At 45.5% G+C, this 61,493-nt stretch overlaps 2 protein-coding genes and 1 pseudogene across 3 annotated transcripts; all 3 read right to left on the bottom strand.

Annotated features, from left to right (window-relative positions):
* Positions 1–6,727: 6,727 nt before the first annotated feature.
* LOC107390917 (sialic acid synthase) lies at positions 6,728–10,181 on the bottom strand. The gene is made up of 6 exons (XM_015967926.3): positions 8,799–10,181; positions 8,400–8,615; positions 8,223–8,322; positions 7,995–8,149; positions 7,580–7,846; positions 6,728–7,453 (listed from the first exon to the last, which is right to left on the bottom strand). The coding sequence occupies exons 1-6, from the start codon at positions 8,928–8,930 to the stop codon at positions 7,244–7,246; spliced, it is 1,080 nt and encodes a 359-aa protein (XP_015823412.1). The 5' UTR covers positions 8,931–10,181; the 3' UTR covers positions 6,728–7,243.
* Positions 10,182–14,341: 4,160 nt separating this feature from the next.
* LOC107390926 (sialic acid synthase-like) lies at positions 14,342–29,704 on the bottom strand (annotated as a pseudogene). The gene is made up of 6 exons (XR_001573588.3): positions 26,756–29,704; positions 17,284–17,499; positions 17,110–17,209; positions 16,420–16,574; positions 14,906–15,172; positions 14,342–14,828 (listed from the first exon to the last, which is right to left on the bottom strand). The product of XR_001573588.3 is annotated as a sialic acid synthase-like (transcript).
* Positions 29,705–34,930: 5,226 nt separating this feature from the next.
* LOC107390934 (sialic acid synthase) lies at positions 34,931–41,864 on the bottom strand. The gene is made up of 6 exons (XM_015967950.3): positions 41,676–41,864; positions 38,265–38,480; positions 38,095–38,194; positions 37,529–37,683; positions 36,324–36,590; positions 34,931–36,202 (listed from the first exon to the last, which is right to left on the bottom strand). The coding sequence occupies exons 1-6, from the start codon at positions 41,805–41,807 to the stop codon at positions 36,002–36,004; spliced, it is 1,071 nt and encodes a 356-aa protein (XP_015823436.1). The 5' UTR covers positions 41,808–41,864; the 3' UTR covers positions 34,931–36,001.
* Positions 41,865–61,493: the final 19,629 nt, after the last annotated feature.

Raw genomic sequence — 61,493 nt, 5'->3', positions numbered from 1 at the left:
CCCCACCTATGGTCATGAACTTTGGGTAATGACCGAAAGAACGAGATCGTGGATACAAGCGGCTGAGTTTCCTCCGTAGGGTGGCCAGGCTCAGCCTTAGAGATAGGGTGAGGAGCTCGGACATTCAGGAGGGACTCGGAGTAGAACCGCTGCTCCTCCGGATCGAAAGGAGTCAGTTGAGGTGGTTTGGGCATCTGGTCAGGATGCCTCCTGGACGTCTCCTTGGGAAGGTGCTTCAGGCATGTCCTGCCGGCAGGAGGCCCCCGGGTCGACCCAGGACACGTTGGAGAGGTTACATCTCCAATCTGGTCTGGGAATGCCTTGGGGTCCTGCCGGAGGAGCTGGACGGAGGTGGCCGGGGAGAGGACGGTCTGGAGCTCCCTAGTTGGGATGCTGCCCCCGTGACCCGAACCCGGATAAGCAGAGGAAGACGACGACGATGACGAAGTGAACTGATCGCCTTCTGAAAAGGGGCGATTTTACCAATCTATGAAAAACTGCTATACTCTAGCTGCAGTCAACTCTTTGTGAATCTGCACAACATATAATGAGAAAAAAATCCCAGAAAATCACATTGTCTGATTTTTAATTAATCTATTTGCAAATTATGGTGGAAAGTAAATATTCTGTCAATAATTCAATTCCATCTCAATACTTTCTTATTTACCCTTTGTTGGTAACAAAAGAGGTCAAAAAATGTCTGTAAGTCTTTACCAGGTTTTCACATACTGTTGCTGGTATTGACATTCTTTCATGCAGATCTTCTCTAGAACAGTGATGGTTTGAGGCTGTTGCTGGGCAACATGGAGTTTCAACTCCCTCCAAAGATTTTCTATGTGGTTGAGATCTGGAGACTGGCTAGGATACCTTGAAATGCATCTCATGAAGCCACTCCATCACTATCCAGGCGATGTGTCTGGAATCATTGTCATTTGTTATGACTGGTGCTATTTGTGTTTTTTATGTTTCTTCCTCTTCTCGCTCCTCTGTTTTTACCCCTCCTGTGTGAGAGGAGCTGTTTTCCAGCTGAAAGACCCAATCACGTTTCATCTTCAATGCCCTTGTTGAGGGGAGGAGATTTTCACTCAAAATCTGATGATTCATGTCCCCATTCATTCTTTCCTTTACACGGATAAATCATCCTGGTTCCATTGCAGAAAAACAGCCCCAAAGTATAATGTTTCCACCCCCGTGCTTTACAGTGTATGGTGTTCTTTGGATTCAGCATTCTTTCTCCTCCAAACATGATGAGTTTTTACCAAAAAGTTGTGTTTTGGTTTCATCTGACCATATTATCCCAATCTTCCTCTGGATCATCCAAATGTTCTCCAGCAAACTTCACACGGGCCTGCACATGTACTTAGGGATGTCCCGATCACGTGGTTTTAGACTCGATCGGGACTCGGGCTTTACTTCCCGATCCAAGTCCCGATCTGAACTCGGATACTGGGTTCAAATTGCAGGAGAGCAACTTGGTTCTCCTTAAAAGTTGTCAGGCTCCCCTGATGCCCTTAACTTACACACCCGGAAGGAGCACAAAAAAGATCCAGTTTCTACCTTTATTATATTATTTATATGGACTCAGCGTAGCGGGGATTCTTTTGGGCAGAGATGCAGAGAGCGGCAGGCAGACCGCTGATTATTCATGAACTCCAGCTGCGTTCTGCACACGGCCACAGTAACATTTTTTAAGTTTCTAAGTGGCGTCACTAAAAATATATATAATTAACACACAGTTTTTCGTGTCCGTTCATTTTCTCTCTGGTAAGTTAGCTAAGTTCTGTCTGTATTTGAGCATGACGTGTGGACGCGCTCGCGCTGCAGCGCTCGTCACTGGCGCAGCCGGGCAGAGCAGCGCACACTCCGCTTTTTTTGTGGTCAATAGATCAATTTGATCTGCTAGTTAAAAAGTTACTTGTGAGGTGAAAAAGAAGGAAGCAGGCAGGAGTTTTTCTGGAGGACTGGGAGATGCAGGAAGATCAGAGACAGACAGGACAGGAAGACAGGAAAATAAAAACCAAGAAAACAAAACAAAGTTCTTAAAAAATAAAATGTAGGTAGATTTATCCCACTACACGTTTGTACCTGTATAAAGCAATAATTTATAAGCATGTAGTATTTATATAGTTGATACAATTCAGATCATCTTCAAAACTCCATCCCATGCCCAGGGACGTATCTAAGCATTTTGGGGTCCGAGGCAAAATAGCCCCCTGCCAGGTATTTTAAGTGGAAGTGCTATCTGTTTATATATTACACTTTTTATATTTGCAATGAAGTCCAAAAGTGAAGAATTTATTTTATTTATTACTTGGTTGTTTAAGCTACCTCACAGAAGTGGTCTGTTGTTAAAAATTAAAATAAAAAGGTAATAAAATAAAAAATAAGGAACATTTTGGAACTGTTTCTTCCTTTTCTTTCTTTATTTATTTTTATGTATCAAAAGTATCGGATCGGGACTCAGTATCGGCAGATTCTCAAAATCAAATGACTCGGACTCGCGGACAAAAAAACCCGAGTGGGACATCCCTACATGAACTGGCTTAAGCAGGGGGACACATCAGGCTCTGCAAGATCTGAGTCCCTGCATGGCGGCGTTGTGTGTTACTGATGGTAATCTTTTTAACTTGGTTCCCACCTCTCTGGAAGTCATTCAATAGGTCTCCTTGTGTAATTCTGGGACTTTTGCTCACTGTTATTGTGATCGGTTTGAGCCCATGGGATGAGTTGCATGGAGCCCCTGATCGACGGAGATTATCAGGTCTTGCATGTCTTTCACTTTCTAATAATTGCTCCCACATCGAAATGACGTTCATTGTTTCACGGTTAATTCATTAGAAAAAAAAATTAAGGTAAAAGAGATTTATACAAATTTATCTTACTAAGATCCCGTGCCGATACTAGAAGAAACTTTTTTTCTAATTGCTCCCACAATTGATTTCCTAACACCAAGCTGCTTATCTATAGCAGATTCAGTCTTCCCAGCCTGGTGCAGGTCTGCAGTCTTGTTTCTGATTCAGCTCTTTGGTCTTGGCCATAGTGGAGTTAGGAGTGTGACTGTTTCAGGTTTGAACTGGGGCAGTGCATTATACAAACTATAAATGCTGTGTATAATCTGCAAAGTTCCCAGTGGTGTTATTTCACACTTTTACCTCAACTGAATCATCTTGTGATGTATTTCCTGTTCCTTTTCAGGTGCAGCAATTTTTACCATACACCTGTGCTGTTACGCGCATGCACACAGGAACCCTCTCTAATACAAAGACTAGGGGTGTTGTTTCTCAGTGTCACGGAAGCTTGCCTTGATGTGTTGGTCTCCCCCCCCCCCCCCCCCCCCAGGCTGCCTACGAACCGCCAAGGCATGTTCCAATGTTCATGTTCTACCGAGGCGTCTGTTCTCCACTTGTTAGCCGTTTAGCTAGCTGAGCAAAGAAGCACGGGAGGTGCCTCATAGTCTGGCCTTGGCCTCACCAGACATTGCCTTGCGAGGCCAGGTGCTTTGACATTGAGAAACACCCTAGGAGAGCCTTTAGGTAAATTTTTTATCTCACTGTTCTTCGTTTGTATTAGAGCAGCTGAGTACACCTCATGGAGTATTTTTTTATTACGGAAAACTGGAAAATGATGAAATGTGGCATCAGAGATTTGCGAACACTCTCTAGCTGGTAAAAAAAATAAACCCTAAACACTCAGGAATCAGCTCAGTGTGACGTTGGGACATTGGATTACACAAACCAAGTGGATTTTTCTTTTATTAAAACACAGATTATTATGACCATAAACCATCAAAGATAAGACAGAATTTACACATTTGACTTCATGAAATAAGCTTTGTTTGTTTTGCTCCTGAGTTTGCATATGTTGGTGAATATTAAGCATATTTTTTAAACAACTTTGTTGCTAGAGGTGTATTTTATACTGATGACAAGTTCCAACAGGTGCCATCAATACAGGTAACGAGTGGAGGACAGAGGAGCCTCTTACAGAAGATGTTACAGGTCTGCGAGAGCCAGAATTATTGCTTGGAGGCCAAATACACATTATCCACCATAATTTACTAATGAATTCTTTAAAAATCAGACAATGTGTTTTTCTGGATTTTTTCTCCCATAGTTGAGGTATGTCTACGATGAAGATCACATAACTCACTCATCATTTTTCAGAGGGAAAACTTGCACTATTGGAAGTTGACTGAATACTTTTTTTGCCCCATTGTGTGTGGCAGAGGTTGACCTTTAATGGTTTAAATTATCAGGCTTCAACTCAAATAACAGGAGAAGAAACAAAGACAAGGATTTAAAAAATTTGCTTCTGTACCAAAAACCAATAAAGAGCATCGGGTGTGCTGCAGCTTTCTAATAAAACACGTCTACAGAAAATAACATTTTAGGATTTCATTAGCTGTCTGACTGGAAGCCGACATGAAAACATTTCAGGAAAGTCATGCTACTTTGCAAAACGATGACATACTTTTCTCCATAGTTTTGTCATCTTAATCTTTTTCTTTCATTGTAAAAGTTGTGACCTCAGCAGACGCTAGGATGGGGACAGAGGAGTTTGAGTCATGAATCAGAGTTGTAATCTGCTACATTAAGCACCATGTAATGTCTTAAAAGGGCTAAACCTGTTGCACAATCAACCAAGATAACCTAAACCTCCTTCTGGTTCTGGCTGGGTACAGTCTCTAAGATACAGATGTATAGAATAAACCTCAAGGACCTTTGATACCCTCTATACTTTTTGAATGAATGAAATTGCGTATAAAAGCAGAAATTACTTCATTTATCATATGTTACAGAACAAATTAATTAGATGTTTAAATGATGCTGCAGACTTTGAGTTGATGTTAATTTGTCTCCCTGACTGATGTTTTCTTTGTTAGTTTTGGGGGATTTTCTACCAATCTGTTGGAGTTAAGATGGGTCCTCCTTAAAGAGAGAGAGAGAAAAAGTCAGAGAAAAAGATGTTCCTTTTTCAAGCTGGGATCAGCAGCAGCTTACTGGCTAAAGCTCCTGCTTGAAATACCTGCTAAGCTATAAGGGGAAAAGGGAGGGACTTTATTTCTAGTGAGGAGGAATGGTTCAGGTAATCAGAGAGATCAATATAATGAGTCTTTATCTCCTCTGAAGGGAACTGGCTGTTCAGGAGGCTCACCTCCATCTTTTACTACCACTTAGCTTGCCAAGAGCTAAAAGGATAGGAAATGTTCTGTTTTACATCTAAATCACACCTCTGCAAATACAAATCTAACCTTTTAGGTTCTAATAGAAATGTGCAAAGTTGACTTTCATGGTGTTGGCTCTTTAAGGTCCTTCTTCTCTATCCATCTTCTCACATGTTGGTTCAGCAGTTAAAGCACTCACCGCTGACGAGGACCTAAATGACCTGCAGGATGTAGAGGTGGATCAGTGGCACACATGTGACTTCAACAGCTCAAACTCAATAACCAACTCAAGTCCTGACCACAATTTTAGATAAGACGAGAAAAAAAATAACTCTTTCCTTCTGTCACTGCCCCAAAAATATATGATTTGTGTTCTATTACATTGTGATGAAGGATTATTTAATCTGTACTCCACATATGGTTTCAATTTTACACTGCAAGGATGTGCTTGGAGCTCTGTGAACAGCCAGCCTCTTTAGCAATGACCGTTTGTTTCTGGCTCTCCTTGTGCAAGGTCTATATATTTATTCTTGTTGAGTTTTAAAGATGGAAATGACAAAAATTAGAGAACGGACCAAAGATGTTAAAAAGAGATTTGCAGACAAGCATGCAGAGAAATTCTTGTAGCAGCATCACTGTAGAGCTGCATGAAGGCAACCAATACCTCGTTGCAAAAAAGTTTGAATCCCAACAGTTTTTCTGTGTGGCGTTAACCTGTTCTCCCAATGGGTCCATTTGTTTTCCCCAGATACTCCTGTTACCACCCACATACCAAAAACATGCATGTTAGTTTAACACTGTTGGTGAATTTAAACAAATAGTGAGCTCACAGGTTAACAGTCAGGTGTTAATTAGATTACTGGTAACTAATTCTTCTGAAAACAACCACTAGAGGGAGCTAAAGAGTTAGATTTCTGGAAACAACCACTAGAGGGAGCTAAAGAGTTAGATTTCTGGAAACAACCACTAGAGGGAGCTAAAGAGTTAGATTCCTTACAGGCTGAAGTTGATTGAAGGAATTGTAACGAGACTGATTTCATTTGGATCTGCAGATCTGAACCCATTACCACTAACTTTTACAAACTCTCAAATCCTCAGAATGGAATAGTTCTGATTTAATCACACCTGGAAAACTGGGATAAACCTGTATTCTCTGGTTATTGGGAATATTCCCATGAAAAACCAACTCAAGGACAGCTTTGGTTTTGTTGTGAGACTCTGAGCAGAGCAAGTGAACAGATACAAGTCACCACAGGATATTTGTTATACAAATCACGGGAAAATACAAGAAAGGATGGGTGTGTGAGAACCAGACTTTCTTCAAGGTTTTTGGAAAAGGAACAAATAAAAAAAAGGTTCTTTTAGGTGGAAATTCTACATTTAATCTTCTCAAATTCATTTTTTCCCATGCTAACGATCGTTGGATTCAGAGTTTATTTAAATATATTTAGAGATTTATTCTGAGTTAAACACACGAGTCATGAAACACATTTAATTAGAACTACCCCTTTTAAGCAAATACCACGTTTGTGTATGACTCATTATGGGTGAGGATCATCAGAATTTATGTGTTTTTATTAAGAACTTTATTTTTCCAGAACAAACGACAGCTCACATATAAACATCCTTACATCTCACATGCTTGTGTTCATCGCCACCATGATTGTAGTCAGCGCCTGAGCCACTAAAGAAGAAATAAAGCTTATTTGAAACTAAAACCAACAGATTACTAAACAATGGGGCAGATTTTTTTAATCTGCTAATATTTGCTCCAGCAGGTAAGTTTATCAGGTTGTTTGTCTTTTAGAATTCAATTATTTTCGCAGGCTTGCTGATGCATAAATATAACGAGTATTTTGATTCTGATTCAGTTGGAGAAAGCATAACTAATGTGCAGAGCTTCTGAAAACACTGAAACTCTCCGGAACCTTTAAAATGATCAAACCAGATTCCTAGAAGGTTCCATTAAGGCCGCTGTTATAAAGGCGATACACAGATGAAAGAAAATCCACCCACACCTTAGAAAATTACCCATGTTTAACCTTGGACTCCATCAAAGTGAGTAGTTTTAATGACTGCTCAGCACTTGGCCTTTTTGCCATAACTGTCCACCAACTCAGGCACAACGCTCTCATCTTCCTCTATGTCCTCTGTCACAGTTTTCCCAACCAGCTGGAAGATGTCCTCCGCTGCGACGCCCATGGGCTCAGCCACCTTCACCGCCAGCATGTCCAGAGTCAGGACCGTTCCTCTGGGGATCTTTACCTTGGCCACTACGGACTTACCCAACTAGAGGAAAGGATGTTTAAAAAAAAAAGAAGAAATTTACTTGGAATGCTGTAGATCTAAATAAATGTAAATCAAAAATTTCTCAGGATGTTTTTGTAAATTCCTTCAAGAATGAGTTGAACCGACCTTGTCGTGGCACGGCTTCTCACAGGGCAGCATCTGCTTGACGCCGCTTCCTAGCGCCCTCTCCACCAGTCGAATGGAACGAACCAGTTCAGCCAGCTCAGAAGGCTCCAGTGAGGCTGCGTGGTCGCTTCCTTTCCATGTTTTGTCCAAAGTAACGTGGCGCTCAATGACCTTGGCTCCCAGAGCCACAGCTGCCACCGAGATGTAGATTCCAGACTCGTGGCCGGAATAGCCGATGGGAATATCTGGAAATTCCTTTTGGTATTCCTGCAGTCGAGTGAATAAAAGTAGACCCGTTTTTAATTGAAGGAAACAAATCCCGATTTCAAATATTTAGGTGGTGGGACTTTGATTTAGGAGATGCGACACAGCAGGAAGTGTGCAGACAGAAATAAGGAGATCATATTTTACTCACCGTGATAACTCGGAGGTTGACATCTTCAGCCTCCAGAGGATAGGCACTGGTGCACTGGAGGATAGCAAAGTTTTGGTTGTGGTTCTTCACCGTCTTGTAAACACGACGCATTGTCTCCATGGACTGCATCCCACTGGACACCACCATGGGACGACCTGAGAGGGACAACAGGACAACCAGATAGCAGGTGCATAAGTAACATGTTTGCTGATGTGATGGCACTCTCACCTTTCTTGGCCGTTTTCTCCAAATATGGAAAGTTGTTGGTGTCTCCAGATCCCACTTTGAAGAAAGGCACGTTAAGTTCATGGAGAAACTCCACGGCCATCTAAAAAATTCAAACATTAGATGTTGGAGCTGAACTTCTCAGATGATCGAAGCATCTACTGAACTAGAGTCTCCTACCTCATCCATCCCAGAGGCCGTGAAGAAGATTCCCACCTCCTCAGCATATTTCTGCAGCTCCCTGTACTGCTCATGGCTGAACTCCAGGTGGCGCTTGTGTTCTCCATAGGTTTTCCCCCAGGAGTTTTTGGAAACATATGGACGCTCCAAGGCTCGCTTGCTGAATTTGAACTCCAACTCACTCTTCTGAAATTTGGCACAGTCCGCACCAGATTCCTGTGGAAGCGGTTATGGAAAACATGCGTGCCAGGTGTGTGTGTGAGTTTTAATGTTGAGTGTGTAAGGAGACAATAACATGAGCTTCCTTTTTTAGACTAGCAATGACTGAATGAATGAACTCTCCGTGTAAAAAACCGATAAGAAACAAGTCTATTCTGAGTGAATCAAACTTGCATTTACCTTTGCCATTTTGATCATTTTCTTGGCAATCTCGATGTCTCCTTGATGGTTCTGTCCAATTTCAGCTATGATGAAGCACGGATGGTTGCCTCCGATCATCCTTCCGGGACAAAGCTCAAACTTTAAAGGCATTTTGGTGGCGACGAAATAAACAAGAGCGAGCGGGAAAAGGTTTAAATGTAAGCGAACAGGTGGAGGAACGAAAGTATGGTTGGATTTCAGTGGAAAAGCCACCTAACGGGAGTGAATGACGTGCTTCACGTACAGGATTTGAGTAAGAACTTCCGCATTTGTTTACGACGTGTTCACGTAGGAGCCGGAAGTGCCTTCATAATAAAAGCACAAGAAGCAAAAGAGAACAATAATCACTTCTTACATTTTGTGTTCACCACTCCAACGCGTCTGATTCAATGGCTGCAACCTTTAGCTGGTCACCTCCACAGAAGCCTGTTAATAACCCAGGGATTAAAATTAGGTGTGTTGAAGCAGAGAAAGCTAAAATGTAGAGGCTTAATCTTCATTGCACATGTTCCACTGCATCTGGACCCAATCGCATGTTTGATCAGTGACTTGATGCAATTTGCTGGGTTCCTTGTATAGGAAACTTTTTTCTGATTGGCTTAAAGAACCTGTATTGGAATGTTTATATGTGAAGTGCCTTGAGACGACTCTTGTCGTGATTTGGCGCTATATAAATAACCTTGAATTGAATTAAATTGAGCTGGGCTTCAAAATGAGCTGAAACGTGCTGCATGGGGGCCTTCGGGGGCCGGGGGTGAACACTACAGCCTTAAACAAAACTTGAGTTAGCAGAAACAAAGCACCAAAACCCTAAATACGTCTTATATTTGGCATTTTTTAGATAAAATGTTATAGACACATCCATAAAAACCATAATTTTAAGCTGCATCAAACTACATTCTGGTAAAATTATAGATTTTTACAGAATTTAAATAAAGCATTTGATTATCATTTTCTTGCCCTTTTCATGCGGAAATTATTTTATTTAAGTCCACCTTTCTAAAACTTGATTTGATGTTAGTTGACAAGCCCAATCATTACCCAAAAATGGCCACTTTAAGATAACATTGCCGTTGCCCTCTGGCAAAATATATACCGGTAGGTTTTCTTTTTTATTGTATCAATATTTGAAATGTGCACAGTTGCATTTTTAACATCTTGTAGATAAAAGGAAAAACAATCTGGCTCAATTTAATTAACTTTCGATTTACTATTAGCTAAATAGGGGGAACATCTTCTAGTCATCCAGCCCACAGCAAAAGGAGAATTGAAAAGATGAATGCTATAAAGAAAATAGACATGCCATAAAGCATCAGTTGTTTCAAAATGTTTTAGAAAATTTGATTCACTGAAATGAGAAAATCTAAACACAGTTTAAGAGCTAAGCAGCACAAGTAATAAAGCAAAAGCAGTTATAAAGTAGTTTAAAGAATATGTGGTGGAAAAGAAGAATAAACAAATTTGCTGGAAATGAGGTGGAGGGAGGTGCAGCTAAAGCAAAGTCAACCCATGATCACACAAATGTGTTAATTGATGGTGATTGAGCAAATTTATCAAGTTTGGTTTGTGACTTTTTTGGTAGTATTTAATAAAGTTTTAATAAATGTAGTGGGCGCTGTTTTGAATCAAACAAAATCCCACTGATCAGTATAAGCTTGACAAAGATTATACCGTAAATCCTCTAATACAGGCCCGGGCCTGTATTTGACTCCAGCTCATCGAGCTTCAGGCCTTTATTGGAAGGAGGGCCAGTAGTCGAGGCAGGCCTCTATTTCTATTTGAGCAAAATGAACTAATGGTTCGCTGGAGTTTTTGACAATTAAAATTGCGCCCACATTTTCAAAGTTAAACACATTTCTTTTAACAACGGTAGTTTCTGCTTCAGCCCTCCCCCCCCCCCCCTCCCCCTGCGCAGCGGCCGCAAACTCACTGATGCGCCTGCAGCCTCTCGGAGTTCCTGCTGCTCTAAACATTAAAATAATTATTTCATTTTCTGTTCCTCACTTCTGATTACCTTCAATGGTGTCTGTTTGTTGCAACAGCAGGTACAAAAACTAACTTGTTTTTATTTGACTATTTTTCTGTCCTGCCTGTTTATTATCTTCCTACATCTCCTCTCAATCCTAAAGAAAAACTGCTACCTGGGTTCTTATATATTCACCTTATGAGTTACCTTTGAACTGCAGTTCTAAAAGATCTACCGACCGCAAAAACAGCGGAGTGCTCGCTGCTTGCCGGCCGCATCAGTGATCGGTGCGTCACCAGAGGACAAAACAGGTGATGCGCCCCGCTCCACAGCAGCGAAACGCATCAGGCGCAAATAAAAGACAGAAAACATAAAAGGAAATGAGCTGACATGAACGATCGCGTGTTAAATTTGTTTTTAAGATGGCGACACCTAATTTGATAATGTTACTGTGGCCGTGCTCAGGACGCAGATGTCTGGAGCGCGTCAACAATCAGAGCTTTGCATGTGCAAGCTGGTTAAGGTTAGGATGGGGTGAGGGGAGGGTTAAATCACAAGAGGGAATAGGCCACAATTTGGTTAAATGTCCGTTTTACGGCGGGTGTCAGTACTGACGCTCTGGCACAGCGCGTTGCCTCCCGACACGCAGGAGCTTGCCACCTGCTGACAGCAGGATGCTGTCATTTCCGAGGACTGCATCTTGCCGGTCATTATCACGTGACAGCGACTAGTCGATGACAGGCATAAAAAGTCACTATAGGGAAGTCGACTAGTTCATACAACCCGTGCTACTGCTCTCCAGAGTGTTCTGCAGCATAATCAGCACGTTATCTTTGAACTTGATATCAAATTTTCGCCTCCTCTTCGTCTCATGCGGTCTGTCACTGGCAAATCAAAAGTGAGACGGATGACACAGCCGCACCCCGTACTTGCTTGTTACCACATTCCACCCGGCCACAATAAAATACCGGCCATTATTTACCTCCGCGACTCCGACACCGGCCAAAATATGATACCCGGCCGTTAATTGAATACAGGCCAATATTAGAGGATTTACGGTATATTTTAAGTACGGTGTGAAAGAAATATTGCATCCTGCTATACTGAACATCTTTTCTCGTGTCTTTCATTCTGCACAGAGAGACTTGGCTAACATCACCACTACAGCATCACAAACATCTGCCTTACCTCCTCCACCCCTGAGGCTGTGAGGATCCCTACATCTGAATCTCTGCATCTCTGCACTGCTCATGGATGAACTGCAGGTGGTGCTAGGGGTCACTGTAAGTTTATGCCCAAGCATTTTGTGCTAAATTAGCATAATATCTCATGTTTATTCTATATATTCATATTATCACCTTATTATTGTGAGATTCTAACACGCAATGTTTGAGCTCTAGTTTCACAATTGAGTTTATTTCTGTCGCTGTCCATCACATCAGCCATGATGCTTGCATTCTTCTCCATGTTCTCTATTCTGGTCTTTCCAGCTTGACGATGTATTCTGCAGTAATTCTCATGATTTCCCCCACCTTTAGGATATCAATAATACTAATAAATATTTTTGTAAATCACTTTACATCAATCAGAAACATCTCAAATTCCCAACAGATTAAGGAACTAGTTAAAGCATGCTGAGTGATAAATAACAAAACAAAATTATAATCAACGTTTCCAATGTACTGACATACTGATACTTGGTGTTTTGAGCCTTAGCTCATTCTGCTGCCAATCTGATACATCTGTTATTACCGTGTGACTGACCTCCACACTTTCCCAGAAAAGGAATGTGTTATGTTCCAAGAGGCTAGACTCTCATGAATCATTGAGTGTTGTCAACTTTTAGGGTCCACCTTAAAGGTGGCAGCCATGGCCAAATTACATTAATGAATGCAAAAAGGGCTACAGCTATGTCATTTTTACAGATAATAAATTTAAATATCAAGAGCGCTTTTTCAATTTTACTTTCTGCTTTTGCAAGATCAAACATTATTTGTTAGATTTGAAGAGATCAGTTACATTTCAGTCATTTCTAAACAAAAGTTGACAGTTTAATGATCTAATTTTCTTCATTTCATTTCAAACACATATTATCTCATATTTTACTTTTTTGACCTAAAATAGTAAAATTCATTTAACTTCATTTTAATTGTTACTTTAATTACTTTGTTAGTTTTTATTTTATGTGAGTTGATGGGTTGTTTCTGTAATTAATTTGTTTACTTTGTTATTATTATTATTTTTGGGTTGTTTTCCTGCAAAATATGTAAAAATAATAATTACATTTAGTTAAATTAAGTTAGAACATAGAATCTTTCTGTAAAATAAAAAATAAAAAACATGCTTGGATTAAACATAATAAAACATGTAGAAAAGCATGTTAACCTGATAGTTTTGCACCAGCAAATTATAAAAACACCTGACATGTTATGGTCGCTTTGTGTAGCTGAATGCATTTAAAGAAAGAACATGATCAGTTTCAAAGATTTTAAAAGTTTCTTGTTCCAGAAGGAGTCAGAGCATCAGTATAAATGCATTAAACGTGTGGTTCAATACATTTGCTGTGGTCTCTGTAGGAATGAATGCTTTGTAAGTCGTACTCTGGGTACAAAACGCCCTGGTGCACCTGTTTCACAATCGAGAAGCTTGCCAGATCAGAGTTGAATTTCAGTTGAGAGGATTTGGAGTGTTACTTCCTGTTATTTGGACACATCACCTCTGATTGGCTAACAGCAATACGATTTTACCACTGCGTCTGTTAACTTTGAAATGTTGATGTTTTATCTCCACAAATAACACAAGCCTGGAGGAGGTCTGCCGTGTTGTGGAGTTGCTAATGCCAACAGTTAGCTTCTACAAGCCAAGGTGTTCTCTGTTGTTTCCTGGGCGCTAAACAAACAACAGCCTTCCCCTTCGTGAGTCAAGTTGGGTGAATCCATGAATGCTAAGGGTCAGTGTGATGTGCATTTTCAAATCCTAGAGTTTCACCGTCTATTTTTTATCAGAAGCTAATGCAGGAGATAAGTGTAGGAAAGAATTTTCATGTTCATCCTGCATGAAAAACTGACTAATTATAATCAGAAATAATCATAAAAAATGTTGTTGTTTTTTTCCATTGAACAACACCTTTAATGTCACAAAATGTTCTTGGTACATGAGCTACACCAAGAAAAATAAGATGAAAACAATCAGAATCCCTGTGTTGTATCTGATTGGCAGAGGAGAAACGCCGCAGGGCAGACAACAAGTGTCCCTTCTATCCATATTAGCTTTAGTTAGGGAAAACTAAATATTTGTTTTACCTAAAAGAATCACCAAACTATTTTGAAACTTCTGAAAGCATTGTGACAATCCTGACCAAAGCCAGAAACCTCAGAGGTGGTTTGTCACATAAAGTCGTGCCTTGAAGGGATATTTTAAATTTTTTTAAGTGGAAGTTATAACATAGGAAAAAGGACTCCATTTGCTGAAGGTTTTTTTTAAAACAACTTCAGTTTGGAGGAACAGAGATGTTAACTAGTCACAATGAGACAAAGTAACTATGTGAATTTAACTATTTCTGATTGCAAACCTTTTATTGTGGCTTTAGCCAATACAATTTTTACTGTTTAGAAGACTTTTTCCACAGAAACACAGCTTCAAAAGATTATTACCATCAAATTTACCAATGTTCTCTTCACAACAACTAAATATAACAGTCATTTTGTTCATGACTCATAAGTTTAGAGTTTCTCCACAGTGTAAAATTACCTTCATGTCTCATTTTGACCTTGGACTATATTCTAAACTAAGTAACCTTTAACAATTAGCACCATGTCCAGTATCTTCTGTTCTTCATCATTTGTTGCCATACTTCACTTGTCCACCACATCAGGCCTGATGCTCTCATCCTCCTCCACGTCCTTTTTCATGGTCTTTCCAACCAGCTGGAAGATGTCCTCAGCTTTGATGCCCATGGGCTCAGCCACCTTCACCCTCAGCATGTCCAGAGTCAGGACCGTCCCTTTGGTAAGCTTTACCTTGGCCACTACAGACTTGCCCAGCTGGAGGTAGAGAAATCAAAATGAATGATATTATGAAACAATAATGGTTTACATCGTCATCTGAGAGTTTAACCAACCTTGGAGTGGCATGATTCCTCAGAGGGGAGCATCTTCTTGATGTTGCTTCCCATTGCTGTTTCCACCAATCGAATGGAGCGAACAAGTTCAGCCAGTTCAGAAGGCTCCAGTGAGGCTGCGTGGTCACTTCCTTTCCATGTTTTGTCCAAAGTTATGTGGCGCTCAATGACCTTTGCCCCTAGAGCCACAGCTGCCACCGATATAGCAATTCCAGACTCGTGGCCGGAATATCCAATGGGAATATCTGGAAATTCCTTTTGGTATTCCTGCAGTCAACCAGGAGGTGAAGAAAGACTTTTCAGGTTGCCAAAATTAAAAGTTTACTTGAGAAACCTGATCTTGACACAGGAGCTCAAGCTAATTATGTGCATATATCCAGCATTCCTTTCATTTTAAAAACTGCAGATAGTAGACTGGTCCCTGTTCTTGTCCTGTTTGATGTCAGCTGAGTGTACATTTGACCTTGATATTCTCATTTCAGGAGCTTGACCATGCTATTGGGAATGAGGGAATAGAACTAAGCTGGTTTAGGTCTTTTTTAAAGAGCAAGTCACCACCTACAATAAACTTACTTCACTCCCACTTCATGTTTGAAAAATGCAACAAATGCTGTTGCTTGGCAGACCGAGAGGGCGGAGCCGCTAACAAATACACACACACACACAGGCTCACAATGGCATTATGACATCATAATCTACCAGATGACATCATAGCATACCTCTTAGCCAATAGCGGTGGCAGATTTAAATTCAAATACAGTGCAGAATTTTTCCCTGACGACGGCGCAACACTGACAGTTTTAGGCAGAATATTTGAATTTTAACCAAGATGCACTGAACTGCCAAATTATTGACTACACATGTCTGTAGCATGATTAGACACTCCTTTATATAGTTTATCAGCAAAAAAAAAAGTGATTTGGGGGTGACTTGCTCTTTAACTGATAAATTCCAGTTTGGACCTTTCTCTTGAGCCAACAGTTAGACACGGAGTTCCACAGGGTCCAGTGCTTGGTACAAAAACCTTTTCCTAAATAGTCCTACATTGGTTCTAATTATTTGACAGCATTAGATAAATTTCTAGTTTTATCTTCAGTTATTTTTATACATGGCTTGCAGAATAAGCAGCAGTATTGGTTTTGGGACATGAGAACTCTGAACCAGTGTAGTCATTCTCTTCTGCTGGACGTCATTAACTTAGCCTCCAGTAATAATGAAAGGGATCTCAGTATCGTATAGGAAAAAGATATGTCATTTAACTCTCATTTAACCCTATGGAGGAGGCAGACATTGCAGATTTGCAACAGTTAAAACCTACCTACCTGGTTACTCCATTTCATGAGCATTTTTTAACTCGGAAGTACCACTGAAAGACTTAATTGTTCGTCCTTTTATCAAAACTTTTTTGAGCCTGAGAGGGTTAAGGCATGCCACTTACAAATTTGCTACAATTAGGATAACCTGAAATTACGTTTACATTTAAATTAAGTTTATGACAACAATAGTTTATTCACCGGGATCACTCTGAGGTGGACATCAGCAGGATCCAGAGGGTAGGTGCTGGTGCACTGAAGGATGACAAAGTTTTCATTCTGCTTCTTAATTATCTTGTAGACTTGAAGCATTGTTTCCATAGATTGCATCCCACTGGACACCACCATGGGACGACCTGACACAGACCAGAGAACAGCTGACTAAGCATTTTTGTACTGTTTACTTGGGAAAATGGATTTCCAAAAATGTTTATAAAATTAAAAAAAAATGTCTAATAGATGGTTAATGACCTGCATTTATTCAGATCATCTAACAGCTAATGGGCCAGTGGTTGGGTGATCTTTACATATTCTTCATTTACCAGAATGTCTTTTAAATAATTTTAGAGTGTGAAAAATATTCTGAAAGCTATATTTTTGCCCTGTTGCATCTAATTACCTGGGATTTTTGTTTCAGTTGATTTGCATTTTAATTGCATCCTTACCATAAATGGCAGATTTCTGTATTTGATATGATTCATCAATACTGCAGTGACTGAGTAATTTTTCTAAGGAGCAAGAAACGTATCATTCTTGGTGAAGAAATAAAATCCAATTGTTTTTCATATGATTTTTCTGCAAACCAATAATAGTGAGTCTTTGTTTTATTTTTCAAACACGCACAGAAACTCAGCCTGGTGCAGTGGTTTAGTTGTCGTCATTCATGCTCACCTTTCTTAGCTGTTTCCTCCAGATAAGGAAAGTTGTTGGTGTCTGCAGAAGCCACTTTGAAGAAAGGCACATTGATTTCATCCAGAAACCTCACTGCCATCTAAGACACAAGTGTTGTTGTCTGGATCCAAACTTCTCAGATCATCAGAGCATCACTAACAAAGGTTTTCTTACCTCATCCATCCCAGAAGCTGTGAAGAAGATGCTCAGCTCTGTGGCATACTTCTGCAGCTCCCTGTACTGCTCATGACTGAACTCAAGGTGACGCTTGTGATCGCTGTAGGTTTCCCCCCAGGAGTTTTTGGAATTGTAAGGGCGCTCCAAGGCTTGCTTGTTAAATCTGCACGACAAGTTGCTCTTTTGGAATTTGGCACAATCTGCACCACAGTCCTATGGAAGTGGATATTTATGAATGTTGGACGGGATTTCACTGAAACAATATCTTAATGCAAAAACCTTCTGTAACTAATATGCACATGAGTAAAATTAACAACTTTTCTAATTCACAAAATTCTGCTAATTGTTGAGTAAAGAAAATAAAACGTCAGTTGAATGAAGAGACGGATTCATCAGGCCTTGCTGTGAAAATACATCAAAACACACTTAAAAGTAAAACAATAACTTTTTTCTGTAAAACACAAATGCCTTCAGATAGTGTTGCATGTTGAGCCTCGTCATATTAGACGGGTCCCAACTGCTGCTTATAACTCATCACTGCTGATTTTGCCACCGTGCAAGGAAATGTGTTCTAATCACACACAGGGCCATGATTCTGTCCACACATTTTACTGTAACAAGTTCATTGTAAACAATTGCACCTCTCAGTGACACGTTTCTGAAACTTAAAGATGAAGTTCCCTGAGCAACCGTGTAATACTTGTTCTTTATGAAATACATTGGGTCACTCTGAGTGGCATATGCATGCTGAGCATGAAGATTCACTTTAACCCCCATTTCTTGCATTGGTCATCAAAAGCAAATAGACAAGGTAAAGATTAGGTCAAAAAAAGAGCTCTGCAGCTCTACGTTGCATTCATGGTCTTGCCCACCTTGGCTTGCAACTATGTAAGGCTGCACTGATTTTGCAGCCAGCTTTAGTAACATGGAGGAACACAGTTTATCGATTGCACCTCTGATTCAACAATAAGGCTGCAGTTTAAGCCAAAAACAATGATTGCACTTTGGATTGGAGTGGATTGACCCACTGTTAGGTAGCTGAGTCCCGCCATACTTCTTTGTCACACCCTGCATGGAATAGGCTTCTCTACCATGGCCTCAATCAAGAAGAAGAAGAAAAGATATTTTCTTTAGCGCCTCTCAAGATAAAAATCACGAGGCGCTACACAAAAACAAAAAATGTAAAATATAAAAGGACAAAGACAAAATACAGATTATAACTGCACATTGAAAATAACTCTGGGTGACAAATATGTGAAAATTAAAGAAGTCCATTTTGCAAAACAAAACATAAAACATTTTGTTCCTCTCTGGAAGATTTTCATGCTTTTAAACCTATTTTTGCAGTTAACAATATTTAATTTTGCAATTGTTTACAATTATAAAAATTGTTGCACTGTAAAAATAAACATCACTAGCTACATTTGAAATGATTACGCCGCAAAGGTGTCACGAACTCCTCCTCCTGACCACCCCCTACGGACCCAACTGGTGGACTACTACACTTCCCAGCATTCCCATCAATGGCGTGGCTCGTCGACGTCATCACGCCGACTCTATTTACGGAAGTGCCGCCGCTCATTCATCACTCAATCATCGTTCATACCAGACATCGACCCGAGTTCTCAGGCTTACCAGCCCTCAAACCAGGAAAGGGATCTTTCCACACTGTCTACCACCAGTAAGTCAGCTTCCTTATTTATTCGGAACTGCTGCTCAGTCTTGGCTCTTTCCAAGCGCTGCGCCGCCGTTCCCAGATCAAAGCTGCGTGCTCTGTTTAACCCAACGCTAGCCACTCTGCGTCTGGGTCACGCAGTTACGCTACAATCAACCTCCGCTACACTTCAGCTCAGCCAATCGAACCTGACAGGATGACTGAGTCTAAGGTTGACCCAGCGGAGTTCGCTCACCTACGTGCAGAAGTGGCTCAACTTCTCACCCTTGTAGATCGACAGACGGCAGACATGACCCAGCTTCGTGCCATAGCAGATCGCCAAGCCTCTAAGCTCGAGTCTGTTACCGAGCTAGTTGTCCAGTTCTCCACTGCCCTCCAACGACAGGCCTCAGCCGTCACTGACAACATGGAACCACGTCTCAGTCTCCCAGACAAGTGGGTTGGGACCAGGGGGTCCCCGGAAGGCATGCTGGCCACCCTGGCAATGACGTTTGAGTGCCAGCCGGCGCGCTACCCCACGTACTGTTCTCGTGTCGCCCTGCTGACCTCCCTGCTGACGGGTCGGGCCGGTGAATGGGCGGCGGCTCTTTATAACCAGAAGTCTCCTGTCTGCAACAGTTATGAGACCTTCGTGAAGGAGATGGAGAAGGCGTTTGTTCATCCCAGCAGCGAGGTCGCGGATGAGACCCGACTGCTTTAACTCCGCCAGGGCTCCCAGACGGTGGCCCATTACACCTCCCGCTTCCGGACCACGGCTGCTCGGTTGACTTGGGACGCCGCCGACCTGAAGGCCGTTTACCTGGAGGGGTTGTCCCCCCGAATCCGTGAGGGCATAATCAGACATGAGGCCCCAACCTCCCTGGACCTGGCGGTGGACCTGGCCCTCCAATTGGACCGCTGCATCCTTAACCGACCGAGCGCCATGTCGGCTCCCGTTCACACCAGAATGTCACCCCGTCGACAGTGCAGCCAACCGACGGAGGAACCCATGCAGCTGGGACATCTTCCCCCTGAGGAACGGGCACGGTGTTACCAGGAAGGATGATGTGCCTACTGTGGGGATTTTGGCCACCACCGTGGCACGTGCCCGAGACGACCGGGAAACAGTCCCTCCGGGTCGGAGTAGGGGCTGTCCTGCCCGGAGTCTCCACTTTGCCAGTCCCACATCGCACCACCCTCCCGGTCTCCCTCCAACTGGACCAAGGACCGGCCCGACTGGAGGCTCTTCTCGACACCGGCGCCGCTGAATATTTCATCGACCAGGGTCTGGTCACACAGCTCAAGATACCCCTTACCGCTCTAGACCGACCCATTCCTGTCACATCAGTGGACGGCCGTCCGCTCATGCCATATCCTCTCACCCACCGAACCCAGGACCTCCACATGACCATCAGTCAACACCTGGAGACCCTTCACTTCCTGGTCATTCAGGCCCCGGCTACTCCCCTCATCCTGGGTCACTCCTGGTTCGGCCGCCATAAGCCTCACATATCCTGGTCCACCACTAAGGTCATAACCTGGGGCGCGGGTTGCCAGACCCACTGTAGTTCCCCTGCACCCCGGACTCGATCAACACCTCCCAGGGATGTAGACCTGACACTCATTCCTCCACAGTACCATGACCTCGCTCAGGTCTTTGCCAAGGAACCCACAACCAGATTACCCCCTCATCGGCCTTATGACCTGGAGATTAGGCTCCAGCCCGGTACCACCCCGCCCCGGGGTTGTCTATACTCTCTCTCCCCGGCGGAGACCCGGGCAATGGACTCCTACATAACCGAGGCCCTCCAGAAGGGGTTCATCCACCACTCCACATCCCCCGGTGCTGCAGGGTTTTTTTTTTGTGAAGAAGAAGGAGGGGCATCTCCGGCTCTGTATTGACTACCGGGGGTTGAACAAGATAACAATCCGGGATCGTCACCCTCTTCCTCTCATGGGTACCGCTCTGGACGCCATCACCCAAGCAGCCCTCTTCACCAAACTGGACCTGCGCAGTGCTTATAACCTGATCCGCATCAAGGAGGGTGGAGTGGAAGACCGCCTTCATCACACCAACCGGCCACTATGAGTACCTAGTTATGCCTTTTGGCCTCTGCAATAGCCCCGCAGTTTTCCAACGATTCATCACAGATGTACTGAGAGACATGTTGGGCCTCTGGGTTTTCGTATATCTGGATGACATACTCATATACTCTCACACGGCCGAAGAACACATCCGGCATGTTCAGGCCGTTCTGTCCCGTCTCCTGGACCACAATCTATATTGCAAACTGGAAAAGTGTGCCTTTCACCAGGAGTCCACCTCCTTCCTGGGTTTTACCATCTCCTCTCGGGGCCTGAGGATGGATCCTCAAAAGGTTCAGGCAGTGGCACAGTGGCCACTACCCACGACCCTGAACAGGTGCAGAGTTTCTTAGGTGTGTTCTTGCTGTGTCTTTCTAAATCCATTCTTTCGTTCTTTTTTAAACACAGAAACAGTTTTGTTTACCTGTTAGTAGCTACAGTTTCGCCGACAGCTGCCGGCTTCTTCAGGATGACGCTGATGGTGGCGCGTCACTTCCTTCTCCGTTTATCTGCGGGCAGCAGAGGACGTTGTCGCCCTCTACTGCCCGCTCTCCCCTCTCCGACGATGCAGTCCCATGCGTGGTCCAGCGTGTAAACTCCGTCGTCCCTGTTCATGGTCCCACATCCACGTCTCCTTATCTCTATTGCTTCCTTGATCCATCTTTTGTATTTTTGTTGTTCGGTGGTTATGATCCGTGTGCTGTCCCAGTCCATTATGTGGTTTTCTCTTAAGCAATGATCTGTTACGGCTGACTTTTTTATTGTGCTTTCTGCTTCTTCTTTTGCTGCTCTTGTGTGTTTACGATTTGCCTCTTTCTCGCACTCCTTTCTGTGTTCTATTGTCCGTGTATTGAGTTGGCGTCCGGTTTCTCCTATGTATGTTTTATTGCATATTTTGCATGGGATTTCGTAGATGACTCCACATTTTTGTCCAGCTGATATTTTGTCTTTTGGGTGCACTAGTCTGTTTCTAACTGTTGTGTATGGCTTTGTTGGTGTGTTTATGTTGTGTTTTTTCATTGTTGCTCTAATTTTTTCCGTTATGCCTCTGATGTATGGTAGGGTTATCACTGGTTTTTGTTCTTGTCTTTCTGGGTTTCTGGTTCTTTTTTTGGGTTGTTCTTTGCTTTCTATCCTTGTTTGTTGTTTTCCTTTGTTTATCGCCCATGTCGGGTATGCGCAGGTCTTTAAAGCGTATTGTATGTGTTTGTCCTCTTGTTTACGGTCTCTCTCTTCTGTTATTATGTTTGCTCGGTGATATAATGTTCTGATTACTGACATTTTGTGTATGGTGGGGTGTTCTGATGTCCATAATAGATATTGGTCTGTGTGTGTTGGTTTCCTGTATGTGTTTATGTTTAGGGTCCCGTCGGTCTGTCTGGTGATTTTCATATCCATAAATGCTATGCTGCCTTCTGTTTCTGACTCATAAGTGAATTTTATGTTGCCCGTGTCGTCAATGTTGTTTAAGTGTTGTGTTAGCGCATACCCGACATGGGCGATAAACAAAGGAAAACAACAAACAAGAATAGAAAGCAAAGAACAACCCAAAAAAAGAACCAGAAACCCAGAAAGACAAGAACAAAAACCAGTGATAACCCTACCATACATCAGAGGCATAACGGAAAAAATTAGAGCAACAATGAAAAAACACAACATAAACACACCAACAAAGCCATACACAACAGTTAGAAACAGACTAGTACACCCAAAAGACAAAATATCAGCTGGACAAAAATGTGGAGTCATCTACGAAATCCCATGCAAAATATGCAATAAAACATACATAGGAGAAACCGGACGCCAACTCAATTACACGGACAATAGAACACAGAAAGGAATGCGAGAAAGAGGCAAATCGTAAACACACAAGAGCAGCAAAAGAAGAAGCAGAAAGTACAATAAAAAAGTCAGCTGTAACAGATCATTGCTTAAGAGAAAACCATATAATGGACTGGGACAACACACGGATCATAACCACCGAACAACAAAAATACAAAAGATGGATCAAGGAAGCAATCGAGATAAGGAGACGTGGATGTGGGACCATGAACAGGGACGACGGAGTTTACACGCTGGACCACGCATGGGACTGCATCGTCGGAGAGGGGAGAGCGGGCAGTAGAGGGCGACAACGTCCTCTGCTGCCCGCAGATAAACGGAGAAGGAAGTGACGCGCCACCATCAGCGTCAGCCTGAAGAAGCCGGCAGCTGTCGGTGAAACTGTAGCTACTAACAGGTAAACAAAACTGTTTCTGTGTTTAAAAAAGAACGAAAGAATGGAGGTGCAGAGTTTTCTGGGCTTCTCCAACTTCTACCGCAGGTTCATACGCAACTTCAGTTCCCTCGCAGCACCTCTAACCTCCCTCACCAAAGCTACCAACCAGCCTCGCCCTTTCCTTCTTACCCCGGAGGCTACCCGTGCCATCCATGATCTGGTCCGTTGCTTTGTGAGTGGACCCATCCTCCTCCACCCGGATCTGACCCGGCCCTTCATCATGGAAGTGGACGCCTCCGAGGTGGGAGCGGGATCCGTCCTCTCGCAACGAGGCCCGGACTCCAAACTCCACCCCTGCTCTTACTTTTCCCGGAAGTTCTCCCCTACACAGCAGAACTATGGGGTCAGCGACCGAGAACTGCTGGCAATAAAATGGGCTCTGGAGGAGTGGCGGCAGTGGCTCTTGGGTACCACCGACCCTTTCCTTATCTGGACCGACCATCAGAACCTAATTCACCTTCAGACTGCCCGTCAACTCAATCTTCGCCAGGCTCGGTGGGCCCTCTTTCTCGAGCCTTACAATTTCCACATCACCTACCGGCCCGGCTCCAAGAACCTCAAGGCGGACGGTCTCTCTCTGCGTTTCTCGCAGGAGACAAGCCCTCCGGAGCCTCTGACCATCCTACCGGCCCAACGCTTCTTGGCCCCCCTCCAATGGCCTCTGGAACAATCCATCTGGGCTGCTCTCCTGCTGATCCGGCATCCCCAGAGACTCCCCCGAACCGCCTCTACGTTCCGACCGCCTGCCGACTGATGTGGGGGCATTGTTCACAGCTCGCTGGACATCAAGGCCAAGCCCACACCCTTCAGTTGCTCCGTCGGGCCCTATGGTGGCCTTCTATGAGGAAGGACGTACGCGAGTTCACGGCCGCATGTGATGTATGTGCCCGGTCCAAGTCCTCCACCCAACCTGGCACCGGGGACTTGCAAACGCTCCCCGTGCCCAAGCGGCCGTGGTCGCACATCGGTCTGGATTTTGTCATGGGACTGCCCGCCGTCGATCACCTGAACACTATCCTCACCATCACTGACCGGTTCTCAAAGGCCGTGCATCTAGTGGCCCTGGCTGGACTCCCCACTGTCAAGAGAACGGCCGAACTGCTCCTTGAACAGGTGGTGTGGCTCCATGGTTTCCCCCAGGACGTGGTATCCGACCGAGGACCCCAGTTCATCTTGCGCTTCTGGAGAGCCTTCTGTTGTCTGGTCGGCGCTTCAACCAGTCTGTCCTCCAGGTACCATCCGCAGACTAACGGTCAGACGGAAAGAGCCAACCAGCAGCTTGGACGTTACTTACGCTGCTTCGCCTCGTCCCAGCCGTCCACCTGGCCCCGCTACCCCCTGTGGGCGGAACTGTCCCACAACCTCCAGACCTCCTCTGCCACGGGTCTGTCTCCCTTCGAGACATGTTATGGATGCCAGCCCCCTCTGTTCGGCCACCAGATACCTGAAGTGGAGGTTCCTGCTGCTCAGACTCTGGTCCGCCGCTGTTGGTTCGCCTGGATCCGGGCCCATGCGGCCATCACCCGGACCAACACGGAGTACTCCCGTCAGCATCACAGCCGCCACCGGCCTGGTCCCGTCTTTCAGCCTGGCGACCAGGCGTGGCTCTCTTCCGCCAATCTGAAGATGCCGGCGGGCTCCCGGAAGCTCGCTCCCCGCTTCCTGGGTCCCTTCCTGGGTCCATTCCCTGTCATCATGCTTAGACTATTGCAACGCTCTTTTTACTGGTCTCAGCAAAACCTCCCTCTCACGCCTTCAAGTCATCCAAAATGCAGCAGCCAGACTCCTAACCAAATCCAGCAGATGAGCTCACATCACCCCAGTTTTACAGTCCCTCCACTGGCTCCCGGTAGAATTTAGAATACAGTTTAAAGTTTTAGTGCTGACCTATAGAGCTCTTAACATCCAGGCTCCAAGCTATTTATCTGTGCTTTTATCCCCACACACCACTTCAAGGAACCTCCGATCCACATCTGAAAACCTCCTGGCTGTTCCTCGAACCAGACTAAAAACCAAAGGGGACAGGGCCTTTCAGTCTATTGCCCCCAGACTTTGGAACAGTCTGCCTTCAAATCTCCATCTCTTGAAATCTGTAGAGGTCTTCAAAAAACATCTTAAAACTCACCTTTTCATCCAGGCTTTCCCCTGCTAAATATTCTAAAAGATGGCTTTGTTCTTGTTCACACCTTGACTTTGTTTTTACTCCTGATTTTGGTTACTATTGTTGTCACTGCTATTGTTTTTATGATGTTTTTATTGGTTTGAGGTATTTGCTCTGGTTTTACTCATGTTGTACAGCGCTTTGTGATTTATATCTGTGAAAGGCGCTATATAAATAAACTTTACTTACTTACTTACTTACTTCCCTGTCCTTAGGGTCATCAGTCCGGTCACTTACCGGCTGCGCCTTCCGGCCACTCTCAGGATTCACCCGGTCTTCCATGTCTCCCAGCTGAAGCCGGTGGTCTCCTCTCCACCCTCCTCCGGCCCGGGTGCCTCCGCCCCGCTGTGTGGATGAGGATCGTGTTTACACTGTCCGCAGGTTTCTGGATGCCCGCTGCCGGGGATGTGGATGGCAGTACCTGGTGGACTGGGAGGGTTACGGTCTGGAGGAGCGTTCTTGGGAACCCGCTTGCTCGTTTCTCGACCCGGCCCTACTGACTGATTTCTGGGCCCGCCGTCCTGGGACTTCGGGAGCCGTCCCTCGGGGGGGTCCTGTCACAAACTCCGCCTCCTGACCACCCCCCAACGGACCCAACTGGCGGACTACTACACTTCCCAGCGTTCCCATCACTGGCATGGCTCGTCGACGTCATCACGCCGACTCTATTTACGTAAGTGCCGCCGCTCATTCATCACTCAGTCAACGTTCATACCAGACATCGACCCGAGTTCTCAGGCTTACCAGCCCTTAAACCAGGAAAGGGATCTTTCCACACTGTCTACCACCAGTAAGTCAGCTTCCTTATTTAATATGAACTGCTGCTCAGTCTCGGCTCTTTCCGAGCGCTGCGCCGCCATTCCCAGATCAAAGCCGTGTGCTCTGTTTAACCCAACGCTAGCCACTCCGCATCTGGGTCACGCAGTTATGCTACAAGCAACCTCTGCTACACTTCAGCTCAGCCAATCGAACCTGACAAAAGGTGGTTTATTGCTTTGTTGTTTAAAATAGGTTGTAGGGTTGTTGTTTTTTTTTTACTGTGAGCTGTCATTTATTGCAGTTTACTTGTATTTGTTACACTGTTCAATGAGGTCTGAGGAGTGAAATAAACTGCAATGCAGTTTGAAAGATATGTATGTTTTTTTGTCCCAAAACTGGTGCAGTACTTTTTCAAAGAAAGAGAAGTTCAGCACTAAAAAATTGGGAACTACTGCTTTTGTCCAAAAATTAATTTGCTCAAAAAATGTTCACATCCTTAAAGACAACTAAAAAAAAACATATTTGCATTTACCTTTGCCATCTTGATCATTTGCTTGGCAACATTATGTCCCCTTGATGGTTCTGTCCAATCTCAGCTATGATGAAGCAGGGATGGCTCCCTCCGACCATCCGTCCGGGACAAAGCTCAAACGTCAGAGGCATTTGGTGAGGGTGGATGAAACAAGCGCAGCTGATAAAAGCAAAAGAAATCTGTCTGATCAGACAATGAGCTTTATATCATGGTGAAAGGACGCCCACTGACGTGAAGCTGTGATGGTTAGTTTTACCAAGCTCTCAGACCACTCCCACTCTTTCAGCAAGAAAGCTTGATCATGCATCAAAACATGTGATGGCAGTTATTGTTTATCTGGACTCTGTTAAGTGGATAAGGTGAACCTGACTGTTACGTCCCTCAGCTCGCCAGGAGTGATGTGGTAGAGGGAGTAAGAGATGCGGTGTGTAGGTATAAACAGAGTAATTTGTGTCTCAAACAAAGGATTTTTATTAACACAAATAGCCTACAAAAGGGAAAAAGGTTAAACATAAAGTGCCAAGCCAAAAGGGCTGGGAGGAGAAAATATGTTTAACTTAAAATATTCAATATATGTACACAAAAACTAAACTCAATATATTTACAATTACTAAACAAGAGACGTCCTGTTAAGCAGAGACGCTCAGGGGAAATCCAAAAGGGGGAGTCAAAGGCCAGTCCAAAGTCAAAATACCATAAATCCTAACGAACACGAGCATAAACCACTAACTTAACAAAGTACCATGAAGCAAACACACCAGCACAAGCACACGAGGAGAAGAGAGCAGTGAGAACACTTCCGTGTCCACACTTCCCTGTACCTTCTCTCTGACCTCCTTTGCTGAACACATGTTTTACTGTCATCAACCATAATTAATCATTATAATACCCAAAGCATAATAATTCATTTCATGTAATTAAAATACCTTTATAATGAACCAGTGATCATTTATGATGGTTCTAATAAACAGTAATCAAATCGATGAATTTTATTAATATTATCATCTAATTATTATCATCCTGAACTTGAAGTGTCCTTCTCCTGGGACGGAACAGCAGCCGATAGGATGATATTTCTCCCAGACATCATGGCTCCTTGGTTAAGCTGTGGATTTAAAAGTACTGTTTGACCCAGCTTGACCCAGCTGGGCAAATGTGACCTTTGCAGGGGCGTAGCACCAAATTCTGGGCCCTAGGTACAAGTCTTCTAGGTGGGCCCCCATGCTCAATTGTTTAATATCTCTCTTACACATTTTTTGTCATGCTATAAGACAAGATGATAAATATGATCTTAGTTTAACCTCTATATTGAGCAAATACAAATGCCAGCATAATAAAAGTGAAATGCCCAGACTTCACCGTCTTTGTGTTGATGCACATACCTGACCAACAACACATTCTGTTCAGTGTGGTATGTCTGGTGTTGAGTCACAGATCACGGAGTAATATATTGCATCCTCTCTTTCTGCCAGGATAGCGTTAAGGACTCTTTTGCCACACAGTTCAATTAACTCATTCTGAGTCGCAGCACTGAGATAATGAGTTAACCGTGCCCCTTTCTTCTTTTGCCTTAGCTTTTCCAAGTGCTCATGTAAAAGGGGATCATAATGTGACAACAACTCAAGAGTGCCTAGAAAATTGCCATTATGGACATCATCCAAATTTGATGGTTTGCCTCTGAATGCAAGATTCCTTGAAGCTAAATGAAGTGTCACATCCAAAAGTCTCTCTAATATCCTCTTATTCTTCTCTACTTCTGTCAGCATTTGTTTTTGAAGGTGACCATCCACACCTGTTTCTGCCAAAAGTGAATGCTGAAGACTTTTCCATTTTAGGTAGCACTGCTTGTGGGGTGCATTTGTCTCATGTTCTGGTAACTTTCCATACATTTTTTTCCATTTTATGTTTGCCAACTTAAGTCCATCCTTGCTGCTCAGTGCACTCTTTGATGGCTTTGTCTGCTCATGAGGAAAGAGAAGACATGGGATGCAGCACAGAGCCTTTGCACTTTCACTGTAAATAAGCCAATCTCTTCTTATCTTCTCACGCCCATTGGCTGACTTAGCATATTGAAGATAATTTGGAAATGGCTTGCCCTCCATATCTTTGGGTGTTATTTTGTCGATTCCTGGTGTTTGATCACTTTTATTCGCCAGTCTTCTGACAATTGTATCTCTCTGTTGACCAGTGAGCTTCTCTGGCCATAGTCCTGGATCCTCTGGCAGACACTCATCTGTGTTGCTCAGCCTCTCACTGTCTTCTTCTTCTGGCCTCTCATCATCCTCACTATCTTCAGAGCAACCATCCCCTTCCCTTTCTTCACTTACATCATCCTCTTTCACATATTCTATCTCTTTCTCTAGTGCAAGGGGGACAGACACCACACAAGCAAAATGGATCATGAATTAGGTCACCAAAATATAACCTAACACGTCCTTTCAGATTAATCTGCTGCTAATGATTGCTTGTAAATTGAATAACTTAATTGTATAGTGAGCTCACTTTGTCTCATCTCCTCAGTGCTTTCTGGAGACAATGAGGGCCCTGCTGCTGCTGCTGCTGCTGCTGCGTCTAAAGGGCCATGTGGTTCATGATGTTAAGCTTTGCTAATACTGATATATATTAATATATTAAATACATATGACATGAAATAAACAGGTTCTCTCTGAATGTAATGTACTCTAAATTTTATAATCCCTGCATTATCAGCCAAATTATAAGATTGTCCGTTTTCAAGATCAAATATAAAGAAATTTAAAATAGGCTTAAAATATCTAACCAAGTCAATAACAATCCTCTAACACCAGTGTCATCATGCTATACGAAAAACAGTAGCAGCTTCACATTCCTGAGATTACCACGAATCCATCGATACCAAGTTTGTCCTGGTCCATGACTGGGAAGGAGCTGAAATATCCACACAGAGTGAACCTGTTTTTACTGCGAGGTCCGCGAATTAATTGGCGGCGGCCACCCGCGATAATAATTCTGATTAATATATAAATTAATTAGTATTATCACTGATAACACTAATTAATTTATATTTGATCTTGATGGTGAAACTAAAGGCGTCTAACACTGAACACCTAACATGAATGCAGCTTCTGAGAGCTAGCTAATATCAGCTAAAACTGTGTTCTGCTGCTGCTGGCTGCTGCTCACCTTCCTTCTTGAAGAACCTAGTCAATACTTGCTTCTGTTCAATTAACTTTTTCTCCTTCTCCTTCTTTTCTTTTCTGGAAGCCAGATTGCCCTTTCTTGGGAAAAGACATGACTGACTCTCCTGCCTCCAGCTCTGGCTGTCGGCATCTGCGATGTCTCATAAGCTGTACATGCGGCGTGCAGCCCCTGGCCGCTGGTGTGGACTAAACCACTTTGCACATTTTTAAGGGGTGATAGATGCCTCAGAGATTATTCAGTTATTATTTTTAAGGCGAAATTCTGTTTCTTAACCTCTTTATCCAGGTAAAGGGAAGTTTATCAAGACATTAAGTAAGTTGGGGGAAAAAAAACAACAACAACAATAAAACATTTTTATTCAAAGCTGTCACAGGGCCCCTCCCTGCAGTGGGCTCTGGGTAAACAGTACCCCCCCCCCCCCCCCCCCCCCGTCCGACACCCCTGGACCTTTGCCACAAATTAGAGAACCTTCATCACGTTACACTTACATTGCTATGGCCAGCTGAGAGGCTTCTCTCTCTCTCTCTCTCTCTCTCTCTCTCTCTCTCTCTCTCTCTCTCTCTCTCTCTCACTCACTCACTCACTCACTCACTCACTCTCTCTCTCTCTCTCTCTCTCTCTCTCTCTCTCTCACTCACTCACTCACTCACTCACTCACTCACTCACTCACTCACTCACTCACAAACACACGCACACACACACACACACAAGTTTGGCCCAGATCAGGAAGACATGGTCGGCGTCTCATTTACTTTTATTTGAGAACCAGCTCAAACCAGTAGGCGGTGTGTGTCCCTCTGGCCCGGTGGTGCCAGATCCCTGTCCAGATGATCATTGGGTGAATAACTGGCTTCTGCAGGGATTCATAACCTGCTGAACATGTCATCCAACCTGAGTAATGTGCATTCTTGCAGGGTAACAACTAAAATATGTTGGGACATCGAGGATCAGGGTTGTACACCCCTGTCCTGGATTGTTGTAATTCCAAGATAAGATAAAACCTGTCAGCCTAGACAAAGAAGAACAAAGGATGGGCATACTCAGATCAAGAAATGTTTGATTTGTTAAACACAGAAGAAAGTATCCTAAATAAAAAAAAACTCAGAGGATTAGGTGACACAGAGTAAGAAGCTGTGGTCTGCATTCATTAAAAAAAGAGAACTAGGGAGTGTTCTATCAGGGGATCACAGTGCTGAGTAGTTTTAACCAATGGTCCAACCTCAAATCCAGAAAAGGCTGTAGAGCAGTTCCCAAGATCCTTGTTTTCATATGAAGGGGTCAAGAGAGTTTTATTGAAGCAGTCCAAAAATATCTTGTGCCGAAGAAAGCTCAAAACTTTGTCCCAAAATAATTCTATGGGAAGAGCGGGGGTCACTACTCAGACCACCAACAAACCAAATCATGAGCTGAGTCTGCATCCTCTGCAAACACCAAATCAGTCCCCAGAGCTTGGTTGACTCATCAGGAGTGTTCTTTTGTCACTAGTTCTGTTTAGTAGTGGTGTTAAAGAGACACTTTGAAAAATTTCGTATTTTTAAAATCATTTCTTGAGCCAGTTTGTGCTAAAATGACCCTTTACAGGGTTAATGAAATAACGCCCAGCCCCTATCGCCCCCTGTGGCCAGAATATTCCACTTGCAACTTCAGACTGGTGAGCTGCTCTGTTGGGACTTAGAAAAATGAGCTGACATACTTGGCGCTGCAGTCTGCTTCCAGCCCATTTCCTGCTTGTTTTAGATCATGAACACAGCTGAGTTGTTTAATTTAGTGATGAATCACTCCTGTAGACATTAAGGGAGGCTGGAGACCTTATAGCTGATTAAGGTGTTGCATAAGTTTTGTTTTTAGTTCTACAAACGGACACTAGGGGGTGCTAAAAGCAAGCCTAAACAACACTAGTTCTCTTTTAAGGATCTCAAGATGCAGTCAAGGAGTAGAGGAAATCTGGTTTGGGAGGAAGTGGAAAAAATAAGCCTGATGTTTTGTTAAAAACATTGTGTTAAGATAAAACAAGAGACGGACAAATTAATCAAAGCCTTGTCCGCTGCAATAATGCCCTTGGACGTGTTTGGACAGAAAAAAGGAGCTCAGCTGAAAAGAAAAGTTCTTCGTTCACTGGCCCAAAGCCCACAAGATTTGGGTGGAGAATGTGGAGCTGAGTCATTTGGAAGGACTTAGAGCTGCTGATACTCCACATTGAAAGTTGAAATGTCTTCTGGTTGCCTCCAATTGGGTGTTTCTTAATGTCCTCCTGGGACAGACTTTAAAACTAAATGTGAGGACAACATATCCCAACATGTCCAATATGGAGAATTCCTTCTCCAGGTCAGGGATGAGGTCCTGCCCTAAGTGGAGGAGTTCAAGTATCTCTGGGTCTTGTTCACGAGTGAGGGAAAGATGGAGTATGAGATCGATAGGCGGATTGGTGCTGCGTCTGCAATGATGCGGGTGTTGTACCGGTCTGTCGTGGTGAAGAGAGAGCTGAGCCGGAGGGCAAAGCTCTCAATTTACCGGTCGTCCTACATTTCTACCCTCCTTGCTTAGGCTACTGCCCCCACGGCCCGACCCCAGATAAGTGGCTGAAAATGGATGGATGGATGGATGGATGGATGGATGGATGGATTAATGGATGGATGGATGGATGGATGGATGGATGGATGGATGGATGGATGGATGGATTAATGGATGGATGGATGGATGGATGGATGGAACATATCCCTTTAGGTCTGGGGACAACCCATTTTCAACCCCCCCATCCCCATTTCAACCAAACCATAAGTGAGTCTTTGGACAGGATGGATGGAAATAAAGTGAAGGGGTCCTGGATCATTTTCTCCATAGCTTCCTCTGATTTTATGAGTGAGTAAAAAAAAGGATTTCATAACCCTCGTGTAGAACGTGTGGAAAAGCAATTATTGTGGAGGGCCATTGTAAGGTGTTCATTCTAAAGAACACTTCAAGTAAAGGACCCTGTTGTCTTTGAGAATTATGTTTTGTCCAAAATTAACCAGAAACTTAAATGTCTCTGATTCAGTCTGACGCATATTTGAACTGATGGACATTTGCTTTTTGTGTAATTTAGTCTCAGGTTACAGTTGCGGCAGGTTGATGCCGCAAGAGAAACTGGCAGCAAACAAGTTCTTTTAACATGGCTTGTTCCTCCTTTTATGATTAAACAAACAGTTTTACGTGATAACAGGATGGGTTTTATAGTCACTAGGCCGTTTGAGCAAATGCTCGTTCTGTTGCCAATCTGATAAATCTTGTTATCTGTGTTTCAGACCTCCCACACCCTCCCAGAGAAGGAAAATGATTTGGCACTATAGTGGATGTGCATTTACCACTGGTCCACTTCGAGTCAACCTGATAAAAGATGGCAGCCATGGCAAGTGACATTAATTAAAGGGACTTTACGGAGTTTTGAATTTTTATGCTCGCGATTGCCCCCTCAGGCCAAAAGCGTAACGGCAGCTTCAATAGTAGGCTCGTGCACGAGGCGCGCATGCTGTACGTGCACACTCCTTAACGAAAATAACAGCTGAGACAGTCCCTTGTGTGTGTGTGTGTGTGTGTGTGTGTGTGTGTGTGTGTGTGTGTGTGTGTGTGTGTGTGTGTGTGTGTGTGTGTGTGTGTGTGTGTGTGTGTGTGTGTGTGTGTGTGTGTGTGTGTGTGTGTGTGTGTGTGTGTGTGTGTGGCCCGGAGGACAGAGGACAGGAGAACGCGCAGCTAATTAATTAAATAATTTGGTTCTGTACCTTTCTCTTCAGCACAGCCGGCAAAGGTTTAAGATGGGTCAGTCCTCCTGCATGCTCAGATCATTCCCTTCCCTTGCTTGAAAAATTGTTCCAAAATGAAAGCTGAACCCACATCTTTTTTTTATCTGTGAATTCAATGCCGTTCGGCGAGTCTCAAATAAAAATGTGGGCATCTTACTGTGAAAAAATATACCATTATTGTAAAAATTTGACTCTAAATAAACTATGTTCACATCCAGATTTGAACCCAAGTCTGCTGCGTGACAGTCCAGCGTCTTACTACATGAGCTAAAGCACCAGTGACATCTTTTAAATGTGTAATATTTATATCCTTGAACACAGCGATCAAAGAACGGTTTGGAGCGAAAATGGCTATTTTGTTGCTAATTTGCAGGAAATATCTAGAAGAAAGTAGCTAAGGGTCCTCAGAAATGTAGCTAGGTTCGTCACTAGGTGTTAGGAACAGCAACAAAGTTGCTGAGTTGGCACTACTCTCTGCTGCTAAAGCTACGGATAGCAAATGCTACAGGCGATGCCTGAGCGTGAACGCGCATGAAGCAGCCTGCTCGACCCGAGCAGCTCTCTTTTTCTGTGATTTTACAGAAAAACAGGCAATCACAGTAAAAATGCCAGGGCTCATTCTACAGGACCAGGGCATTGCAGGAGAATGTATGAAGAAGACATTTATTATTTCTATACATGTCAAACTTCCATAATGCCCCTTTAACAAATATTTGCTCAAGCTAAGTCATTTTAAGGTACTGAGCTATAGTTTTACCACATTTAAATGACTAAAGATTGTGAGACCTTTTGCAACATTACAAACTATTTCTAGAGGATAGCCCATTATTTTGAAGATTTGATGAGGGCTGCACCATCTCAGTCATGTCTAAAGATAAGATGATTTTGTGATGCTCTTTTCTATGGGAATACACACAGGTGTGTGTTCATCAGATGATAATAAAATAAAACTATACACCCTAGAGAAACAGTATGTGATGATTAGCAGCAGGGTTTCTATGTATCCCATGATGATGTGATTTTCTTCAATAAATCTGAATCACAGTCTGAGTAAGGGAAGATAATTTTCAATAAAATAAATTTAACATGAGTTGAGTTGAGCTGAGTTAAAATATCAAAAGTTGCTTTAAGATAAAATTAGAGGGGGAGAGAAAGGAAGAGGAGCAGAGAGGAGAGGAAAAGATTTTCAGATGATGCATAAAACATAATTTAGATGAAATAATGTTTCTTTTGAGCTGTTTTGTGCTTTTAATCTGGTTGGGATGCATATGTCAATGATGAAAAGCAGCTTAAAATGCACAAATCGTGTCTATTTGCATCAAATCACAAATATTCAAACATAATATCAACGTTTACACTTTGAGATTTCCTCAGATTTCCAGAACCTTTTGAATACAAGTTTATATGGATTCACCAATAACTAGTATCTAACCAATCATTTTCTGATGGACTTTGGCACCAGCCAAATCACTTCCATGTAAATGTTTCACTCAGAGCTGAACAAAGAACGTCAATTGTTTTTTTATAGGTTCCTTGTTCCAGAACAGGTCAGAGTTCAGATTTAAATGAGCTCAAACCATAAAAATCAGAGCTGCAACAGGAATAATCAGATGATGAAAGCTAGATGTTGATTTTAAAATTGATGAAATAAAATAAAAATAATAATGAAATACATCTTTTGTTGTCCATGACTTCAAATGGTGTCCTTCTGTTTGGGATTCTGATAGTTTGTCCTAAAGTTGAATTGGTAGCAGCCGGCTGTTTCTCCTCTGATATTATTGAATAGAGAGCCTCTCACACCAATGGTGTTCTGTTGTAAAATGTGCAAGTGCATAATGAGTGGAGGAGCCAGGTAAATGCGGAAGTGTAGTAGTTTGGTGAGACTGTCAACTGGATGGTCCAATCGTTGGTTTCAGGCCGAGCCGTGTTATTGGGGGAGGTTTTTTAGACAAATATGAGAGAATCACTTCATTAATTATTAAAGTATAAAAATAAATACAGAGCCTTGTTGACAGGCATGAAAAAAGTAAACTAGCTTGTTTTGCTAATTCGCTATCATAGCTTTAATGCAAACTGATGTTTCGACTTACCTGAAAGCATCATCCAGCTGTTTTGCAGCACAGCAACAATCCCAACCAGAGTTAGAAACTTCCTTTGATTCATGACTCATGTCAAGAATCTCACCCACACCAAGTAAAATTACCTTCATGTCTCATTTTGACCTTGGACTATATTCTAAACTAAGTAACCTTTAACAATTAGCACCATGTCCAGCATCTTCTGTTCTTCATCATTTATTGCCATACTTGTCCACCACATCAGGCCTGATGCTCTCATCCTCCTCCACGTCCTTTTTCATGGTCTTTCCAACCAGCTTGAAGATGTCCTCAGCTTTGATGCCCATGGGCTCAGCCACCTTCACCCTCAGCATGTCCAGAGTCAGGACCGTCCCTTTGGTAAGCTTTACCTTGGCCACTACAGACTTGCCCAGCTGGACGAAGAGAAATCATTAGCAATCAGATTATTACTATTACTAACATTATTAAATTAATATAATAATTATTACAGTAGAGCTATTGGGATTTTAATCTTCATCCAAGAGTTTAACCAACCTTGGAGTGGCATGATTCCTCAGAGGGGAGCATCTTCTTGATGTTGCTTCCCATTGCTGTTTCCACCAATCGAATGGAGCGAACCAGTTCAGCCAGTTCAGAAGGCTCCAGTGAGGCTGCATGGTCACTTCCTTTCCATGTTTTGTCCAAAGTTACATGACGCTCTATGACCTTTGCGCCCAGAGCCACAGCTGCCACCGATATAGCAATTCCAGACTCGTGGCCGGAATATCCAATGGGAATATCTGGAAACTCCTTTTGGTATTCCTGCAGTCCATAAATGGGTGAGGTCAGACTCAGTTTTAATTATATAAAAAGTCCCATCCTATTTAGCTTTCTGATTTAAGAAAAACAATATCTTCGTTTAAAGTAACACTAGGTACTTTTTCAAAGATTTATCACTGATCTCAGTGATTGTTAGTTAGAAACTTGACCAGTTTCATATTTGACACCACTCTGAAGGCCTCTGCTGATGAAAAACTGTACTTAACAGTTCTCTGGAGTGGGCAGGTGCTCTATAAGGGACGCTCTTTAGCTGCTTTACGGATGTTAGCTGTTATGCTAGCTTTTTCACTTTGCCAACAGGCATAAGAAGAAGAAAAATAAGTAGTTTGCTTGTCAGCTGGCATCATGGCGGAGCCTGGAAGTAACAGAGCAAAGTCTTTGGAGATGAAGCAAAGAGCTAAAACCCAAGTGAAAATTGGCATAGCCTACACTAGTGTGAGGGAGCTAAAGGAGGCTACAAAATGACGAACTGATGGTGACCTGGCTTTTTTGCTAACCTACAACAACCTGTTGCCAAACCAACAACCTGTTAGATTTTATTCCAACAAGTCAGCTATGCCGATGATACTCGAATATATTTATCAATGAAATCTGATGGATTCACTTAGTTAATCAGAATCTGAGCACGTCTTCAAGATAGCTGTAGTGATTTTGGGACATGAGTGACCTGAATACAAAACTATGTAGTTAAGCCCTTACTCTTGATGGGATTAAGCTGACCTCCAGTACAAATCTAAAGGACCTCTGTTTTATTGGATTGGAAGATGTCCTTTTACTTATGTATATTCCGCTTGCGACATGGCTAAAATTCGGTGAACCCTGACAAAAAGCGCTACAGAAAAAATGAGTACATGCATATTTCCTGAATCTCATTTATGTTCATGTATTAACAAAGTTCACAAGAACAATAGTTTATTCACCGGGATCACTCTGAGGTGGACGTCAGCAGGATCCAGAGGGTAGGTGCTGGTGCACTGAAGGATGACAAAGTTTTCATTGTGTTTCTTAATTGTCTTGTAGACTTGACGCATTGTTTCCATGGATTGCATCCCACTGGACACCACCATGGGACGACCTGACACAGACCAGAGAACAGCTGTCTAACCATGTTTTGGGAAAAATGCTAGAATATCTAAAAATATGTATTTAAAAAAATTGTTCCATCCTGGATGGTCTAACAGGAAGTTGACCAACGAGTGGGTGATCTTTACCTCACTTACCAAAACATTTTCCAAAATATTTGAAGACATCATGAAGAAAATTAAGGGGCAACAACCATGTCATTTATGGTGGCAAAATAAATCACAATGTCTTTCGTATGATTTCCCAACACACCAGTAATAGAGGGTCTATGTTTTGTTTTAAACACACAAAAACTCTGTCTGGTGCAATGGTTTAGTTGTGGTTATTCTTGCTCTTGGCCAGATAGTCGTAAATAAGAATGAGTTCTCAGTCAACTCATCTGGTTAAATAAACAAATGCTCACCTTTCTTAGCTGTTTCCTCCAGATAAGGAAAGTTGTTGGTGTCTGCAGAAGCCACTTTGAAGAAAGGCACATTGATTTCATCCAGAAACCTCACTGCCATCTAAGAGACAAGTGTTGTAATCTGGATCCAAACTTCTCAGACCGAGCATCACTAACAAAGGTTTTCTTACCTCATCCATCCCAGAGGCTGTGAAGAAGATCCCCAGCTCTGTGGCATACTTCTGCAGCTCCCTGTACTGCTCATGACTGAACTCAAGGTGACGCTTGTGATCGCCGTAGGTTTTCCCCCAGGAGTTTTTGGAATTGTAAGGGCGCTCCAAGGCTTGCTTGTTAAATCTGCATGCCAAGTTGCTCTTTTGGAATTTGGCACAATCTGCACCACAGTCCTATGGAAGTGGACATTTATGAATGTTGGACGGGATTTCACTGAAACAATATCTTAATAAGAATAGCTTTATTAGTCCCTCAGTGGAGAAATTGCGGTAATGCAGTAATGTAAAAATTGTACCCAATATGTCATCGTTAAACTGTTGACAAAAATATCATTTAATAAAGTAACCAGATCTTGCTGTACTGACATCCATACACCCACATCAAGACACACCCACTCTCATCAAGACACACCCACTCTAATCAGGACACACCCAACCACATCAGGACACACCCACTCTAATCAGGACACACCCACCCTCATCAGGACACATACACTCTCATCAAGACACACCCACTGTCATCAGGACACACCCACCCACATCAAGACATACCCACTCACATCAAGACACACCCACTCACATCTGGACACACCCACTCTCATCAAGACACACCCACTCTAATCAGGACACACCCAACCACATCAGGACACACCCACTCTAATCAGGACACACCCACCCTCATCAGGACACATACACTCTCATCAAGACACACCCACTGTCATCAGGACACACCCACCCACATCAAGACATACCCACTCACATCAAGACACACCCACTCACATCTGGACACACCCACTCTCATCAGGACACACCCACTGACATCAGGACACACCCACCCACATCAAGACATACCCACTCACATCAAGACACACCCACTCACATCTGGACACACCCACTCTCATCAGGACACACCCACTGACATCAGGGCACACCCACTGACATCAAGACACACCCACCAACATCAAGACACACCCACTCACATCTGGGCACACCCACTCTCATCAGGACACACCTACTCACATCAGGACACTCCCACCCACATCAAGACACTCCCACTCACATCAGGACACATCCACCCACATCAAGACACATACACTCTCATCAAGACACACCCACTGTCATCAGGACACACCCACCCACATCAAGACACACCCACTCACGTCAAGACACACCCACTGTCATCAGGACACACCCACCCACATCAAGACACACCCACTCACGTCAAGACATACCCACTCACATCAAGACACACCCACTCACATCAAGACACACCCACTCACATCAGGACACACCCACTCACGTCAAGACACACCCACTGTCATCAGGACACACCCACCCACATCAGGACACACCCACTCACATCAAGACACACCCACTCACATCAGGACACACCCACTCACATCAAGACACACCCACTCACGTCAAGACACACCCACTGTCATCAGGACACACCCACTCACGTCAAGACACACCCACTCACATCAAGACACACCCACTCACATCAAGACACACCCACTCACATCAAGACACACCCGCTCTCATCAGGACACACCCACTCACATCAGGACACACCCACTATCATCAGGACACACCCACTATCATCAAGACACACCCACTCACATCAAGACACACCCGCTCTCATCAGGACACACCCAATCACATCAAAACCCACTGGAAATGTAAATGTAAAAATTATTAAGGTTTAAACAAGGAAAAATAGCCTTATTGTGTGCACTAGATTTTTGTTAATATCGTGAGGATTTTTTTCCGGGAGGGTGTGCGAATCTCCTCATGATTTATGCCAGACAAGAGGAATGCTGCAGAACAGAAAAAGAGAAAATGTGTATACAAGATAGTTCCAATACTGGAGGGATCGGAATATTTCACATGGACTTTTTTAATCTCTATGAATAAAATACAAAAATGCATGGGCAATTTTTTTTCTGTGGCACTATATATCAGAGTATAAACCTGGTACAAGACTGGGGCTTTTTAGGAGCAGCTTTGGTCGGTTACTAATTTCCACTTATTTTTACTGAAATATCATAGAACTGCATTTGCCTAAATGAGGTCTATGAACCATGTACTTACTAAAAAAAAGAGACATTTTTGACCCTATAGACCCATAAATTGTATTTTTTTCACATTCTGAAAATGTGTGACTGAACTTAATCTTATGGCAATCAGCAGAGCTGATTATGTGCAGCATAAAAGCTGCTATTCAAACACTCACTGAACTCGTTTTCGCGTGAAAGAAACCGGTTATGTTTGGAACTTGTTTTAACAACACAAACACATCAGATCGAGCATCACTAACAAAGGCTGCTGCAATAATAATAATGGTTTGGTTGAATAACTATATAAGAAAGAAAGAAAGAAAGAAAGAAAGAAAGAAAGAAAGAAAGAAAGAAAGAAAGAAAGAAAGAAAGAAAGAAAGAAAGAAAGAAAGAAAGAAAGAAAGACGTTCTTTTATAGCAGCAAAAATGTTGATGATCACGTGCCCATCTCCTGTGGACTGACAGATCACCCGAAATGATAATGGCCATCATTGGGATGATAACAACAAATTCGCTCTCTCCTCCAGATGAAGCGCTTTCCTTTCATGAGTTGTTCAGTCTGACTAATGACGACAAGATGGAACATGAGAAAAAATATTAAAGGCAGGCACATCCAGCTTCACCCGCTTCACTCGCTCAATCACGCGGGTTCTGCGTTATCCCGCTACTGAGCGGCTGCTGGTTGCGTGGACTAGGTTCGCTCACCTCTTGCACACAGAGCAGGAAGACACAGACTGTGACCAAGTTGATGGATTAACTTTTTTTTACGTGAAGTAGTTTTTCTTGCTGCATCTCTTTCGCACTTAACGCAGCGGGGGTTTATGGCGCGCGGAGGGAGAGCCACATCCAGACTCCAAGAAGAAATTCAGACGTTCGGATGGTGCGTTTATGGTGCGTCACTAATTCATGTGTGTAAAGTGTTCGTGCGCTCTGGGTCTCCTGCTTGGCGTGTGGGTGGCTCAAAGAAAACAAGTAATGCCCTCAAATAGGTGACTAGAAAATAAAACGAGGGCATACACTACAATGGTTTCGCGAAGCTTCTCGCTGGATAAGCTGATCCACAGAGCTCCAAGGTGCCGTGCGCTCTGCTCAGTTTGGCGCAGCGGTGCGCCGTTTTTGCACTACTGCGCAAAGTGCTCGTCATTGCCCGTTCAAATCTGAAATAAAACCCATCTTCTAAAGCTCATAAACACTCCTGAATTAGATGAGTTGGTTTGATTTTCCTCTTTTCAACAAACCCATCTAAAAGAATGCTTGATATATATTCAGATCGCACAAAATAGTTTAATCTAATTGAAATAAGTTTATTTACCTTTGCCATCTTGATCATCTCCTTGGCAATCTTTATATCCCCTTGATGGTTCTGTCCTATCTCAGCTATGATGAAGCAGGGATGGTTCCCTCCGACCATCCGTCCGGGACAAAGCTCAAAGGTCAGAGGCATTTTGTGAGGGTGGATGAAACAAGTGCAGCTGATTAAAGCAAATGAAAAAGACCGGCTAACCACGATGATGAGCTTTATATATAGCCAAGAACGCCCATTTGCATGACGTCTTTACAAATAGAAAAAAAAAATCTACTCAGAAAGTTTTTAGACTGACAGCACAAATAATTGTCTGCATTTGCTCTTTTTCAAGTCCAAAAACCCCAAAACGCTTTACAATCATTTATTCACCAGCATTGACAGAAAGAAACACATTCCACATTTTGCATTTTTCATAATTATTTATCCTGTTTTATGCTAAAGCATAAAACCTTCTCTGCTTTTACATTTTGGGAACTGGGAGACATTTTATTTTTGAGGATTAGACCTATAAATAGTAAAAAAAAAATTCACGTTCTGGATATTTGTGACTAAACTTAATGTTGTCTTTGCAATCAGCTGAACTCGTGCAGCAAACACTCACAAAACTCGTTTTTTGTGTGTGAAAGAAACCGGTTATGTTTCTGCGCAACTTGTTTTAACAACACAAATACATCTGAAGCGTGGAGCTGCTGCTGCCAGTGGCGGTTCTACATGGAATTGCTCCCTGGGCGAGGCCCCCTTTGAGCGATGTGATTGATAGTGTGATGAACAGAGGACGGAGGCTGCCGAGCTCCGAGGGTGTGGTGATTGGACACCAGCTGGTCCTCGTTGTGGATAACGAGGCCAGGGAGGATAAAGGGGTGACAGACCTACTGAGAGGCGTGCGTGGTCGACTTGTCATTGTGGCATCGGACTTTGGGGGGTGGGGTCGTTCGCAGCTGGTTAGGGCTGCCGGCGACGAAGATAGCCAAACAGGTGGTTAGAGTTCCAGCGTCAGGAGGGAAGGCTGGTCGCCTTCTTTAGACAGCTAGGGCTGGGCTTAGGTGGTGCCAAGACCACGCCGACATCTGCCGCTACGGACTCTGGCAGTGGATTTACTTGTGGACTTACCCGCCGTCCTCGCAAGCTACATCCCGGGGCGTTGGACGGTGCTGGAAGCTCAGACCCCGGGGAGGGGGGTCACACCATCCGTGACAGCTAAGTACCGCTGCTTGTGTGTCTTATGCCGGACTGTGATTTTAGGAGTGGAGACTTTGGCCACAGTATTTTAGTATAGGTTTTATGATTGGGGTTGATTTGTGTGTTTTAGTAGATTGTATAATAAAGTATATCCTTTTATAAATCAGTGCCTACTGGTGGTGTGTTCAGGTTCTGACGGGAGGGCAAGATATTCTGCCCGTGCTGCCCACGGCTACTTTTATTACACTGGTGTCAGAAGTGGGATTTAGCAATCCAAAATGTCAGAACCTGGAAATAACACACCTCCTCCGTCAGGACCAGCTGAAAATCAGCCCGTAAGCACAGCAGCTCGGCCGATTTTTATGCCGGAGAGCTTTTCCGGTGTTGGCCGGGAATGGACAGACTGGGTTGAACAATTTGAAATGGCAGCCGATATAAATAACTGGGATGAGCCCCTTAAGTTGAAGTTTTTGTGTCTCCTGTTGTCTGACAAAGCTCGAGAGTTTTATAATGGCTTGTCAGGGAGTGTTAAAGCAAATTATGCCATGTTGAAGGAGCAAATGGGCAAGTGTTTGGATCCGTGCGACAGCGCCGACTGGAATAGAGCTGTTTTCTCCGCTCGACGTAGATGGCATAATGAAAGTGTCCTAGAATTTGGGATGGCATTACGACGATCTGCTGTTAAAGCTTACCCGACAGCGGATCCCAACACACAAGATTTGTTGGCTAAAGATCAGTTCATAGCTCATGTGGGGAACGGGGACATGAGAGTGTGTTTACGGAGTCCCAAATCCGTGTCACTTGAGGAGGCCATCAACCTAGCGGCGGAGCTTGAGCTCATTAAGGGTTTGGAGACCAGCTCAGTATCTGACACAAGAGTGAGAGGGATAACCGAGAAAGATGTTGATGATGGACGCATTGCTTCGCTAGTGGGGGTGGTTGAGAGCTTGAGGCAGGAGGTGAAATCCCTCCAGAATGTGGTGCACACACTGTCGGTACCTGTTGCATCGGGTCCCCACCATGACACTCAGAATACGAACTTGCAGCCTAGGCAAGAATATTCCCGGAAAAAGGGAAATGGGAGGTTGGGAGGCTGCTGGGAGTGTGGCTGTAACCGGCATTTACGTCGGGACTGCCCTTACGTGCAGGGAAACTAGAGGGGGCGTGTACAGTGGGTCAAATGCCCGCCCCCCTCTCTGTTGTTGAGACCCCTGTAAGAAGAGGAAATGCTGGGTACTTGAAAGCCAGGATAGGTGGGTGTGACTGCCAGGTTCTGGTAGATACAGGAGCCTCCCGTTCTGTGATTTCGCGAAAGCTGTGGTTGTCCTTCACCCGAGGGGTGGGTGAATTAACTCCATATGAGGGTAATGTTACAGCTGCGAATGGGGGAGGAATGTGCATTATGGGATGTTGGCAAACAACGTGTCAGCTGGGCCCCCTGGCTTTCGTGGCGGAATTCTTGGTATCAGACATCCCCTCAGATGAGGTGTTATTGGGATTTGATTTTCTGTCCAAACATGGCATGGTGGTCGATCTGGGTACCAAAACGTGTAAGATCATGGGCAGAGTGTTCCCACTGCTCGACTTGGAACCTTCTTTAAACCCACAGGTCGTAGTGGTGCAAACGGATACCGTAGTTCCGCCGCGGAGCGAAGCTATAATACCAGGACAAATTAAGGACAGCTGGGGTGATTATGCCCAGGGGTTGCTAGAGCCGTCTGAACACCTTTCTAAGCGCTGTGACTTGCTTGTGGCGAGAGTTATTTGCAAGGTTGACCAGGGCCAACTCCCAGTGCGGGTGATAAATGTGAGCGATGACCCACTAATGTTAAAAGGCGGCATGAGAGTGGGCATGCTTTTCACTGATGTTGAGGTGGAAGACGAGCGGACAGATCGGGTGAATAAGGAGCAAGGCTCTCAGCCTTGGACCGTAGAATCTTTGATGACCCAGTTTAAAGTTGGTGAGAAAGGGTTCGCCCCTGCGGAAGTTGCAGCAGTTAGACAGCTGCTCCTACAAAATCTGTCTCTATTTAGTCAAGGGGAAACAGACTTAGGAAGAACACAGATCATCTCGCATGAAATTGACACTGGGGAGGCTGCACCCATAAAAATGAACCCCCGAAGGATTCCACTTCATTTACAACAGGAAGTGACAGATAATTTGAGAGACATGTTGGCAAATGACATTATTCGCCCCTCATGTAGTCCGTGGGCTGCCCCAGTGGTTCTGGTTAAAAAGAAAGGGGGTGGATATAGGTTTTGTGTGGACTATAGGAAACTGAATGAGGTCACTAGAAAAGACGCTTATCCTCTGCCCCGAATCGATGATGCTTTGGACAGCTTGGTGCATGCCAAATGGTTTTCAACCTTAGACTTGGCTAGTGGTTATTGGCAGGTAGAAGTAGACCCTAGGGACCGGCACAAGACTGCTTTTATCACTCGCCAGGGATTGTTTGAATTTAATGTGCTCAGTTTTGGGCTGTGTAACGCCCCTGGTACATTTCAGCGCCTTATGGACCTGATTCTGGCTGATTTGCAGTGGACTGTTTGTCTAGTTTACCTGGATGACATTATCGTGTTCGGGCGTGATTTCCAGGAGCACCTAGCACGTCTGGGCACGGTTTTGGAGAAGTTGAGGCAGTCTAATCTAAAAGTAAAGCCTTCTAAGTGTGACCTTTTTTCTACACAGGTCCATTATCTAGGTCATGTGATTTCTGCTGAAGGTGTTAAACCAGATCCAGCTAAAATAGAGGCAGTAAGAGAGTGGCCCATCCCAGCTAATCAGACGGAGGTCCAGAGCTTTTTGGGCCTGGCGTCTTATTATAGACGGTTCGTGAAAGGCTTTGCGGACATTGCTCGCCCATTGCACCGGTTACAAGAAAGAGGAAAACGCTTTCAGTGGAGTGAAGAGTGTCAGGAGTCCTTTGAGAAACTTAAAACCTGTTTAATAACTGCTCCTGTATTGACCTACCCCGACCCCAAGAAATCATTTATTTTAGATACAGACGCTAGCGAGGTGGGGATTGGGGCTGTATTATCACAGGTTGAAGGGGAAACAGAGCAGGTTATAGCTTATGCTTGTAGGGCTCTTACAAGGCAGGAACGCAAATATGCCACGACAAAGAAGGAGCTCTTGAGTCTGGTTACATTTACTAAGCACTTCAAACATTATTTGTTGGGTAAAGAATTTGTGCTAAGGACAGACCACAACTCTCTACGATGGCTGCATAACTTCCAGAGTTTGGAGGGACAACTGGCTAGATGGGTAGAGCAGCTGGCCAATTTCCAATACAAAATCATTCATCGGCCAGGTAGACTGCATAGTAACGCGGATGCCCTTTCCAGACTGCCAAATTGGAAACCAGAAAACTTATCAGCTGACCAGGGAGCGCAGCCCTTGGGAGCTGAGTCGAGGGTGTGCTCGCTTCAAGAGGGAGGCTCAGGAGCTAGCCGGACTTCAGAGATGGACGAACTCAGCCAGGCGCAGCTAGATGATCCAGTGCTGAAGCGAATCAGGGATGCCAAACAGGGTGTAGAGAGTATAGGCCCCGATGACCCAGAACTAAAACCATTTGCACCTGTGTGGGATCAACTCGAAATTCGGGGTTCCCAGTTGGTGCGGGTAGCACCAGCGAATTCTGATGCTGCGCAGGTGATCCAGGTTGTTTTGCCTCGGGCTTTGGTGCCAGGGGTCCTGAAGCAGTTGCATAATGCCCCCACAGGAGGCCATCTGGGGGTTCAAAAACTGCAGGGCAAGATAAAAGACCATTTTTATTGGCCCAATTGGTTTAAGGACGTAAGGGCTTGGGTTCGTGAGTGTGCGGACTGTGGCTCTGTTAAAATGCATGGAGGAACGCCACGTGCACCCTTGGAGCAGTCACTGACCTCTAGGCCCTTCGAGCGCATTGCCGTGGATATTTTGGGTCCACTTCCTGAAACTGGACTGAGAAATAAATACATCATGGTAGTAGGTGACTATTTCTCTAAATGGACAGAAGCCTTCCCACTCCCTAATCAAGAGGCTAAAACAATTGCGAGGGTGCTGACCGAGGAATGGGTGTGTCGGTTTGGGGTACCGCGGAGCCTCCATTCCGACCAGGGGAGGAATTTCGAGTCAAAACTGTTCCGAGAGCTATGTGAACTTTTGCAGATCCACAAAACGAGGACAACCCCCTATCACCCCCAGTCAGACGGATTAGTGGAGAGGTTTAATCGAACGTTGCTGACTATGTTGACCTTTTTTGTGGAAGGCAACCAGCTTAACTGGGACACCTTGCTGCCATATGTAATGTTGGCTTATAGAAGTAGTGTTCATGCTAGCACATCTGTCACCCCTTATAAGGTTCTGTTTGGGTGGGAGATCGTACTGCCTGTTGACGTTATGCTGGGCCTGGATCAGGGAGAACTCTTTGCCTCGGTAGATGAGTATGTGACAGGTTTGCAGGAAACCTTAACTTCGGTGGTAGAGGCAGTGAAACGTCATCAGAGCAGAGCCGCGGCGCAACAAAAGAGGGCCTATGATTTTAGGGCCACCTACCAGTTCTAGTCAGAAGGTGAATTGGTGTGGGTCCGAAATAAGCTGAGGAGGCGAGGGGTGTGTCCCAAGCTGCAGAGACGATATAGAGGACCGTTTAGGGTTCTGGAGCGACTAACAGATGTGCTATACAGGCTTATACCCGTTGAGGGGGGTCCTGAGAAGGTGATTCATTTCAACCGACTTAAGCCGTGCACTTCTCTTTCAGCAGTCGCAGCACCGCTGGCTGTGGGGTCCCGAGAGCGAGCGAGGCAGAGTCTGCGTCAGCAGGATGCTACCTGGGAGGACACCAGCAGGATTCATCATTGGTCTGCAGAGACGAGCAGGTCTGGCGGCGCAAGTGACCCGGCCCCATCACGTGGAGAGGCTGCTCGAGGAGGTGCTGTTGCAGGAGGACCGGAAGGACGTCCCCCTGGGGAGATCGATAGACGTGGAGCTGCGGAACAGCGGGTGGTTCATCAGCCGGATGCCACCTGGGAGGACATCGGCAGGAGCGCTCAACGGTTTTCGGAGACGAAGGGCTCCGGTGGTTCAAACAACCCCGCCCCATTGCATGGAGAGGCTGCTCGATGGGGTGTGGTTGGAGGAGGATCGGGAGGACGTATCCCTGGGACGGTCGAGGAACCTAGAGCTGTGGAGCAACGCGTGGTTCGTCAGAGGAAGCCCCCTGCTTGGTATAAGGATTATCAGGTGGAAATCTAGGACTCGAGGGCGAGTCCTTCAGGACAAAGAGGGGGAGAGTGTGATGAACAGAGGACGGAGGCTGCCGAGCTCCGAGGGTGTGGTGATTGGACACCAGCTGGTCCTCGTTGTGGATAACGAGGCCAGGGAGGATAAAGGGGTGACAGACCTACTGAGAGGCGTGCGTGGTCGACTTGTCATTGTGGCATCGGACTTTGGGGGGTGGGGTCGTTCGCAGCTGGTTAGGGCTGCCGGCGACGAAGATAGCCAAACAGGTGGTTAGAGTTCCAGTGTCAGGAGGGAAGGCTGGTCGCCTTCTTTAGACAGCTAGGGCTGGGCTTAGGTGGTGCCAAGACCACGCCGACATCTGCCGCTACGGACTCTGGCAGTGGATTTACTTGTGGACTTACCCGCCGTCCTCGCAAGCTACATCCCGGGGCGTTGGACGGTGCTGGAAGCTCAGACCCCGGGGAGGGGGGTCACACCATCCGTGACAGCTAAGTACCGCTGCTTGTGTGTCTTATGCCAGACTGTGATTTTAGGAGTGGAGACTTTGGCCACAGTATTTTAGTATAGGTTTTATGATTGGGGTTGATTTGTGTGTTTTAGTAGATTGTATAATAAAGTATATCCTTTTATAAATCAGTGCCTACTGGTGGTGTGTTCAGGTTCTGACGGGAGGGCAAGATATTCTGCCCATGCTGCCCACGGCTACTTTTATTACAATACTAATCAGAGCCAGGTTAGTGAGCCGCCCCTGAAACTTAGTTGACCTCAGGTATGACTTGATCAAGTTTTGAAAAGCTCCTCTCAGCTTGAGCCACAGTGACTGGCAGAGCAGTCCAAAAGTTGGGGTAGATCTCCAATAGATCTTTATCATGATCCATAATATTTTAGAATTGCCTCTGAAATTGTAATTTAAACTGACATAAAAAAACTGTAGACTACCAAAAATGCCAACTTTTACAGAACAAATCATGTTAAAAATAATCAGTGCAGCCATCTGCAATAAATAAACAGGATTGTTGGGTATTTTTTATTTATTTATCTATTTAATCCAGGCGTACCTCAAAGAAAGTCCAAAACACATGGGGGGGGGGGGGGGGGGGGGTAGAGATAATACAGTTATTACCAGTAATTAATAAACACGAATAATCAATAATCAGAGTATTGATTATTCGTGTTTATTAATTACTGGTAATAACTGTATTATCTGTAAACCCCCCCCCCCCCCCCCCCCCCCCCCCCCCCGTGTGTTTTGGACTTTCTTTGAGGTACGCCTGGATTAAATAGATAAATAAATAAAAAGTACGCGACATTTTGGTGCCGTGGGACTCGTCATGCGAGCCAGTCGCTGGGTGGTCGTCTCCAGGGAGCCGTGCAGGCGCCGCTCTCTCTTTTGAAAGCCCGGGGGCTTGCTTGCCTCCCGGCCGGCTGCCCTGCAAACGATCTTCCGCCTACGGCTCCGCGCGTCGGACTGCGGGTTGAGTCCAACGTGCGAGGGGGGAGTAGTGAGTGAGTACCTTCTTTTTTGCAGCTGTAAATAAATGAGCTGGTTGATTCGACGGTGTGTTTTACGCATGTGTCTGCCAAACAGGCTGAAATACGGTGGCCGTAATCTGGCGTTTAGTCTAAGGAAACACACTGTCTGTGATAGAGTGGGAACTCTGGAAGTTATTTGCTGATCTGACAGTATCTTCAAGATAAGGGCTCCGGTCAGAGAGCAGGGCACGGAGAGACAGTTTTACGTATTTAATGACAGTTGAAGTATGGACATCTGTACATTTCTGTGGTTCCATGTGGTCTGGAAAATAAATACAAAGAATGATGTAAAAGGACTGTACAAATGGTGAAGTAAATATGCCAACGTTTAAGACTAAGCAAAAACAAATATATTCCCAAATGATGCACATTCAAGGGTTACACAGAGTAAATATTGTGACTTCCAGCCTCAGAGGCACTGACAAATTATATGATCTCCAGGGACCTCTGGTGGTCAAACCAAGGTACTGCTGTTGCAAGTACCACACTACTAAACCATGCTGCCAATTAGCCTGGCATTATACCACACCTCAACTGAACTGACGTCATGGATGGATACACATGGAGTAAATGGAATAAAACTCAAATAAACCAGTATTTAGCACACATAACACAAATTACCAGAACCTCTTTGGAGCCGATCGATAGTCTTTCTCCATGGCCTCACCAAACTCCTCCCACGCCCGAGATTTTGCCTCGGCAACTGCCACTGCTGCACCCCGCTTGGCTATCCGGTACCTGTCTGCTGCCTCCGGAGACCCACAGACCAGCCACGCCCTGTAGGCCTCCTTCTTCAGCCTGACGGCTCCCCGAACCTCTGGTGTCCACCAGCGGGTACGGGGGTTGCCACCACGACTGGCACCGGCCACCTTACGACCACAGCTAGCAACAGCCGCCTCGACAATCGCAGAATGGAACAAGGCCCACTCGGACTCAATGTCCCCCCACTGCTCTCGGGACGTGGTCAAAGCTCTGCCGGAGGTGGGAGTTGAAGACCGTCTTGACAGGTTCTTCTGCCAGGCGTTCCCAGCAGACCCTCACTATGCGTTTGGGTCTGCCAGGTCTACGCGGCATGTTCCCTTGCCATCTGATCCAACTCACCACCAGGTGGTGATCAGTTGACAGCTCCGCCCCTCTCTTCACTTGGTTGTCCAAAACATACGGCCGCAGGTCAGATGATACCACTACAAAATCTATCATCGACCTGTGACCTAGGCTGCCCTGGTACCAAGTGTACCGGTGGGCATCCTTATGTTCGAACATGGTGTTCGTTATGGCCAAACTGCGGCTTGCACAGAAGTCCAATAACAAAACACCGCTCGAGTTCAGATTAGGTGGGCCGTTCCTCCCAATCACACCCCTCCAGGTCAAGCTGTCATTGCCCACGTGAGCATTGAAGTCCCCCAGTAGGACAATGGAGTCCCCTGATGGAGCACTATCTAGCACTCGTCCCAGGGACTCCAAAAAGGGTGGGTACTCTGAACTGATATTTGGCCCATAAGCACAAACAACAGTCAGGACCCGTTCCCCGACCCGAAGGCGCAAGGAAGCTACCCTCTTGTCCCCCGGGGTAAACCCCAACACACAGGCAGAGAGTCTCGGGGCTAACAAAAAGCCAACCCCAGCCCTCCGCCTCTCACCCGGAGCAACTCCAGCAAAGTAGAGTGTCCAACCCCTCTCCAGGTCTCGGGTTCCAGAGCCAATGCAATGTGTCGAGGTGAGTCCGACTATATCTAGCCGGTACCGCTCAACCTCTGCCACAAGCTCCGGCTCCTTCCCCGCCAGCGAGGTGACGTTCCATGTCCCAAAAACTAGTTTTCTTGTCCAGGGATTGGACCGCCAAGGCTCCCGCCTTGGTCTGCCACCCGATTCGCATTGCACCGGACCCTTCATGTTCCTCCTGCGGGTGGTGGGTCCACAGTTGGACGAGCCCATGTATCCGGTTCGGGCTGGGCCCGGCCGGGCCCCATGGGCGAAAGCCCGGCCACCAGGCGCTCGCTCACGGGCCCCAACCCCAGGCCTGGCTCCAGGGTGGGACCCCGGTAACCCTCCGGGCCGGGTACTCCGACTCTTCGTTTTAACCGCCATGAAAGTTCCTTCGAACCGTTCTTTGTCTCACCCTTCACCTAAGACCAATTTGTCATGGGAGACCCTACCAGGGGCACTAAGTGCCCCAGACAACATAGCTCCTAGGATCATTAGGGCACTCAAACTCCTCCACCACGATAAGGTGACGGTTCAAGGAGGAGTTTACAGTGTTTACAGTGGGGATGGGGAGCTGCTGACGTCAACTGAGGCTATAGTCGGACGGTGGAAGGAATACTTTGAAGAGCTCCTCAATCCCACCAATGCGCATTCCGAGGAGGAACCAGAGCTGGGAGGCCTGGGGATGGACTGTCCGATCTCGGGGGCAGAAGTTGCTGAGGTAGTCAAACAACTACACAGCGGCGGAGCCCCGGGGGCGGATGAGGTTCGTCCTGGGTATCTCAAGGCTATGGATGTTGTAGGGCTGTCATGGTTGACACGTCTCTGCAACATTGCGTGGTCATCGGGGGCAGTTGCTAGGGAGTGGCAGACCGGGGTGGTGGTCCCCATCTTTAAGAAGGGTGACCTGAGGGTGTGTTCCAACTATAGGGGGATCACACTCCTCAGCCTCCCTGGAAAGGTCTACTCCAAGGTACTGGAGAGGAGGGTCCGATCGATAGTTGAATCTCAGATAGAGGAGGAGCAATGTGGTTTTCGTCCTGGCCGTGGAACTGTGGACCAGCTCTATACCCTTGCAAGGGTGATGGAGGGGGCATGGGAGTTTGCCCAACCAATCCACATGTGCTTTGTGGATTTGGAGAAGGCTTATGACCGTGTCCCCAGGGGCACCCTATGGGGGACGCTCCAGGAGTATGGGGTGGGTGGCTTTCTGTTAAGGGCCATTCAGTCCCTTTACCAGAGGAGCGTGAGTTTGGTCCGCATAGCCGATAGTAAGTCGGACCTGTTCCCAGTGAGGGTTGGACTCCGCCAGGGCTGCCCTTTGTCACCGGTTCTGTTCATCACTTTTATGGACAGAATTTATAGGCGCAGCCGTGGTGTGGAGTGTGTCGAGTTTGGTGGCAGGAGAATCTCGTCTCTGCTTTTTGCGGATGATGTGGTCCTCCTAGCTTCATCCAGCTCTGACCTTCAGCACTTGCTGGGTAGGTTCGCGGCCGAATGTGAAGCGGCTGGGATGAGGATCAGCACCTCCAAATCTGAGACCATGGTTCTCGACCGGAAAAGGGTGGCTTGCCACCTCCGGGTCGGGGGAGAGGTCCTACCTCAAGTGGAGGAGTTTAAGTATCTCGGGGTCTTGTTCACGAGTGAGGGTAGGAGGGATCGGGAGATCGACAGGCGGATTGGTTCGGCGTCTGCAGTGATGCGGACGCTGAGCCGATCTGTCGTGGGGAAGAGGGAGCTAAGCCAGAAAGCCAGGCTCTCGATTTACCGGTCGATCTACGTCCCAATCCTCACCTATGGTCATGAGCTTTGGGTAATGACCGAAAGAACGAGATCGCGGATACAAGCGGCCGAAATGAGTTTCCTCCGTAGGGTGGCCGGGCTCAGCCTTAGAGATAGGGTGGGGAGCTCGGACATTCGGGAGGGACTCGGAGTAGAACCGCTGCTCCTCCGGATCGAAAGGAGCCAGTTGAGGTGGTTTGGGCATCTGGTCAGGATGCCTCCTGGACGCCTCCCCGGGGAGGTGTTTCGGGCATGTCCTGCCGGCAGAAGGCCCCCGGGTCGACCCAGGACACGTTGGAGAGGTTACATCTCCAATCTGGTCCGGGAACGCCTTGGGGTCCTGCCGGAGGAGCTGGTGGACAAGGCCGGGGAGAGGACGGCCTGGAGCTCCCTAGTTGGGATGCTGCCCCCGCGACCCGGACCCGGATAAGCGGAGGAAGACGACGACGACGACGACAACACAAATTAAGAGAAGTGAAATGAGGACTACAAGCGAGAATAGCAACTGATACCAATTAAACTGTAGGAACTCCCTCTAAATAATCCAAACAATATGTCCAGACAGACATAAAGGAAACTGAATGAACTTATAAGTTATTTATGTATCCATAGAGGTGCTACGGTTGGCCAAACTTACATATCAGTCATGAACGCACACGAGGCTGTCTGCCATCACCAACAGCTTGGACAAAATGGTAGAAACGGCTTTACAGGAAGTGACTATCTAGAGGAAGTGATGTCACAAACTGGACCACCAAAATAAGAGTGGGGTAACTTTACAAATGGATCTTGTAAAACTGCGATAACTATAACCCTTTCTGACATAGCCGCCCCCGAATTTAGTTATAAATTCGAAAACTAGAGGAAAGTCTCATCAGGTGTTCAGCCAGAGTCATCTTCATCTTCCCAAGCTGGCAGTCGCACCAGGCGCACAACTGGTCGAAGATAAGTCTGTCCCTTTATCCTCACTTCAGCTGCCCTGACTCGACCGTCTGAGCCTGGACATGTCTTGACAATCCTCCCGATCGGCCACTGGGCCCTGGGCAGTTGTGAATCGACCACCATCACAACCTGTCCAGCTGCAAGATTCTCTGTATTCTTGTGCCACTTGTGTCGCTTCTGTAGGTTAGGAAGATGGTAGCGAATAAAGTTGGACCAGAAGTGGTCTGCCAGGACCTGGCTGTGTCGCCATCGCCGTCTGCCCAGGAGTTCACTGGAAGCGTAAATGGCTTGTGGAAGCGATGCATCACGACGTCCCATGAGTAGTAAGCTCGGGGTGACTGGGTCTGGATCAGCAGCATCCGAGGATATATATCCCAGTGGCTTCGCATTGAGAATTCCCTCCACCTCAATCAAAACCGTCTGCTGAACAGATTCTGTGACAGTTTGGTCCTGCAGTACCACTCGAAGGGCTGCCTTCACTGACTTGATCTCCCGTTCCCATGTCCCCCCAAAATGAGGGGAACCTGGCGGGTTGAATCGGAACTCTATTTTCTGTCCAGCCAGCTGCTTTTGGATAGGTGCTTCTAAAGTTTGGAAGCTGGTCTGTAGTTCAGCCGCTCCACCTCGGAAATTGGTCCCTCTGTCGGCCAGGATTTCAAAGGGTTTGCCACGTCGAGCGATGAAGCGACGTAATCCCATCAGAAAAGCATCAGTGTCAATGCTCTCCAGCAGGTCGAGGTGCACACAACTCGTTGTCAAGCATTTAAAGATGATCCCCCATCGCTTCTCTGTGCGTCGACCCACCTTGATATTGTAAGGGCCGAAGCAGTCCACTCCGGTAGACCAGAAAGGTGGCTTGTATAGACGGAGTCTTGCTGGGGGAAGGTCTGCCATTTGTGGGACTACAGGACTAGCACGCCACTTTTGACATTCCACACAGCTGTACTGATGCCGTTTGATGGATTCTCTTCCGCGTAGGATCCAGTATCTTCTCCGAATTTCAGCGAACACACGCTCGGGACCTGGATGCAGGAGCTGGTTGTCATATTTCTTGATGAGGAGCCTGGTAACATGATGTTTTGGGTCAAGGATAATTGGATGCATGGTGTCTAGATCCAGATCTTCTGCTCTTCGCAGCCTGCCTCCCACTCTTATCAGCCCGACAGCTATATCATACTCAGGAGCAAGCATGATTAGGCGGCTTTGTTTGGAGATGGACTTCCCCACAGCAAGGAGTTTCACCTCTTCCTGGAAGGTCTCACTTCGGGATTGTCGTAGGAGATGTAGTTCAGCTTCTTGTACATCTGCAGCTGTCATGGTGGGGCTCGCCAGGTCTTTGGCCGCCAGGTCTTTGGCCGCCCCGTGAAGGCTCATATGAGGTCATCCCAGTTGTCGATGTTAGTAACATCCACTTCATGAGAAGGACAGGTAGCTGCTGCACAAAACACTGTCTTGCGTAGCTCATCCTCATCTTCTTCCTGAGCTACTTCCATTTGTAGCTCTGGCCAGGTGTCAATAGGCTGGTGAAGAAATTGTGGACCCTGACTCCACCGGTTGGGCTGACTGAGCTCATGGAGTGTCTTCCCGCGGGTAAGGTCATCTGCTGGATTATCAGAGGTGCTGACATACCGCCAAGTTGACCCTTCGGTAAGTTCTTGAATTTCAGCAACCCTTGTTCCAACAAAAACCTTGTATCGACTTGAGTCTGATTTCAGCCATGTCAACACTGTAGTTGAGTCGGTCCATAGTGTTATCTGCTGGGGAGAGAATGACAGCTCTGTCATTGTGACCTTAGCCAGCTGAGCCCCGGCTAGAGCTGCGCACAATTCAAGGCGTGGCATTGACAGCTGTTTCCGAGGGCAAACACGAGATCTAGCCATCATAAATGCAACGTGAACATTGCCCTGGTTATCGGGATTTTGAATATACTCGACTGCTCCGTAGGCTCTTTCGGAGGCATCGCAGAAGATGTGCGCTTGTCTGTTAGGCACTTCAGGGGCCAAGGTTGCTGGAACATAGCATCTTGGGATTTCCACTTGTGGGAGGTAGACCAGCTCACTCTCCCATTGTGTCCATATTTCCAGTAGAGCCTTGGGTCGAATCTGCTCATCCCAGTCGACTCCCACTTTCCACAGGTCCTGGATGAGGATCTTGGCTCGAGTGGTGAATGGGATAAGATACCCCAGTGGGTCATACTGCGTGGCCATCACCTTGTAGATGTTTCTCAGGGTCGGCTGAGAATACTCTACCGGTCGGTGTCTGTAGCCGAGTTGATCAGAGAGGCAGTTCCAACGTAGGCCTAAAGCTGGTTCCTCTGGGTCTTGTCGGGATTGGGAAAGCCACAGCTCGGAACTAGCCACTTTGGCTTCAGCAGGAAGGTGTTCCAAAACAGTTGGATCGTTGCTGGCCCACTGCCTTATATCGAACCCTCCAGCAGAGAGCAGACTGCGCAGTCGGTCAACTAGGGCTTTAGCTTTATCAGCAGTGGTGATGCTTGTTAGACAGTTGTCCACATAAAATGCGCTTTCAACTGTATGCAGGATGTCTTCATGCCCCTTACTGTTGTCCTTCACATGCCTCTGGAGGGCATATGTTGCACAGCAAGGACTGCACCTTGTTCCAAATGGCAGAACCTGCCACTCATATACAGTCGGTTCCTCCTCTCTCTTCATACCTCTCCACAAGAAAAGGAGCAGCGGTTTGTCTTCTGGTAGTAAGCAAACTTGGTGGAACATTGCTTTGATGTCACCGCTGACAGCCACACTGTGTTCTCGGAACCGAAGAAGTACGCCGAGAAGTGAAGGACCTAGGGTCGGCCCGGGCAGGAGCTGGCTGTTTAGACAGTGTCCATTGTGTTGGTAGGAACAGTTGTAGACAATTCTTGCCTTTCCATTATGGTGGACAACATGGTGAGGCAGATACCATGACTCCTGGGAGCTGTCTACTGTAGCTGAAGGAAGGGGTTTGGCATAACCTAACTGTTCAAGTTTATGGATTTCTTGACAGTAGGTATCTGCCAGAGCTGGATCTTTAGCTAGACGACGTTCAGTACTACGTAGCTGTGGGAGCAAAGTGTTCTTTGATGCCCAGAGGAGGGGACTATCCTTGCGCCTGAGAAGTGGAGTAGCATATCTGGTCACTCCATCCACTTCCACTTTAGTGGTGCGTTGCTCTAACAGGTCCACAGCCTGTTGATCCTCTTTAGAACGCGTGGCAGTCTTTATGTTCACATAAGGCGAGATGTCAACTTCCCACAGACGTTCTACATGGCGCTGGAGCTCTGAGTTGGGAGACGTGGTGAAGTAGCAGTGTGGGTGGTCAGCAGAAACAGGACTGAAGTTGGCTGGGCCTTGTAATGTCCAACCAAGAGGAGTACACACTGCTAGGGGGCTCCCAGGTGGGCCAGCTATTACTGGTTGCTTAGGGATGAGTAGATGAGGGAAATCAGACCCAATAAGAAGTAAAGGCTGCACTCTGTCCACAAGTGGAAGTGGAAGTCCTCCCAGATGGGAGTACTTTCGCATGAGTGACTTTACAGGGTAGCTGTGTTCTGAGAGACTTAGTTCATCAGCAGTGAAGGCATGGTGAATGCTGTACTTTACTTTGGGAGTGTGAACTGGAGATATTTCAAATGAAACTGTTGCTCCCTGAAGGTGAATCACCTCATGGCGGACAGTGCGCAGGGGAAGGTTTTCAGGCTTTTTAGTCAGATGGAGGCGTCGCACTGCTGATGGGAGGATAAGAGTCCTCTCGGACCCGTCATCGAGGATAGCAAAGCCTTCCAGGGAATACTCAGCATTGTGTAGACATACTTTGACCAACTTGAGCATGATTTTATTTGGGCGATTTGGACGGTCAATGTACACTGTATTGGGAGCAGCGTTGACCATTAACACCTTTTTAGGTTCTTGAGGGCACACGTCATGGAGCACAGTAAGATGTTGTTGCTTACATAATTTACAGGGCTTCTTTAGAGTGCAAACCTCAGGTGCATGATTCCTGCCGCACCGCCAGCAGCTTCTGTGTTTGATCCATGTGGCAATTTCAGCTGCTGAAAGAGCTTTGAATTTAGGACACAGGCTCAGGTAATGTCCTCTGTTGTCACAATAAGGGCAGTAAGGTTTAGGACCTGATTTAGGCTTAGATGATCTTATATGGCCAGCTGGATCTGGAGGTGTGGCTTTAGCCTGGCTCTCTGTGTTGTAGTACACATTGGATGAAGGACCCTGAGGTTTCTTCTGACTCCTCAGCTTTGGTTGATCTTGACACATGTACGCTGCTCTAGCGGCGATTCGCTTGGCTTGTGATTTCAACTGGAGCCATGTGGAGAAATCTGACAGGGTATAAGTCTTATCAGTCCCAGTTGTCAGAATGCCACGGTTCAAGCTATACTCAACAAAGCTGTCTCTGTAGTTAGCGGGCAATTTGTTAAGTAGCCTATCAACATGAGAGCCACATTTGAGTTCGTAGCCATTTTCACCCTCTAGTGATCGGAGCATGCCTACTAAAGCTTGTACTGAGAGGGCAAAATTGTCAAATCCATCTGGATCACCAAACCTAACTGGAGGTAAGTTTAGGATGGCTCCTAGCTCACTTTGCACAAGCTGGCGGGGTTGCCCGTATTTATCTTGAAGTGCCTGTAGGGCCGATGTGTATGGTTTCGGGTCATACATAAAGGCTTGTGCTAGCTTGTGAGCACTAGGCAGCTTCAAATGCTGCAACAACACTTGATATTTAAATGGTTCGGTGAGGTGAGCATGTGAGCTTAGCAGGTTATCTAGAGCCATCTTGAGCAGTGCAAAGTCTGCCTCTCTTCCAGATGTGAAGTAGGGTAAAGCAGGCTTAGGAAGTCCATATGAAGTAGCTATTAATAGCTCCATTAGGTCTGTACTAGGTGCAGTGATTGAGCCTGGAGGAGGAGCTGTCTCTTGTGGCAAAGGTGGTATGCTGGGAGGAGAGTGATGCTGCAGGGCTGCATCAGGTTGTACTGGCTGTTGTTGTGAATAAGACCAGGGTACATGCTGATGTGGAGCCTGGTTATAGACTGCTGGTAGCGTGTTTAGGGGAGCAGTGGACTGCACTGTTAAGGCTGGTGGTCCAGCACGAGGTAATATAGCACCAACTGATAGTGTCGTACCAGGCTGAGGGATGGTATGTGCTGTGGTGGGCGGAGCTATCGTGGAGTATGTGAATTGTGGCTGGGTCGGCAGGTTTACCATGGCAGGAGGTTGCGGTTGAAGGACAGGTGAAGCTCTAGTTGTTAATTGGCTTGTTGAGACAGGAGGATTAGGCACTGCTGCTGTAAAGGCTGGTGGAGGGCCAATAACTGTAGGAGCAGAGTGTGCAGGTCCATGTGCACCTTGTGAAGGTGGTGGTACTCCCATGACGTCAGCTGGGGACCCTTTGTTGGATTCATCTCCACTTTGCGGTCTTGAGGCAACATAGCTACTCGTTTCCTCCTTTAGGAGGGATGTAATGAGAGTCGCTTTCTCTAACTCTATTTCCTTTTCCTTTAGTTTACGTTGCAGCATTAGCCGTCTGGTAATAGCCTCTTTTGCCTTTAATGCCATTTCTGCCTCTTCATCAAGCTTACGCCTCTGTACTTCTTGTTCTCTTAGGAGTTCCTCTCTTCTTCTGAGGGCTTCCCGAGCTTGCTGGTCCAGATGCTGGTACTGTTCATCCATCAGACTTTCCTCCGTTATCTGTCTTTGCACCTCTGTCAACTCCATGCGCTTTATTCTCTCCTCCAACATGGCTGTCTGTATGTCAGATAACCCATCGATGATTGACCTCCTTGTTGACGAACTGGCGCTGCTCTGGGTCTTAGCTTTACTGCGCTGAGAGACAGATTGGCTTCGATCTGATGATGCTCTCCTACTAGGTAGGCTAGGTATGGCTCCAGTGATAGCAGCTGTGATCATTGCAGGTTGATCTGGAGGATGAGTTTCATGCCCAGCTGGAGCTTGGGCTGCTGGATGATGGAGAAGTTGAGGTTGATATCCAACTTCATAGTCCTCCAAATACGTTGGTAGTCGTCTCTCTCGCTGGGATCTAGAACGCACTGCTGGGTCTGCAGATGGTTGTCCTAGCTCCTCCATAATATCTCTAGATGACTGTGGATCCGGCTCGAAGGACCATGTGATAGAGTGGGAACTCTGGAAGTTATTTGCTGATCTGACAGTATCTTCAAGATAAGGGCTCCGGTCAGAGAGCAGGGCACGGAGAGACAGTTTTACGTATTTAATGACAGTTGAAGTATGGACATCTGTACATTTCTGTGGTTCCGTATGGTCTGGAAAATAAATACAAAGAATGATGTAAAAGGACTGTACAAATGGTGAAGTAAATATGCCAACGTTTAAGACTAAGCAAAAACAAATATATTCCCAAATGATGCACATTCAAGGGTTACACAGAGTAAATATTGTGACTTCCAGCCTCAGAGGCACTGACAAATTATATGATCTCCAGGGACCTCTGGTGGTCAAACCAAGGTACTGCTGTTGCAAGTACCACACTACTAAACCATGCTGCCAATTAGCCTGGCATTATACGACACCTCAACTGAACTGACGTCATGGATGGATACACATGGAGTTGTCGCGTGCCCGTCCCATTTACCGGTTCCTTTAAAACCCAGTTCCGTTAGAACTTATGAGACGGTGCATCCATCAGGGTTCGGGGGTGTATCGACGAGTATAATTGTACTAGATCCGGGTTTGGACTACCTAATTAGAATCTTGTCTTTTATTTTAAAGGTGAAATGACTTGCACGAATAGCCAGCCCCAGAGTGCTACACTTCTTTTAAACTCGTTACCTTTTGGTTAAGATACTAGAGAGAAGTCTGGAGGCAAGCCAAGCCTCTCAGCAATTGTTTGGATTATCCGGAATTAATTGCGCCTCTAACAGCTTATGTGGGAGGTTGGTAACTATAAAATGATTTATGCTAGTTGATCAGGCTATCATAAGTTTATCAATTTATTTATTAATCCAACCTTCCAGCTGATTAGAGACTTTTTCAACCTGCAATCAGAGCCAAAATAACCTCGAATATTTTGCTTTTATCGCCCTTAAGACAACTCGTTACTCGCAAGGAGGGGGAAGTTAAAACTTCCCTTATCTTAAGGTTTCTTTATATTATTCTGTTATAAACTGTAAAGTAAGTCCTGATAATTCAGAGACCGATCTTCGACATGCTTACCTCTGTGCAATTATGGCCAGGGCCCCAAACGTGAAGCTTTAGAGAAAACCTGAAAGAATCAGGATTATGTTTCTTTTTCAAAAAAGTCTCTCGTCTCGTCTTCCTCCGCTTATCCGGGTCCGGGTCGCGGGGGCAGCATCCCAACTAGGGAGCTCCAGGCCGTCCTCTCCCCGGCCTTGTCCACCAGCTCCTCCGGCAGGACCCCAAGGCGTTCCCGGACCAGATTGGAGATGTAACCTCTCCAACGTGTCCTGGGTC

The sequence above is a fragment of the Nothobranchius furzeri genome, chromosome 4 (genome assembly GCF_043380555.1).
Source record: "Nothobranchius furzeri strain GRZ-AD chromosome 4, NfurGRZ-RIMD1, whole genome shotgun sequence".
Lineage (NCBI taxonomy): Eukaryota > Metazoa > Chordata > Actinopteri > Cyprinodontiformes > Nothobranchiidae > Nothobranchius > Nothobranchius furzeri.
This window is presented reverse-complemented; position numbering and strand designations above follow the sequence as displayed.

Excerpts from the sequence above, each read along its gene's own strand:
- LOC107390917 (XM_015967926.3), bottom strand. The coding sequence starts at position 8,930 with ATGCCTTTAAAGTTTGAGCTTTGTCCCGGAAGGATGATCGGAGGCAAC. Across the intron at positions 8,150-8,222 it reads GGAGAAAACGGCCAAGAAAG|GTCGTCCCATGGTGGTGTCC; the intron begins GTGAGAGTGCCA and ends TGTCCCTCTCAG. Across the intron at positions 7,847-7,994 it reads TCAACCTCCGAGTTATCACG|GAATACCAAAAGGAATTTCC; the intron begins GTGAGTAAAATA and ends ACTCGACTGCAG.
- LOC107390934 (XM_015967950.3), bottom strand. The coding sequence starts at position 41,807 with ATGCCTCTGACCTTTGAGCTTTGTCCCGGACGGATGGTCGGAGGGAAC. Across the intron at positions 38,195-38,264 it reads CAGCCTCTGGGATGGATGAG|ATGGCAGTGAGGTTTCTGGA; the intron begins GTAAGAAAACCT and ends CTTGTCTCTTAG. Across the intron at positions 37,684-38,094 it reads GGAGGAAACAGCTAAGAAAG|GTCGTCCCATGGTGGTGTCC; the intron begins GTGAGCATTTGT and ends GGTCTGTGTCAG.